We start from the raw sequence: 60,948 nt of genomic DNA, 5'->3' as shown, positions 1-60,948 counted from the left end.
GGGTTGGCTTAAGGCCTCTGGCTCAGCTCTGAGCAAGGACTCCCTGGAGGGGGACTGGGGAGATGTGAGAAGACGGGATTGGAGGCTGAAGTCCAACAGCAGACAGAGACAGGAGTCCTGGGACCTACTTTATATTCTTGCATGTAATTCCTTGGGCCTCATAGTTCTTTGCCTATGAAAAGGGATCGTAATAACCTCACAGGGCCTGGGGGTCTCCAGCGGCACCGTCACCGTAGACGGTGGCTAGGGCTCCGAGTGCCGCAAACAGTCGTGGTTTTAGGCGAACGGTTAGTGGGTGCTCAGGCTGGCTCTGGGGTGGTAGGATGGGGACCCCAGGGCAGGAGCACTGGCTCACTCTTTTCACAGGAGCTAGACCCCACTCTTTCTGAATCCACCCAGGCCGGGGGCTCAGAGCTGGTCCAGGGGAAGAGCAAGGGGCCCGAAGATGAGTGAGAAGCTCCCGTGCCACCCAGCAGGGGTCGGTGAGCTTTTCCTATGAGGTTGGGGACTTAAGTATTTTAGGCTTTGCAACAGCTACAGTCTCTGCCACCTGCACTCGACGCTTGTAGCATGCAAACAGCCGAAAGTAAACAAGCGAGCGTGGCTGCATCCCAATACAATTTATTCACAGAAACAAGCAGCGGACTGGCTTTGGCCCCTGGGACCGAGTCTGCTGACCCCAGCAGTTTTCAGAGCACTTGTGACAAGCATGGTTTCGAAGCAGAAATGGGACCTTCCCTCTGAATGCCGGGCACGTGAGGCCCCGGCTCGAACTCTGCCCTCGGAAGCACACGTTAGGCGGCTCTTTGGTGTGTTCTGTGAAGAAACTGCAGAGCCTGGGCCAGACCGGGGCCAGCCTTCTTCTGCCCACGTGCCTGCGGCTCAAGTGAAACATTGAGGTTCTGGAGAATGAAACCAGAAACCTCCCTGTTCCTGCGGCGTCTTTGCCAGAAACCTGCCCCTGGCGCACACCCATGGGGCTCCGCGGCTGTCACAGCTCATTCTCGGGTGGGTGGGTTGCCCCAGACGAGTCAAGTTCACAAGCGCTCCAGGTCCCTTCCCTCTGACAGCATGGGGCTGGGTCATGCGCGGTGAGTGCTCGCCAGCTGAGGGCACCCCACTGGGAGGCTCCCAAGTGGGGGAACCCAGGCCCCTGCCTCCCTGGGCCCGGGCAGAGCCACATTCTCAGGACTGGGGTCATGAGGGACTAGTTGCTATTTGGCCATTTTTTTTTTTTTGCCCTCAGATTATCAGGTTTTAGAATTACAAGGGAGATGAGAGGCCCCTTCTCCTATGAGAATTCATTGTTGTCTTATCTGTGTCACTTTCACAAGTTTCCATGTGACCTGCTAGGTCAGGTGACCTACCATCCTGGTTGCTCAGGACGGAGGGGTCCCCGGGGATGCTGGGCCTTCAGTGCCAACATTGGAAAGTCTCGGGCAAACTGGGACAAATTGGTCACCCTCTCTGGCCCCTGCCTTTAGGATAGGAGGGGGCAGCACGCAGGCCTGGATGCCATAAAGCAGATGTGCTTTGTTGGGGCTCTGTCTCCACTTGCTGCTGGAGCCCAGAACAGGGAGACCCCTGCGAGGCAGAGCAGTCTAGTGGGCTTCCTGGAAGAGGAGGACGGATACAGCCCTATAGAAGCAGTAGGAACCTGAGTCCAGAGACCAGGAAGAACGGAGCGCTTGTGTCTTAAGGAAACATAAGCGGGGTGTGAGGACAGGCCTTGTTGTCCTCAGTGACCCCCAGCTTTCCTCCCACGCCCACCTCCAACGTTTCCTGCAGGCAGACCTCGCCCCTGGCAGAAAGCTCTGGAAGTTACCGTTTATATTACATTGAAGAACGGGAGATATGCTATGCAGGAGGAGCTGCTTCTCGGGGGCAGGGTCCTGCCTGGTGGAGGGGGAGGAGGTCAGCCCGGGGCTGTGCAGCCCGCACAGGGACAGCTCAGCGCCACGTCTGCGCGAGACCCCCCTGCACCCTGGTCAAGAGTGACTGCTTCTGGTTTTGTTCCACGTTACCTTGTGTCAGTGACACATTCTGGTGTGCTGTCTGGTCCTGAGGGAAGGTCCTGGGCTCAGCAGGGCTTGCCCGCCATGATGATCCCAGGTAAACCAGAAGACAACAGGGGGAAGGTGGGGGTGCTGCAGACATGCTTGTCTTACTTTGAAGCGTGTTCCTGCTTTGGAATCGAAACATGTCTCTCCAGGGCATTCCAGCCGAGATGGAGGTGTCGGTAGAAACCCTTCGTTTCCTCGCACAACCAAAAGGAGGATAACAACCAACCTAAAATCAATAAACAACCAAAAGTGCCAGAAAATCAAACTGCATGGAACTCCGACAACCAAGGAATTAAAGAAAAAAATCAACCAGAAGAACCAGACCGGTAAGGTGGAAAAGCTCGCAGGCTGACTCAGAAAACCCACAGCGGGCCCTGGGGGCGGGGCTGGCTGCTGGGCGGCCGTGGGCTGTGCGGGCAGGGCTGGCTTAAGGGGAAACTGAGGCTCAGGGCTGCCAGTGGGCTCCTGGGGTTGCCGTGGTGGGAGAAACTCCCAGTCTCACGGGAGGGTCTGATGGAGAGTGGGCTAGAGCTGAGCAGGCGAGCTGCACTTACCCCTCTCTGGCCCGTTCCCGACAGGCAGCGCCGAAGAAGCGCAGCCAGGAGGGCTGCCCTGCCTGGGTGACGACTGAAACCCCACCCCCTTACAACCTGTCAGGAGCGCTGAGCACAGAAATGGGGCCCAAGTGAAAGAACAGTGCAAAGCCTCAGAGAGAGAACTGAGCAAGGAGGAGATCGCCAACCTATCTGATGGAGAATTTAAAGCCCTGGTAATCAAAATGCTCAGAGATCTGACTGAGCTTGGTTGAAAAATGGAAAAACAAATGAAGGATACCCAAAGTGAAATAAAGCAAATATTCAGTGACAGGAAGGAAACCAGGAGTCAAAGCAACAATTTGGATCAGAAGGAAAAAATAAACATCCGCCCAGAACAAAATGAAGAAACAAGAATTCAAAAAAGTGAAGAGAATCTTACAAACCTCTGAAACAACCTGAGACGTTCCAATATCCGAATTATAGGGGTACCAGAAGGAGAAAAACAATAACAAGAAATTAAAAACTTATTTGAACAAATAATGAAGGAAAACATCCCCAATTTGGTGAAGGAAATAGACCTTTAGGAAGTCCAGGAAGCCCAGAGAGTCCCAAAGAAGTTGGGCCCAGAGAGGAACACACCAAGGCACATCATCATTAAGTTACCCAAGATTAAAGATAAAGAGAGAATCCTAAAAGAAGAGAAAAAGAGACACTTACCTACAGAGTAGTGCCTACAAGACTATCAGCTGATTTCTCAAAAGAAACCTTGCAGGCTAGAAGGGGCTGACAAGAAGTATTTGAAGTCATGAAAGGCAAGGACCTATATCCAAGATTACTCTATCCAGCAAAGCTATCATTTAGAATGGAAGGGCAGATAAAGTGCTTCCCAGATAAGGTCAAGTTAAAGGGCTTTATTATCACCAAGCCCTTATTATATGAAATGTTAAAGGGACTTATCTAAGGAAAAAAGATAAAAAATATGAACAGTAAAATGACAACAAACTCACAACTATCAACAAATGAACCTAAAAGACAAGAAACACAATGAAAACAAAAACTAAGCAAACATTCCTCAATGTTTATTGAATGCTCGCTCAATACATTATTGGTGACTGTGGGTCAGCCAGGTGCCGAGGCCCCAGCAAGGCAAACTGGTCCCAGTGCCCACGGCCGTCCCCACGTCTGGGGCCGAGACGGTGGGCTGCTGTGCTGTCCAGTTGTCGCGTTAGAGCCTCGTTTGAAGCTGGTGTAACGGGCAGATCCTTCAACCAAGACACAAGCGGGCCGTCTGGGTGCAGAGGGAGTTCTCAGTAATTCTTCAGGCATCACATGTCTCTTCTTTTGTTGTCGTATGCATAATGGATCTTCTGGGCCAGGAGACGCAGGGCTCCACGTCACGTGACTGTCTTCAGAACATTAAGTAACAGACACGGTTTTTCTCCCCTTTTTCCCGTGAGAAAGGATAAATCATTCTGTGGTGAGAATAAAATCAGCTCCATGGTGACTGCAGGGAGTCCTGAGCCTGGGACTGGGGAGCGTGACTGAGAGCGTCCCAGCGCAGTGTGAGGACACTAGGGATTCATTTCGTCTCAGCGAGGACCCAGCGTCTCCGGTGGTGGCCGCTTCAACAGGTGGCCTGGTCTGGACCCTGTCTCTGAGTTAGGTGGAGTTTTATCAGGCCTATCAGCCACTCGGTGGCCCACACCGGGAGAGCAGGGGCCAGGGTACCGGGTGCTCAGTGCCCACCCATCTTCAGCTGTAAGGTGGGGGGATCCGCTGGACCCTGAGGAGAGCACGGGGCTCCTTGAGATCCCACCAGACTCTCTTTTTTGGGAAACACAGGCATTTCTCCCTCCCTTTGACTGCTGTCCCCCTCTGCTTAGCCTGGGCAGTCGGAGGCTCAGCCAGGAGCCACGCGGTGACTGCACCGCGCGGTGCCCCTTTGTGCCTGACGGTGACGGGGCCGACGTTGGCCCTCCAGTGCATCCTTGTTGTGCTCTGTGTCCCAGCCTTGCCCTCTGTCCTTGTCTGCGTGGATCAGGGGATCTGGAGGAGGCCGCCAGGCCCTGAGTGAGCTTGTACCTCTGCCCCAGGTTTGCACCTCATGGGCCAGCCTGTGGCAGGGCCTGGTAGTGAGCGGCTCAAGTTTGCCTTTCAGGTTCCTTGTCTGGGTCGTCTATGGAACTACCAGCAGCTGCCTCCCGCGCTTGGGGATGAGCAAGAATCTTCCCCGCCCTCCAAGGTAGGTTCGGGGCGATCACTGGGCTTTTTCAACCCTAGGCTGTTGCGTGAGGCCGGTCGTTGGACCACAGCCTCTTTCCAGACGCAGAGGGAGAAGGTAAGGGCTGGCCACTGTCATCTCTGGCAGGGAGTCCTGTGTTTCTTCCTGTGGGGTGAGGGACACCTGAATCACAAGGCATTGACTCTGCCTGCTGGGACCCATTTGTCCTCTGGTGGGCCCCATGGAAGGATGACAGGACACAAATGCAGGAGGAGGCACGCACATACGTTGGGGTCACAGGGCACAGAGAGGATCGGGCTGGCCCCAAAGCTTCTCTCCCTGGAGGAGCCCTCTGTCCCAGTAGGTGGCTCCCCTGGCCAGGCAGGTATCATGATCATGGCAGGGACTGGCAGGGAGGAGCTGGTGGCGGGTGGAAGCAGCAGGAAGGCAGGTTGGAGGGACAACCTGGGCAGCATATATCACCTCCCATGCACTTCTTCGTCATCCAGGTCTCCACCCAGTGCAGGTCCCCGTGCGTTGCCGGTCCCCACCATCGTCCCTGCTCCATGCTTCTCTCTACCTGGTGCTGGCACCCGTCCTTGACCATCCCCAGACGGAGCGCCTCTACATCTTCCTGTTCCTGCTCAGCGGGCTCCTGCTCCATTTCCTCTCTGTCTCCTTCCAGCGCTGGGCCAGGTGCTTGCACACAGCCACCCTGCGTCTCCAGCTGCTCCTGGAAGTCGCTCCGGCCCCTACAAATGTCGACGAAAGGGCTGGACAGGTCTGCTCTGCCCACTTTGCTGCAGGCAACACTGTCCTCTCACAAGTGGTCTGGCCGGCTTCTCTGTAGGCTGACTATGCATAATTCTAACCAGCTCCTGGAGTGCCGTGACACAGCCGTTGTGGCGTTTTGGGTTACTCACCCAGCACCGTGTCCCCCTCCCTGTCCCCCGTGTCTTCCCTGAGCACTGCTCCTTCAGCCCAGGTGACTGTCACGGCCGCACTGAGTGGAGGAGTACGCAGCATCTTTAGAGCTGGTTCCCATGAGAGGCGATTAGATCAGCCCATTGCCAGAGCCGGGTGATCTGGTCAGAGACGAGAAGGCAGAGAAACACTTAGAAGGTGAGACAAGAACTGGGTGGAAAGAGCCACTCGGCAAAGAGGAGCACCCGGCCTCACTCTCACTTCTCAGTGGGCACAGGCGTGTCCCCCAGGCCCTGGGGGCTGTGGGAGGAACCAAGGAGGCTGGGCAGCCCTGACTGACTGTCTTTGTGTGGCGGTCCTGCTGCGGGAGCCCCGTCTCTGCCTCAGACTCATCGATCCTGGCGCCACTCACGACTGTTAATCATCACGGCCCAGGGAGTGGCCTCTTGAGTGTGAGCCTCAAACAGGGAGAGATTCCACCCCGTCTCTATGGGCAACCCGTTCATTCTAAAGTCAGTGTCACCCTGCTTCCTGCTCCCACATTGGGGACATCACCCCTGCTGGCTGTTCTGGGAGGATGGTGGGGCCTGACTGGGTGGGCCAGAGTCACTGGGTTCAGATACTGGGATCCTCCAAGGGAGGACCTGAGGCTTGAGTCCAGCTGCAGCTCTGGGGAGGAGAGTGGTGCCCTGGAGGGTGGGTGTGGGTCCCTGTGCTGAAGGAACCAAGGATGAGGGCAGCTCCCCAGGGGACTGGGGGTGGGGCAGATCTAAGTGGCGCGAATGGATCTGAGACTCCCAGCCAGGGAGGGCTGGCCTGGTCTTCCTGGCTGTGGGTGAGGCGGCCACATCAGCCATGGCTCTCAGGGGTTGAGCCTGGGTGACTTGGTGAACGTGTTGCAGTTTGTGGGAGGAGGGGAGGAGGGGAAAAGGGGAGGAGGGGCAGGTGTGGAGGGAAGTGAGGGAATTCACTGTGTTCGGCTGGAAAGGCTGTGGGACTCTCCCGTGGAGATAATCAGGCGGGCCTGTGTATCTGAGCTCAAACACCACGTCAAGGCTGGAGACGCCTGCCTAGGAGCGACAGTGGAAACAGGAGCCTTGGAAGTGCTGAAGACATAAAGTGTTGATGCCATGAATAAGCTGTTCAAGGGGGTGACCAACCACATGGAAATCTACCAGGCCTGTTTGGAAACTGTCCCCACCGCACCACATACACGCGTACGCTCTCTTCCTGCCCACGGTCACAACACTCACGGCCAGGCGGCAGGCTTCTGACCCTGCCACACGGGGGAGCTCTTTAAGAACTGTCCTCTTAAAATAGGGGTGGGGCTTGGTCCAGGCTGGCCCCACAGTGCTCAGAGGACGGCCAGCTCCTGTGGTGTCTGGGATGCCTTCACCACCACCTATTGCTAGAGCCACCTCCTCTCCTTACTCACCACGCTCAGAGTCCTGGTCCCGGGTCCAGCCTGGGTCATGTTGCAACAAACCATCAGTGCATGGACAGCTGTGGGGGTGTTTGGGTGCTTTGTTTCCCTGTCTTGCACCCCTGGGCCCAGGTCCCCTGGGGCTGGCTCCTGCTCCCAGCTGCCTCTTTCTGATACTAAGTGAGGGACACAAGGGCCATCTAAACACCTGACCTTGCCTGTTGTCCCCTGGGTACCTTTCCAATGCTGCCTGCCCATTGGATTACTGGGTCCTCCCATCCCCAGCCTTTCAGCTCCTGCTCTTGTCAACTGCTTTCTTGGGGACGCCCTCCTCTGAGGATGGAGAAAGCTGGCATTGTCCCCTGATGCGTCCAGGTGGATGGGCTCTTGCTGGGGAGAAGCTGGCAGGACACCCCGAGCAAACAAGAATGCCTGCCGGTCTGCTTCCGGTGCCTCCCATTGGCAAAACCTACCAGGAACCAGCCGACAAGGAATGCGTGGAACTTGCTGAGCTCCAGCAGCAGCAAGCGAAGTGTGGGTCAGTGGCTGAGACACAGCAGCCTGAGGACTAGCTTGCACAGCGCTCTTTCCTAGCTTGGCAAACTTTCACCTGTCCTCTCTTTGCGTCTTAGCCCAGATGAGGCTTCCTCCAGGCAGCTTCCTCCTGCCGAGATTTCCCACGAACCCTGGTTCCACTTCTAACCAGCATGAACCAGCTTGCCGTGAAGTGAAATCTTTATGGGTCTGCCTCCCTCCCTGGGTGCTGAGCTTCCGGAGGAGAGAAACATTGTCTAGCAACTTGGGAAATTCTCAGGGCACACCCCATAGCTCAGGAAGGCTTCGCTGAACTGCAGCCCCCGGACGTGTAAGCGCGCCCTGGGGGAAGCTGGGTGGGGAGTGCGTGAGGAGCAGTGCTTTCACTCCGGGCTCGCTCTCACACAGGGGCTCCTAGGGGCTGCCCAGCTGGTTTTTCTGAGGCAACAATGATGATTAGCATGTACCGAACACCTGGCTGGGGCCAGGCGGTATTCTCCACACTCCACGTGTATCGACTCAGGGAGTCTTTACAAACATAGAAACTGAGGCACAGAGAGGTTAAGCAACTTGCCTCCTGGCACACAGGGAGAAAGTGGTAGCAGCAGAATTTGAATTCAGGCAGTCTGAGTTCCAGAGCCCAGGCCCTCGGACATTGTTTTGCCCAAGGACAATGGGAATTAGGAAAATGTGGCCAACTTCGGCTGATGTCAGTGGTAATGACAATACTCACATCAAACAATACCTCCGTTGTGACACCTGCCCATCATGTTACCCCACTCTGGGAATAACACCTCTTTTCTTCTGGGGAACTGAGCCTTCCAGTTTTCCAAATATGTAGTTCTAGAAAAGGCAGCAAAGCATAGAACCTCATAGTGGTGGGTGAACAAATGACCCAAGTGGGACCAATGAGAACCTTCTCTGGTGCTAACAGATGAGGGCAGCCCCTCTTGGCAGGCGGAGCTGGCGAGTGCTCCGGGCTAAGGGGAGAAGCCAGACCCACAGAGACAGGAACCGCCTGCCAGCGAGCTACGGGGTGACAGAGGAAAGCACCTTCTCTCCCTGTCCTGGGTCTCAATATGCGGAGCCAGTAAATTCCTCTTCAGTCTTACCTGGTTCATGTCTGGCTGCTCACGCTTGTGACTGAAGTAGCAACTTAAGAGTTCACAAAACCCTGTCCTAGGAAATTGATTTCTATACTAGCCTGAGGAGGCAGGCAGGGTCAGTATCACACTGTTGTCTCTCAGAAAGGAAACTGAGGCTTGGAGCAGCTACGTGACGTGCCAAGCAGCCAGTGAGTGGCTGGTGAAGCAGCCAGTGGCTTCCCTTGGGCCAGGGTTGTCTATTTGCCACCTGTGCTCCCACGGGGCCCCGTGGAGGGGGTCTCACTGCATGCCGCCCTCAGTGCTTGTCTCTCGCTATCTCAGAGCTTGGGGCTCAGGAATCCACCCACCCAGCACCTCGCCCACTCCTGGGCACCTTGCTGCCTTGCAGGGAAGCTCCTCCTCTTGCCTAACCAGATTTAGGGGTTTCTTTCTGGTCTGGGCCCCAGCACTAGGAGGCAACTGGGGGTAGCTGTCTCTGGCCTGGGGGCTGGAAAACTGGAGGCACCTCTGGGTTGGGAGCTTGGTGATCCAGTTTAGAATTGCCTAACGCCAGCTACTGTTCTCGATGCAGGTTTAGAATCTTTTTAAGGGTGGCAACGAGAACCGGGGTGGGGGAGGAAACTTCCTGTTTACTGCCAGTGTCAGGGAGACAACCTTCTGTGGTTACTTCGGCCACGACATCTCCCACCCTCCCCTCGGGCTGACTCACACCCCGGCCCACCCAGGGTTAGAAGGCTGTGTTCCATCCCACCCAGGTTTGCTCCTCCGCGTGGCCGGGCCAGGAAGCCACGTGTGATGACAGCAGCCGGCCTGATGCCCACTCACACGCCCATGACTTCGGTGGCACACGCCTGTCTCACAAAGAAAGAAGCGAGGGTTGCCGAATTCAGTAAAAACTAAAATAAAAGAGAGGGTGCCTAGTGAAGTTTGAACTTCAGATACACAACAAATCCGTTTTCGTGTAACTATGTGCTATGTTTCACCCGCGAACCCTTCAAGACGCTCAAGGCCAGGGAGGTGGGGGCCCGAGTGGCCGCCGCGGTGGGCAGGGAGGGCCCGAGGGCCAGGGGCACCGACGTGGCAGGGCTGGAGCAGACGGTGTCTCGGGTCCAGGGGAGAGCAAATTCGCCCTCCCTCCACCTTTCTGTTCCGTGCAGACCCTCCGCAGATTGGATGATGCTGCACTGGGGAGGGGGTCTTCCTCGCTCAGCCCACAGGTCTCTTCTGGAAACACCCTCAAAGGCACACCCAGAAATAACACTTGCCGTCTATCTGGGCATCCATTAGTCCAGTTAGCTGACACACAAAATGAGCCTTCACAGCCCCCTTCCCCCAGCAAGTTCTACTCCTCTCTACTGCACGCACCCTGTTTCTGAAAGACTTGACTGCCTTGCCAGAGGCACCCAGTGTTCTTCTGTCGGGTTTACCTCACACCGTGGAGCATCTTTGAACAAGTCTGGTCACCTCTCTGTGCCTCAGTTTCCTCATCTGTAAGACAAGGAGGGTAAGCCTTGCTCCACAAAGAAGTTGTAAGGACAGAATAAGACAGTGTTTAGCGTGTGTCACTAATACACTCTTTCACTTTAAACTCTAAAAAGAAAAAAAGACAAAGGAAGAAAATAAAGTGGTTAGCAGATGCCCAAGGACTTGAGCACCCGGCAGGACTTTGTTACATTACATGCTGATGCCCCTCCAGTGGCCACCAGAGGCCCAGGAAAGGCTGGCCGGGCTGTGCTGGCCCCTCTACTGGACCACGGGAGAGTGCCCTGCAGCAGGCCCTGGCTGCAGCCACAGCCCCTCTGTCCCTCGGGCTGTGTGACCCGCTGGACTCTGCCGTGGTGGCAGTGTCAGTGGTGGGATGAGATGCCGCACAGAGTGTGCGGCCAGTCCTGGTGGGAGAAATGCAACGCAGACCCCTGGCATCCCAGAGCGAGGCCGTGCCTTCTGGCGTAGGGAACTGAATGTCTTCTGGAAAACCACCTCTGGCGCACGTCTGGGCCCTAGGACAGACAGGGCCTCTGAGCAGGGGGCACCGAGAGACCACGTGGCGGGAGCTACCCACCAGGAACCGGGTGCGGTCAGAACAGCCGGCAACCATCCAGAGTGAGATGGGCGGGGTGCGTCGCAGAGGCCAGAGGGCAGAGGCCAGAGGGCACAGCCCGCAGGAAGCCCAGAGGCCCCGTGGCGCCCACCACAGTCGCACCTGTGCCCCTTCCCCCCACTCGTGGCTGCAGGCAGGATCTGAAGTGACCTGCTGACCAGAGAGGAAAAAGCCCAGCTGTCTTTATGGCTAGGTTTCCTTGGTTACAGGGGAACCTCTAAACAACCACCTCACAACAACAACCCGGCTGACAGCATGATGCAAGTTCCTTGTCCTTCCTTCACTTCCTCATTTATATGTGACTTTCACCCATTCATTCCCTCCGTTCTCTCCCCCAGCACCTGGGCTTTTCTGACCTGGGCTCCCTCCGACAGGACCTGACACCCCTGTCTTCCCTCATACGGCATCCTTGCCAACGGCATTTACAAATGCTTTATCCTTTTCTCTTGTGAGAAAACAAAAGGCAAACTTTCTCAGGCACAAGAAAAGGAAAAATCTGGATCGCAGCTGCACTTCCCTCTATGTCTATTGCCCATCTCTCTGCCTCTCTTCTCAGCCAAACTCCTTAAAAGCATTGGTACCGGCTGCCTCAGTTTCTCACCTGCCAGTATCCTCAGCCATCTCTCCCAGTGAGACCTCCCTGCCTGCAGCTGTCTCCAGTGGCCCTCGCCTCCCACGTCTCTGTCGGGCCCCTGGGCTGACGCAGGCCACCTGACGCTGCGTCTGTGATAGGCTCCTAGCACATCTCCGAGGAACAATTTTTGTTCCTTGGGCCCACCCTTACGTAGCCACCAGCACAATCTTTGAAGAGCATAAATCTCGGTGTTTCACGTGCTGTATGAGTCAGCTGGGCCTTCCATAACAAAATGCAACAGACTGGGTGGTCCGAGCAACAGAAACTCATTTTCTCACAGCCCCGGAGGCTGGAGGCTCAAGGTCAAGTAGTTGGTGCATCTGGTTTCTGGTGAGAACTTTCTTTTGGGCTTGTAGCTGGTGGCCTCTGGCGCTGTTGCCACATGGCTTTTCCCCTTTGTCAGCGCTCTCCTGGTGTCTCTGCCTTGTCTTATGAGGACACCAGTGCAGGTCAGACCCAAGCCCCAAGCCCGTCACGAGATCTGCACGGTCCGCCTCTGGCCTGTTCTCCAGCCGCACTTGGTCAACCCCCCTTCCTTCTGTTTTCTGGTTCTCAGTTCCTCAGACAGCAGGCTTCTTCCCTTTCTAGGAACTTGGTACCTGCTGTTTCTTCTGCTCGAAATATTTCTCACCCACCTCCCGCACTGTGCTAGCCTGTGTAATGCCTGTTTCTTCCTCAAAAATTAACTCACAAGTCTTCTTTAAGGAAGTTTTCCCTAACGCGGACACCCAGTCAGGGCCCTCACTTACACGTTCTCTCCGAATGCCTTTCTTCTCCTGTGGCACGTACACCGCTGTAATTAAATCTTTAACTGTATAATTAATTGTTTTGTGCCTCTTTCCAGAGACTGAAAGCTCCAAGACTCTTTCGTTCACTGCTGTATCTTCAGCAGCTAGCACAAAGCACTGTTCACACAGGTGTGTAAAAACATAGTTATTTAAAGAGCTAATTCACAAAGGTCAAAGGCAGATTCCTCATTGGACTTTCAGGTGAAGAGAAGGACCAGCAATCATCAATAATTTAAAAACTCTATCCCTCCATGAGCCTCTTTCTTGCCAGGAGAATGATACCATCTTGACCTATTTTGGAAATTGCACAGAAGACTCTAGTTAAAATCTCAATGATGAGTGCTAAATTTTTTTTTGTATGTAACTTATCACTTTATTTTTTTTTCTCTTTTTTTTGGGGGGGGGTAGTATTTTTTTCCATTACCATTTAGTTTCCTTATACTCCCCTCCCCCCAGAGTGTTAAATTTCCACCTCTGACCAAAGTGCTCCACTGTGGGGGTTGTTTTCAAGGGTGGCTGAAGCAATCTGTCCCATGCTTCTTTGCCGTGTCCCGTGACTTTGCTGCTGCTCCTGAAAATAGGGAGTGCCAGCTTGTCCTGCCCTTGAATCTGGGCTGGTTTTGTGACTTGCTTTGGTCAAAGGAGCTGGGCAGAAAGCGATGCTATGTGAGTTCCAGGCCTTGCCTGCAGGAGTTTTTTATAGCATCTGCTTCCTCTCTCTTAGAAAGCGTCCCCAACACCACCATAGAAGGAAGGTGCGTTAGTCTCTTGGAGGGTGACAGACCAAGCGGAGGGGGCTCAAGGTGACCCAGTTGACAGCCGGCACCGAGTTCCAGACATGTGAGCAGAACCTTCTCGTGCCTCTCCACCCAGCCAAACCTCCAGCTGAAACTAACTGGGTCACAAAGCCCCGGAGAGAACAGCAAAGGAACCCACAGAAGTGGGAGAATAATAACTCTGTGCTGACCCGGTGGGTTGTGATGCAGGGACCGCTCAGGGGAGCATCATGCCTCCTGATTTCCACACAATAATCCCATTCCTCTAAACAATTGTGCGCTCCGTCCTGACTCTCTCGCTGTCACGCTCAGTATGAATCACCGGAACACTCCAGAATGCTGCTATTTCCATAAATCCAAAAGAGAAAACAGACCAGAGAAGCAATTCACGGCAGGGTCTATACGTGTGACTTCAGCTGAGTCTGGGTGTAAGGGCGTTGTTGGGGACCGGATTCTTGGGAAGGTGGCCGCATTCACTCACCTAGGACATGGGACTCCCAAGGGGAAAGATAGGAGCACATCTCATATGCCCTCGGCTGCGGTTTCTAAACTTGAAATGCAACCCAGGATTTATGTCACGTTTCAAGTTTCCTCCCACGACACAGGCACGTCTCCCAGGAAGTCTCCCGAGTGCCCGCTGGTCCAGCCAGTCGCTGCATTAATCAGTGCAGCATCGTCTATATCCGAAAAAACATGGAAATAACCCAAGTGCCCCCCAGCAGGAGAATGGATAAGTATTCACAAAGTGGAACACTACACAGGTTAAAATGAGGGAACAAGAGCTACATTAGCATAGCTAAAAATCAGAAAACATCGTTGAGTAAAAACAGCAAGCTGTAGAGGTTATGTAAAGTATATGATCAGTGTAAAAATTTGAGGTATGCAAAACACCACCACATACTCTTTACAACACACTCATATATAGTAAATATACACATAAATATGCACATGGGGATAATAACCAGCTGATTGAAGGGAGGGAGGGTGAGGACAAGGATAGGGCAGGGGTTTGCAGGAGTTTCATCTCTACCGAAATGATTTGAAATAAATATGGGAAATTCCAAGACTGGCAAAGCTGGGTGGCAGATATTACTCTCTACATGTTTCTTGTGCTTCAATCATTGTATGATTAAAAAATATAGAGGTCCCATTTCTTCAACACTGCCTTGCAGCCAACCCTTCTGCACTTGGGGTAGAGCCACACAACACAAAGCAGTCGGTGGCATACTTAGTTTCACTTCATGACAATGGAGTGACAACTTTTAAGTCAGAGTTTCAGAGGGAAAGGAACGAAGTTGCCTCTAGGGGGTGCTGTTTCCCCAGTGTGAGCTCAAGAAATGATTATGGATGGAGCAAATGATTTGGGGAGGACTCCTTGACCCAACTGCACTTTGCCAGAGCTGTGGGCAGGTCTCAGGGGTGATCTCACCATTGCCCTACTCACACGGCTGATTGCGTTTTCCTTAAAGCATGGCAGCCAGGTTCCAGGAAGAAGCATTCCAAGAGGGCCAGCTCCATTGTGCAAGTACTTTGCAAGCTGCAGCTTGCATCATCCTTACTAGTGACTCTTGGCTTAAGCTAGTTACAAAGCCAAACTCGGGCTCATCATGGGGGGGGTCCACACAGGAGCTGAATATGTGGAGGGGGGCATGCAGTTTGATGAGGGTCACCAAAGTAGTCATATGCCACTCAGTTCAAATCTTCTCTGACCCCTCCCCTCTGCATACCCAACATTGCACTTAACCACACTCGACTGAAACAGCCAGTTGAATTGTTATGATGGTTAATACTGTATTGCCATTTACAGGTGTGACCTGGAGCTCCTCTGAGGACAGGGACTCCTTGTAATTTCACCCTGTAACCTGCTGCTGGCACAAGGCACGTGTGCCTCATGAACAGCTGAATGACAAGAGCGGTTATCATGTCCTTCATGTCTGCCAAGTTCGAGCCCTGTCCCTACCTCATTTAGATGTAGGTGGCTTAATAGTTGTTTGAGGCCAAGCGTACTGAGTCCCTGAGTTCCTTAAAGCATGGCAGCTAGGCTCTACTGAAGTCCTGGTGCACAGGAGCTGCGTAACACGCTAGTGGAACAAACGAATGAGTAAACTTTCTAGGCAGTATACCAAGGTTTCCAAGGTATACATGCAGCAACTTCTTACGGAGACCGAGCTGTGCAGACGTTGTACAGCTCCACATTCCAGAGTTCTCCCTTCTGATGGCGGAGCCTTGAGAAGAAGAGTTTCTTTAGCTGAGCTGTGTTCCACTGACCTGGGCAGCAGGACAGAAGCGGAGGCCTGGGATGCTGGGGTAAAGTGTATCCACCACAGCCTCCCCACAAAAGTTTCCTGCTCCCCAGATTCGCTGGTTTGGAGAGGTGGCTTCTAATATAGACTCCTTCTTGTCCTATAAATAGCCACAGACACATCTTGGGTGGTAACACATGGGAGTGTGGAAACCCACCGCAAATTCAACTCCTCCCCTATTGCAAAATCCTGACATCATAATAGAACAGAAGAGGTGACTCATCTTTGAATAAATACTTTGATTAGATCATTTGCTTTGCTTTCAAGACTGAAAAAGGGAAGAGAAAAAGACTTGGTGTGATTGCCCTCCGGGCTGACCTAAGGAGGTAGCATCCTTCACCCCATGAACGCCAACCCCCTCTCAGCTGCGAGAATAACTTATTCTTACTTAAGACCACAATTCCCTAGGTTCCATCCTTTGGAATATTTCATCTTTTGGAACTCAGTGCAACCAACGCAAGTATAAGATCTTGAATAAAAAAATTAATTATGGATATTTGCTCCATAAAAATATTTTTTTCCACTTTATAAAAAAATTAACTAATTTCTTGCAGGTGAGCCCCCTTGATTTGTTAAAAATGAAATCCACCCAGGCCACATGCGGCCTGCTCTGCCCGTGTCTTCTCTGCACAGCACCACACTTCGTCCGGAAGTTCTGACCTTCTCTGGCTGATCTGCGGCATGTTCTCTGCTTCCCCGCAGTTCCCATTGCCGCCTAATGTCTTCCAGTTACGTTACCTGTGAGCCCCCCGCAGACATTTCGGTTTCTAAGCACTGAGTTCTCCCTCCCGTTTTACAGGTGGGGAAACTGAGACCTAGGGAAGAGGATGTGCCCAAGGCTGTACAGCTAGGCACTGGAAAACCTAAAATGCAGGCCTCCAGCCTCCTGGCACAAGGCTCGCTCTCTCTTCTGCTTCCTGCAGCGACACACCACATGACTGTAGTTTTGGCTCAACTGGCAAACGTATGCACAATTTCTGCATTTGCCACAGAAGCAGCAAGCAGTTGCCGGGGTGAATGTTGTAACAACTTCGCTTCTCTAACGGCAAGTTCTTGCACCCTTCCTCCTCCTCCCTCTCGGCCCGCCCACTCCCCAGGCCAGACGACCTGCTGTCGCCAGGTAAAGCTTATGTGGAAGGAGGAACATTTTTCTGCTTCTGCTGGTTGCTACTTCTCCTTTCCCCTCCGATGCCTCCTGACAAAAACCACACAGTAAATGTCCCAGGAGGTGCAAACGGGCATCTGTTCTTCTGGGGAGATCCTACTTGTTCCCCAAGGCCCTGCTCCAGGGGGACCTCCTGTGTGAAGCCGGCTCCACACCCTCTGCCTGCCTCTTAGTGATAACACCCCCCACAGGGCGTGTGCGTGTCCCTCTATGTTGGTCCTAAGCCTTATTTACCTTCTTTTACTTTATTGTTTTTAAATTTTAGGAAAGCTTTCCCTTTTGCGGTTGACGTTCAATGTTATATTAGTTTCAGGTGGACAGTGCAGTGGTTAGATGGTTACGTAGCTAATGAGCTGACTCCTTGATAGCGACCCTACCTTTTCTTTTGTGCCATTACCTCCCCTTCCTCACTCTGAAAATCCCTGTTTACTGAATTGAACTGAGAAGGCTGGGGTTGACAGGAGAGTTCCAAAAAACAGTGGACAAGCTCCACTTTTCTATCAAAATCAGATGAGTTTTAGATTTTGACTCTCTTTTTTGGAGAGGAAAGTAAGTCGTCATGCAACCAGGCCTGGGCAGGCTCTGCTGTTTAAGAAAGCCTGTGTGTAAGGTTTGTCATCGTCTAACCACCATGCTGTACACCTGACACTAATGTAAAATAATACTGAACGTCAACTGTAACTGGAAAATAAAGTTAAGAAAGAAAGCACCGCCTCCTGCTGGGACGAGAGGGGAGGGGCAGGCTGGGGAGGGGGCTGCCGCGCTGGGGCACAGTTGGAAAGCACTGGCGGGGCTCTGTCTGGAAAGCAGTGACGGGAGGTGGGGCGAGGAGGCTCCAGACTGTCCCAGCCACAGTGTGCATCTGAGTGTCTGCACCCCTCTGAAACCCAGCACTGAGTTTAGGACAAGAAAGGAAATCATACCAGTGGGAAGGACGAGGGTTCTGTAACTGAACGGAAGACGGAGCTTTGGCTGCCTGTCGCCACAGAAGTCACACTTGTGAGGCCGATGCTGGTGCAAGACGAACGAGGTTCTGTTCAGGAGCTGCCTGATCCAGGAGAATGGCGACTCCCGCCTCAAAGCCCCTCTCCTCTTCCTGCTGTGGAAAAAGTCCGAATGTCTTCAGCAAGGCCAAGACAAAAGCCAGTGTCTCGAGTTCCTGCTCCATTAAGTATGGTCTTTTGGAGCCCTAAGGTGTCTGCTAAGTGGTCGTAGTCCCCATCCAGGTAGCCTCGCTTGCTCCTGGCTGCTGCCTAGTTCAGACTCCCTCCTGGAGCCTGCGTATGGAGGCCACGTGGCTGTGGACCATGTGACTGCTAGGGCTGCAGGGTCACTCGATCCTGGGAGAGCGCACTTGAACCCACCAGTGAGTGCATCACCAGGTGGGTAAGAGGGAGCGAAAGGCTCCCTCCTGGAGGTCATGGGCCACGTGCCCTTAACAGCGTGGTTGTTTAGGCCACGTGGCCCGTAAAGGGAACAGCTGAGGACACCATGTGAGTGTGGGTCTCGCCGAGCCAGCTTCTTTGTTCCCCTGGGGTTATATTAGCATGGGCGGGACATGGACCAGGTGTCTTCTCAAAATGACCAATCAACCTCCCAAACTGTCATGCACTTCGGGTGGGTCTATCTCCCAATCAATCCCTTCTTTTCTCAGGCTAGACCGACAGCCCTCTGGTCCAGAACCTCTGCTAGCACCATTTAACTTCTATGGCACATGTGCCTGCCTTCCTCTGATCCCACCCCCAATTTGGTACCGGAGGGGCAGAGAAGGGATTTTGTTCTATCCAATTATCTTGCTAGCTTTTTACACATTCAGTGTATGAACCTCCCCCTGTCGTCCACTGACCAATGGGGGAGACTCCCTGGCGCCCAGACTGACTGGCTGGTTTATGGGAACAGTTCCAGGGGCTTCATAAAGATGCCTCCCGAGAGGATGCTGAGGGAGGAGGTAGCCAGTGAACCACATGAACATGCAGACATTTAGAGCAGTGCTGCCCAGTAGAAATAAAACACGAACTACATGTGTAACAAAATGTTCTAGTTGTCACATCAAAAACCACAATAACATCAAATTAACTTGAATTCTCTACCCAAATACATCCAACCTATTAACTCTCAGATATTTAAATATATACCCCCTATACCCAAAATATTATCAGGTCAACCTGTAATTAATAAATAAATTATTTGCGAACTTTTAAACATGTTTTTTCATTTACATTTTCACATTCTTGCGTTTATTTTATAGTGACAGCACATCTCAGTTTGGACACAAAATTTGCATAGAAAATACTCAATCTGTATTCATTCATTTATTTATTTATTTACTTTTTCGGGCTTGCTTTGAACACTCTAATTTTTCCAAAGTAAACGCTTTGGGCCCATCAATCTGTGTTTAGATTTCATAAACTTTCTAGTAGGAAAAAGCAGATTCATATACCCAAGTTGTTTCAAAACATGTATAAAAGCTGCCCCCTAACTGAATCAAGTATTATTTTTTACATATGGTTTAGTGATCCATATCAGTATTAATTATTTCTTCTGGGCTGTATTGAGACACAATTGACATGTGACAGTGTATGAGTTTAGGGGGTACACTGTGTTGATTTGATACACCTATCTATTGCACAATGATTACCACCATAGCTAACATCTTCATCACACCACATAAGTTTCTTTTTTGTGATGCCAACATTTAAGATGTACTTTCTGAGCAACTTTAAGTATACAATACAGCATTATTAACCGCGATCCCCATGCCACGCATGCCTTTCCTAAGAATTCATTCATCTTATACCTGGAAGTTCATACTCCTTGACTGACATCGCCCCATCTCCCTCACCTTGCACATCAGCTCTTAAATCCAATTTTAAAGTAATTAAAATTATTTTCACATAAAAAACTCAGTTCCTCAGTGGCACCAGCAGCAGCATTTCAAATGCTCCACAGCCCCCCCTGCAGCTGGTTACTGGAGGGGACAGTGCAGTCTGAGGGCCACCAGGAGCTGTCCGGGTGCCCACTGCCCGCTCCCCGGGCAGACGGGGGTCTGATCAGGGCTCAGTGGCCACATTTCGAAGTCTCACAGCCTGGCTACAGAGCTTCTCCCGGGCGCCCAGGCACCTCTTAGGCCTGGGCTACCCTGCGTCACCATCTCAGGGTGGGTGAGGGATGTTTTACTTGCAGTTGCTCATAGCTGGAGACCCTGGGAAGCAGCTTGATTGCTTCGTTAGGTAACTCGTGGCCGAATGGGCCCCGAACAGACCAGGTGGGACCATGTCGGTTTTCCCATGAGAAGTAATATGGCTGGTTCTAGAAGAGCCTGTCCCTTTTTAAAATTCGTACTGAGATGGACGTTGAAAATTTTTCTAGAGTCTTCAAGTCACTCCTTCCTTAAATTAGAAAAAATAAAAAAAAACAATTGGCTGGAAGGAATGGCTCTCAGTAAATCCTTGTTTGCAAAAAAATTATTATTACTTCAAATTATACCAGAATATCCAGTAATGGAGCTCTTAAAACTGAAAAAAAAAAGCAGATTTTTGTGGTTAAAGTTGTTTTCAATTTATGTATAATTAAAGAAAAATAAAGTCCATTTTTATCTGAACTATCTATAGCCTTTATTTCTTCTACTCTCTTTTATAACTTACTACTTAACTAGGAATTTATTTTTAAAGTGCTTGTGAAGTTAAATGTGTATAAGTATATATGTGAAGAATTTCTAAAGAATTTTAGAAAACGTCCTTTAGGGTTTTGCATTCTATGAAATACCTCAAAATAAAAATATCCATTAAAATGCATGCTTTTTGGTTAGATAAGGTTTTTTAATAATCATATGTATGCACTCTTTTTTAAGGGAAGAACCATGTAACGATTGCCACAAGGTGGCGCTAAAATCTAATGGACATTCCAGCCTCTGATTTTTCTCTGGGAGGAGTTGAGGGAAGATTTAGGGATCTGTAGGAGACACTGGGCAAAAATAAAGGCCAGATACATTATGATGAAGATTGGAGACAGATTAACATTCTTCTTTTGTCTGAAGGATAACCTCCGTCTCTCACTGGTGCAGGTATCTGTCATACTGTGAATCTGTGCTGATAAAGTTAATTATTAAAATGATTTGTTCTCATAGACAATCAATTTTATCCTTGCTCTTCAGTGGGAGTGTACCAGGCAGGGCGGGGACGGGCCCATCACCTAGTATGGAAAAGTTTGGCCTGTGAGTGGAGCAATCTTTGAAGTAGCCAGTCTCCTCAGGGCCTGCGTCGGACAGAAGCATCCTGAACAAAAAGAGAGAGAGAGAATACCATGAAAAGAAGTTGCTGCAGAACACAGATTTTTCCGTTTGTTTGCTTTGGCATATTCACTGAATATTTTTAGAAATTATTTTGATACGGAAATTCAAGCTTGGAACACCTCATATGATATGTCTGAGAATCAGAAACCAAGTGACTTAAATCATTCTTCCTGATTCTTTGTAATTCAGGTTTAAAAAAAATACATGGCACAAACTTTTAATTGTTTGATTTCTTAAAATATTTGAAGCTTAAGAACATGGCCAAGATTTCCAACCTAAGTTAGGACCAAGGAAAGCAGTGTTAATAATACACCTATAAAAGGTTTTGACTAAAAAAAGAAAAATTCAGATAAGAGTTTTCTAATAGGTCAAAAACCAAAAAAAAAAGAAAGAAGAAAGAAAGAAAAAGAAAAGAAAGGAGGAGGAGGAGGGGGGAGAAAAGAAAACATTTCCAGAATGGAGCCCTAATGAAACCAAGGGTCTTTATGACTTTGATTACATTTAGCTTTAAATCCTGGCGCTAGAAATCATAGTGCGGTCTCTCTATCTGTGCCCTTCAGAGACCTAGGCCTTTCCCGGGATAATCAGCAACCCACAAGGCAGCAGAAGACAGTAGCTGAACCTAATGGTCACAGTTCTGGGCTTCTGGCAGGCTAAAGATAACATCTTGACCTAAGTTATGTTTCAGCTCCAGAGCCCTAAGGGAAAGGCTCCGTGGTTCATTTTTCCATGAAACCAGACAGAGGGACAGATGATTTAATGGATTTCCGAACTGTCCTGAAGACCTGAAGAAATGATTTATTATCCCTACCTCACCTCTAACCAATCAGCTCCCAGCATGACCTCGAACCCCCTAACCCACAGTGTCTTATGATCTTGTCCTACATAATCAATCTGTAACCTACATGCCATCGGGGATCAGGCCTTTTTTTTTTTTTTTAAGCATTACCTTCCCATTCTCCTGGGTGGTGCCATTCATAATAAAATAGCCAATCTTTCTTCACCACAGTGTTTGGCTTTGCTAGTGCCAGGTGGACAAACTGTTTGTTTGATAATACTAAACCAATGATCAAAATAACTTACTTTCTCCCATGGGATCCCACTGTGGAAAAATTATTTACTTGTTGACAGTTCAGTCCCTTAGATCTGAAAAACAAAAGCAAAACAAGACAAAAAAAGCTGGGCATTGTGTGAGGCTAATCCACTGTGAAGGAAGCAGTTTGGTGCTTTGAATGTGCTGTTCTCTATAGGATGGGCCCTGGGGGTGAGAGGCATAATGTCTCGTTTGACCTGATTTTCTATCTGTGGTGTCCATGCAGAGACCTAGATCTGTATGAATCCAGAAGAAAACATCAGGGCTCAGCTGCAGCTGGTTGCATGGGTTTGCTTGGATGGCTGCTAAAGCAGAGTCTGGAGTTTGAGGTAGGAGACCCCCAGAAAGTTCCAACTGAGTTTCTGAACATGTAGGTAAATTATCCAGCCATTTACAGATTCTTACAGTGTCAGGCATTGTGCTAGATCTTCAAGATGGTGAGATAAGAAAGAATCCTGGCTTTCCAACATCTTCAGTGTTAGAGAGGCAGGCAGAAATATGAAGCAACATCTTGATGTGGTGGGTCTCTCCTTTGCTGAAAAACGGATATGCATTGCCCTGCCTCTAAACCGATGTAGACCAACTTGCTCAGCTGATGCTCCAGACCTCCACCATGGGCCCCGAGCTGTGTTTCAACTCTCTCCATCAAGGGCAGCCACACAAAGCTAGTCCCTGTTCCTAGAGTTTGTTTGACCCTTCACACCTCTGCTTTTGTTCATGCTGTTCCTCCTTCCTGGAAGGCCAGCGCTGCTGCCCCTCCCCACTTCCTACCTGTTCTGTCCTTTGAAATCCCTCAGTTTAGTTCTTCCGGATGCGATGTGGGTGTCATCTCCTGCAGGATCTGTGGGATGGATGAACTGTGGGTGTGAGACAGGAGACTAGGGACCCTGCACCCAAGGTGCCACCAGGGCTAATTTGTTATGTCCCCACCCTCTAGTTTCTTCCCCAGCCTCTTGTTGCCTAATGGGGGGGGGGGGGATGCGGTGGAGGGGTTAAATTTTATTGAACGGTCTTCTTCAGACGACCAGGTTCCGAAGTAATCATGCAAACCAGGGTCCATGTTGTCTTGTCTTCTTTTGTCTCTGCTTGGTAACTTCCTCCAAGTGGACATAAAGTTCTGCAACCAGCTTCACCCTTCTCTTTTCACTGTTCCTTTTTTCCCTAATTTTCATCTAGAGACCCAGGCTGGGGAGGGGAAGGCGGTAGGTGGTCGGACTTGGAGGAGCCGTGAGGCTTTGCCCTGGTCCAGCCAGCTCACAGTGACTCGGGTATCGGGGGGTCCAAACCTGGGCTGCCCCAGGGAATAACGGGGTGAGGGGGATAGGGTGACCGACTAGATCACGGAGGAGCCGCTTTTAAAATGAAAAAACAAAAACAAAACCCCCCAAACTTTGCTAGGAAACAAATGTGTGTGTGCGTTTATTTAAAAACAAAACCTCGTTAAAGAAGCCTCCCAGTCCCCCCAGAGGTCTGACCACCCGCGGGGAGTTTGCAAGGAAGAGGGGCATTTTGAGTGGGAGGAAGTCGTCTACACCCTACAAAGTGCCACCTTTTTGAGCACCGCTCTCCCAAGCCCCGCGGAATCCAGGCAGCCAGTTCCAGGGCTCCGGCACAGCGCATAAAAGCCGCGGTTAAGAAGGGAACCCTGACGCCCCCAAAGCCCCGCAGCGCCAACCCGAGCGCAGACTCCTTAGCCACCGCCTCTCCCAGCCCGGCGGCCTGGGCCGTCAATCAAGTTCGTTCGGCCCCGCCTCTGGGCTGCAGCGAACGGCCAATCAGAGCCGAGATCCGCAGGGATGAGCTCAGTCGGCTCGCTTCCCATTGGGCGGCTATATTAAGAAAGTGGCCGAACTCTTTAAATAGCGGGCGCTAGGGCCGCAGCCTCCGTCTGCCACCGCAGTCTGGCCTGAGTCCTGAGCTTTCCATCCCTCCTGGTAAGGCCTAGAGAGGCCCGGTAGGAAGCTAGGCCTGGTCCGCTGCTTGAACTACGGTTTGCGCATAAAGGCGCCGATCCCAGGTCCGGGGCGAGAAGAGCGGCCGCCGCCCGGGAGCAGAGCAGAGAAGCACTGTGCGCCCTATGCCCCCGCGCCCCCACCGCCCCCGCCGCGGCAGCCGGAGTGCACGGAGAGGACGCGCCACCGCCGGGTCTGGGTGCAGCTAGCGACTCTTGCCTCCAGCGCGCAGCCCGAGGTGAGCAGTGAGCGGCGAGCGGGACGGCAGCGAGGCGTTCGCGGGCCCCCTCCTGCTGCCCGGGCCCGGCGCTCTCATGGCGGCCATCCGCAAGAAGCTGGTGGTGGTGGGCGATGGCGCGTGCGGCAAGACGTGCCTGCTGATCGTGTTCAGTAAAGACGAGTTCCCCGAGGTGTACGTGCCCACTGTCTTCGAGAACTATGTGGCCGATATCGAGGTGGACGGCAAGCAGGTAGAGCTGGCGCTGTGGGATACGGCGGGTCAGGAGGACTACGACCGCCTGCGGCCGCTCTCCTACCCGGACACCGACGTGATTCTCATGTGCTTCTCGGTGGACAGTCCTGATTCGCTGGAGAACATCCCCGAGAAGTGGGTGCCCGAGGTGAAGCACTTCTGCCCCAACGTGCCCATCATCCTGGTGGCCAACAAGAAAGACCTGCGCAGTGACGAGCACGTCCGCACAGAGCTGGCCCGCATGAAGCAGGAACCCGTGCGCACTGATGACGGCCGCGCCATGGCCATGCGTATCCAAGCCTACGACTACCTCGAGTGCTCGGCCAAAACCAAGGAGGGCGTGCGCGAGGTCTTCGAGACAGCCACGCGCGCCGCGCTGCAGAAGCGCTACGGCTCCCAGAACGGCTGCATCAACTGCTGCAAGGTGCTATGAGGACCGCGCCCACCCTCCTGCCCTGCCGGCGTGGCCCCGCCTCCCGGGCCGGTCTTCCCAAGGACCGCACGGGACTGCCTGAAGTCTGCCTTCCTGCCCGGCAGCCGTGGCCTGGCGGCTGTTGTTCTGGCACCGGGAATCGGCGTGGGAGGCACCGGGCGCCCCCTTTCCAGTGTCTGTGTGCGTCCGGCTGTGTTGCACAGGCCCAGGCGCCCCACTGAGTGCCAAGGGTCCCCTGAGCACCCTTTTCTGAAGAGCCAAGCCTCTTCAGAGTGTGTGGCTGTGTGTAGGTTCTGGCTACCCCCTCCCACCTCGTCTTATCCCCCCCACCGCCCACCCCCCCGCCTCTGGTCCCCGGAGAGGAGTTTGGCGCGGGGTGCTGCCGCGCCCCATGAGATGTTCGCTCATAACCAGCGAGCTCCTGCTATCTCTTGTCTGTAACATAGACCACGGGAACTGCGGGAGGGGGTGGGGCTGGGGAGGGTGGGGTGTTATATAAATATAGATTTAATTTTATTTTCGGAGGTAGGATGGTGTTATTTAATGGTGGTGGTGGGTGGAGTGACAGGGCATAGAACAGCCCTAGCCCAGCCTGGGTCAGGCGCCCATCCAAGCATGAACAGGACTTGGTCGTCTTTCCAACCCCTGGGGAAGGCAGTCGCCACTGACTTGGGGCTGAGAGGACACAGCTTCTGAATTCACAGCTTCTGAATTCACGTCTCCTGCACGCCAGCCTCCAGCAAACCCCTCACCAGCTGTGGGAAGGAAGAGGGAGAGTGTGCTGCGGATCATTTTTGCCATAAGCGAACTTTGTGCCTGTCCTACAAGTGAAAATTGTTCAGTCCAAGAAACTGATGTTATTTGATTTATTTAAAGGCTAAAACTTGTTGGGTTTTTTTTTTTTTTGAAAGAATTCTTTGCACAATTGTTTCATTGTTTGACACTTAATGCACTTGTCATTTGCATAAGACAGTAGCATTCTGACCACACTTGTACGCTGTAACCTCATCTACTTCTGATGTTTTAAAGGAAAATGATGATGACTTTTAAAATACGAGAGGAGAAAAAACCACTAATTTTTTTTAAAGTGGCAACACTGTTTTGCGATTTTATTTGTGCAGGTATGCGCACTATTTTAATAAAGGGCAGTAACAAGTTTTGGGGCCTCTTTAAACCTCCCTCCCCCCTTTTTTTTTCACAAGGCAGTCTTTAAAGCTATGTGAAATTTTCTCTGCATCTCCGTACAGAGAACGAACTTGCCCCTAGACTCCTTCCTCTCCCTCCCTTCCCCACCCAGTGGTACTTCTACTAAATTGTTGTCTTGGTTGTTTTTTATTTTTTAAATAAACTGACAAATGACAAAGTGGTGAGCTTATGATGTTTACATAAAAGTTCTATAAGCTGTGTATACAGTTTTTTATGTAAAATATTAAAAAATTATGATGATGACATTTATAAAATGACTCCTGTGGTTTAATAGTGTGTAAAAATACCCTAGTGAATTGGGGGCAGGAGAAGAATTCTGCAAGGCGAGGTCTTCCCACTGACTTCATTTCCCTGATAGTATGTGCAGTGAGTGAGGAGGAAATTACTTCGGGGGTGTGCTGGGGTTGGGTGGCCACGGGAGACCAGGTTGCTCTGGTCCCAGTCCCAGAGGGAGGCCGAGTGGGTTACCCAGGCACCCAGTGTCAGAACTTCTGACCTCTTGTGTACTGTCTATACATCTTAAAAACAACGGGTCTCGTGAGAGGCCTTGCTCCCTATTCCTTGAAACTTGGAGTTGTCATTTGCGCATTTCCAATGTAGATGACGTTTTCCCACTAATCACTGGTGGGGGGCCAGGCTGTCTGTCTAGAAGGTCGGTTACTGGGTTTCCTTCAGCTGCTCAAGGGGTCACCATGGAACTGTAGGTTGTTACCGTGGGGCTGGAGTTCCTGGGTTCCGCCCAAATCGGGAGCTGACTTCTGTCACTGACCTTTCATCTGAAGGTGTGTCTACAAAGAACCTAGAGTACTTTAGCTGAAGCGCCGAGAATGGCCATGTGATGGGCAGCACACTGCAGGTCTTGGGCGGCTGTTACTTCAAGCTGGAGCAGCCACATTTTGAGAGTTAACCCCCGTGAGCTCTAATCTCAGACACTCAGCGGGCTGCAGGGGCCTCAGCACCAGACGAGGCAGGTTTATACTTGGAGACCACGTGAAAATCCTGTGCAGGCGTGATGGCTCAGACCTGCCAGCTCTCAGCAGCTTCTGGAAAAGGCAGTGTGACAGTGCCAACCTCTCCCAGCTCCCTGAGAAGTGTGGTTTTTGTTTTAGGAATCAGCACTTTCCGGGTTTCCAGCGCGTAGCGGCTCCCTCTCCTCCCCTCTCCCCACACCCTGGGCAGAGACAGACATGATCCTTTTTGAAGTTTGTGTTATAACTTGAGGCTTCTGTTTCCCTGTCTCTCCGTAGACATCCAGAACTTCTGTTGAGCCAGGCAAACCTGATTGCTGGTGACCTTTCACCCACTTAAAACACAGAGGGGGTGGGGGTGGGGTGGGGTGGGGTGGGGGAGTGGGACAAGGCCTCCTCTGCTGCCTGGCCCACGTTGGCCAAAAGAGGGGGAAACTGGGCTTCTCCAGGAACAGAGCAGGGAGGCCCCCTCCCTCACCTTCCACCTCTCAGCTTCTGTCTCTTTCTTCATTTTAAAGACAGAACTTCCCATGGAAAAACAAAATGTTGACTTGCAGATTTTACAGCTAGCAAATCCTTCCGTACCAGGGAGTGCAGGGCCCTGGAGAAGAGCTCAGACTTGGGCTCAATGCCCAGGACTTGGCTTTGCAGCCAGCCAAGACCCAGCAGATCCAGCCCCCTGAAAGGGCCTTTTCTGGTTTTTCTGCCTGCTCCAAGGTGCCTGGTACCTATAGCTAGCTGTCTTTTTGGGGGCGGTGGGGGCGGGGTGGTGGTGGTAGACGACCACTCAGAGGACGCCTGGCAGCCTGAGTTGTGCTTGTTTTAAAATGCATGGCATTTGATAATCCTGCCGGAACACACTCTTCTTGCTGCATTAGGATCCAACTGGAAAATATAAAGACGAATTGCTGTAGGCTGGAAAATCAATTAGGAAAAAGAGGTAAAAACATCTGGTGTTACTTTTCGGGTACGAAAATTCATTTTGCACATTTAAAATAAATGTGCTGATTTCATTTAATTGCCTGTTGAACTGTTTCATGGAGAATAGCAGGGAGTTTCATTGATCCTGGGCATTTTATAGCAAAGGGCATTGGCTTGGGTTCTCATTTAATCTTAATTTTAAATCAACCTGGCTTGTATTTCCAAGATCTTTTTTTTCACATGTGGTTCAGTGTACTTAAAATGGTGGCTTTCAAACTTAGCCCTGCATCAGAGTCACATGGGGGACTTGAGACGCAGATGGCCGGGCCTAGCCCCCACAGCTTCTCATCGGTAGGTAGGTCTGGGACAGGGTCTGAAAATCTGAGTTTTCAACAAGGTCCTAAGGGGTGCCGATGCGGCCGGTCCTGGAACCACACTTCGAGCAACACTGGCTTAGTGTATGGCAAGGTCCTTGTCAATGCACAGAGGCAGGAGGCCATGTGGTCCATAGTAGCTCAAGGTCCTCACATCTGGGGAGGTGGGGGGGCGCACCCCGCAGTCCTGACTTCCTTAACCCCGGGGAGTCAGACAGCTTCCCCACAAGGACCAACCCCACAGAACCCGTATCTTCTCCCGAATTCTTGGGCAGGGGGTCTCATGTCTTCTAGAGATTTAGTTCTGCTACTCCCCGGTGCAGAATGCAACAGCTCTCCGTGCTGCACTCAGCGTGGGCACGCACTCCGTCAGCTCTGCTGAGACGAGGCATCATCCAAAAGCAAGTACCGTGTTTTTTGGACTATAAAACGCACCCCCCCCCCATTTGGGAGAAATAATGGTTGTTAATACTGCTGTTGAGTTCTGTTTACATTCACGTTGGTGAAATATTATGTTACTTATGTTATTAAATATTTTATCACATTGTTTGCTTCAAAATTTCCCCCCCTATTTTCCTCCTCTAAAACCTAGGTGCGTTTTATGGTCCAAAAATACAGGTAAGTCGCAGTCCTTGGGCAGGGAAGGGAGACATCGACTACTCGAGTACTCGAATGAAAGCAGTAGACCCAGGGCACGGCAGGAGCAGGGGGGGTGGGGAGGGCATCATGGAGGAGGAGACATTTGACCTGGGTCTTGAAGCAGAAGCAGGTGACGTGTGGAGCGAAAACAGAGCTCTGGGGAATAGAGACCCTTGGGTGAGAACTACCCTCTACTTTTGGCCCCTTGGTATGCATTTCTCCAGTCAAGAAAAACAGTGTTATCCAGCCAAGCCAAACACAGCCTCTGCCCTGCTCTTCCTGTCCACACACTGGCCAGGAGAGCAGGTTGGTGATGATGGTGCCATTGTTTTCTCTGTGCCTTCCAGGCGGACACAAGGGCTAGCTTTGTGATAACCATGTTCTGGGAAATAGGACGCTTGGGCTCAAGAAGGCTGTGGCACCACAAAGGGACATTGTACTCCAGCCCGCTGGGAGATGGCCCCTTACCCCTGACTCTGTCCCTCTTCCGGCTGCAGGGAGAACCTGGGCACTCAGAATGCTCCCCCGACTTTCTGGCCTCAGGCGTAAGAGCCTGGAGGACCCCAGTTCACGCCTTCCTATTCTTTCTCACAGTTAACGAATGTTTGCTGTTGCCTAAAGGACTTTGTGCCTAGCATTAGACCAGAGCTTGGGACCCATGGGACAAATAGGGAGGCATTGTCCCTCCCTTCACAGAGATTTCAGTCTAGTAGTATGTCTGGACAAGTAATAATAAGGATGATAATAGCTGATGTTTATTGATGTGCTTTAGGCATTATTCTAAGCCATTTATCTGTATCACTTTATTTAACTCTGTTTTACTTACCCATTGTTGCATAGCAAATTATCTCCAAAACGAGTGGCTTAGAACAACATTTATTACCTCCCAGTTTCTGTGTGCCAGGAACCCATGCAGAGCTTCACTGGGTTTTCTGGCTCAGGGTCTCTCTTCAACCTGTAGCCAATGTGTTGGCTGGGGCTGGACTTAGCTCAAGGCTCGCCTGGGGAAGGTTGTGCTTCCCAGCCCACTCACGGGGCTGTGGCAAGGTTCCCTTCTCACTGGCTGACGCCACCTTTGGCTCGTCGCCATGTGGTCCCTCCACAGGGCAGTCACAACACGGAAGCTGGCTTTAGCAGAGCGAGCGAGAGATAAGAGCGAGAGCGATAGTGAGAGAGAGGCGGGGTGGGGGGTGGGGGTGGGCGGGGAGCAAGACAGAAGTCAAAGTCTGTTATATTCTATTTTGGAAATGACATCACAGCCCTTTTGCTGTCTTCTGTTGATTAAAAGGAAGTAACTGGGTCCAGTTCATTCGCAGATAGAAGGGCATTACCCAAGGTCACACGTGTCGGACAGTGGGATCATTGGTACACTGATAGAGATGGGTTATAATTCCAGTTTTGGGGGGGTGACCCCCCCTTGTATAGAATGAGTGTAAGGTACCTTTGAAACACTGTCCTCATGCTCCTTGCCTTTCTTCTCACACCACGGCCTTCTGTGTCCTTTCTTTACGGAGTTAGATGATCTTGTCAGGTCACGGGGAAAGACTTCAATCCCTATGGCTGAAGACAAGTCTCCCCCAAAGGGAGGAGACATTCAGATCAGCCTTCTTTGGAAGAAGCAAGTTCTGAGATGGGAACTGTGGTCTTAGAATGTGAACCTTAGGCAACAGGTATAGAAGGCTTCTTCTCCTCTCTAAGGACCCGCTGTAGGTGAGTTTGATGTATTTCTGGGCCGTAATAGGGTGTAGGGAGGGCAGGAGAGTGCTGCTCTGATTGGGTGGCCAGTGTAGGCAGAGATCCAATGAGGACCATCCAAGCCAGTGGGCAATAGGAGAAACTACATCCAATGACCGATTGTAAGTATACTCAGTGGGTAATTAATTCCCTTCTCTTCTTTTGGGGCCTTCAGTAAAGCCCTGCTAAATAAGTGTTCTAGCTTGGCTTTAGCTCTGCTGTGGAGATTTAAAGGAGGCATGTCATCCATGTCTGGGTAGGTGGGAAAGAGAAACAGCACTTCTAAGGTTTTCATCCTGATGGGTTCAGCGGGGATCAGGGCCATCTGGGATAACAGTCGTGGTAGGGCTGTTCGACCCTACCCTTCCTCTTTACGGGGAGATTGGTTTCCTCCTTGCCAGCCCCACGTCAGGATGCCTACAGGGCATTGCCCAGCACAGAGTTGGATGGGCCTGTGGGTCACCGAGCAAAGGCGGTGCTGTCAGGGTGCGGGTGACGGCAGGAGCCTTGGAGAGGGGATGAGATGACCTGGGAAGAGTATGTGGCATGAGAGGAGACTGCAAGTTAGATTGTGAGCTGCACCATGAGCCTACAGGCCACATCTGCTCCGTTGCTGCTGGGTCCCTAATGCCCAGTGCAGTGCTGGGCACATACTAGGACCTCAGTAAGTAGTAGTAGTAGAATGAATGAATGAATGAAAGAGATGGCAGAAACTTCAAGAGGACCAACTTCTAAGAAAGCAAAAAGAGTGAGCAAGGTGAGGAACAGCTGCTGTGGGGAGTGAGAAGATGGTGGGTTGAAGAACCACTGGGCTGTCAGGAAGGTCCAACAGTCTTGGATACTGGGAAAGAATAAAGCAGGCGACACGAGTTATGTGGAACACAGCAATGACAAGTAACCAACTGTTTTCACTGCAGAGGCCGAGTCCCGGGCAGCAAGATTGCTCAACCCAGCAGCGCTATCATTGGGAATGGAAGGACAGGCAGGCAAAGAGCTTCCCAGACAAGAAAAGAGCAGAGTTCATCACCACCAAACCAGTATTATATGAAATGTCACAGGGTCCTGTTTAAGAAGAAGACAAACAAATGTGAACAATAAAATGGCAGTAAGTACATATCTAGCAACACTGGATTGTAAACATCCCCAGTAAACAAATAAGCAGAACATAGATAGATGCAGAGAATGTTTTGATGGTCGCCAGACGGGAGTGGGGTCAGGGCAGAAAAGATGAGGGATTAAGAAGTACGAATTGGTAGTTGTAGAACAGTCCTGGGGATGTAACGTATAGCCCAGGGAATAGAGTAGCCAGAGAACGTATATGCACGACCCATGGACATGGACAGTGGTGTGGGAATTGCCAGAGGCAGTGGTGGTTGGGTAGAGGTGGGCAAAGGGGGAAAAACTGGGACAATTGTAAGAGCACAAACAATAAAATATAATAATAATAATAATAAAAGAAGGTCCTCTAGGAAGGCCAGGCTTTAGGTGTGATAACACCGAACGAGAGAAGACCTTCTTTAGACCCCACCCCTGGCAGAAATCGCCATGTGATTGGCCCAACAAGGTCCCTGGGGAGATGCTGCGGGTGATCTGGGGATGAGCAGGCACAGGGAGCATGTTTCCAGGGCTGCAGGCCACCCTCCGAAGGACCACGTGGGTGGCTGGACGTGCTCAGCCACTGTCACTGCGGGCTGAGCTTGGCGTGTGAGCGGCAGGAAGCCAGGCGGTTCTGGATTCTGGCTTGGGAGCTCGGCCCCTGGCTGGGCCCTGTTTTCCATTTCAGAAATGACGGCCTGGAAGTGCAAGTCTAAGGGCTGTGGAATCAGGCCCCCGGCTTTTATGACTCTGTGTGACCTCTGTCCTCTGGCTGTCATTGGAGCTATTTCTCTTCCCCCTTCAGTCCTGAAAAGGGAAGAAACCAGTGTGACCAGAAGCCCATTTCCCATCACTTTGTTAATGATTGATTCCGTATTCTTTCAGAGCGTGTTCGGCCTCTGGATAAACAACTGAACCCTTCTGGAGGCACCTAAAAGGAATGCAGGAATGCATTTGCCATTAAATGGTAGGAAGATTATAAATGGGACTCTGACAGAATAAAAAATGTTATTTATATAAGTGCTTAAAAAGAAGTCACTTGTAAAGTATACACTCTTCAGTGAAGGCCAAATATGGGAAAGTGGGATATCTGGTCACACAACCAGGCTGACTCTGTAAATGGGAAGATTCGTTCATCCATCCCTGATCCTCTAGGTGGCTAAGAATTTTCTCCAAGGAAGTCCAGAGTTATAGCCCAAATGGAGACCCGGACTACACGCACAAGATAACCGCGGCATAAATGAGCCAACCTGGGCTCTCTGAAGGTGTGTTTAGATGTTCCAGGGGAGGGTCACAAACTGTACAGTTGTAAGAACGAACAGAGGGGAACCGGAGTGAAAGCACAAACAACTCAAAGGGAAGAAGAGCAATCACGGGGCTAGAAAGCCGTGAGTTTTCTGGCAGGCTGACCTGCGCTGATCTCCTTCCATGTCAGAGTGACAAGCTGGTGGGCAGCCTCACCTGTGAACCAGGGGGATTCAGAAGTCCCAGCACCATCACGCGTGGGGTGCAGAGGGGGCCTCAGAACCAACCTCAGCTGGGGCCATAGACCCACCCTGGGCAGGCACAACCCTCTTACCCTCAGCTGGGGGACGAAAGAGGTTGCGGCTCATGGAGTTTGTGGGACCTCCAGGCACAGGGGTAGGAGGGTAGCAGCGAGGGTGTGTCTCCCCCTCTGTCTTAGCACCTGTCCCACTCTGTCATCCATCTCCTTCAGCAGCGTGACAGGTAGTGCCTTTGGTGGGAAAACCAAGGACTGCAGGCAGAGGCCCCGGCTCTGTTTATCGCAATCTGCGCATTCATGTGCCAATCACTTTTACCCTCTCCTGCCTCAGGTTCTTTATTCGTAGAATGGAAATCATTTTGAAGATGAAACAAAATCAAACCAAGCACTCGGCACACACCCAGCTCATCTGAAGTCCTCAATAAACCTTGATTACCTTCCCTCTAGTGGATTCATCTCAGTAACTTCAGTGCAAAGTTCAAGTGGAACGCATTTTGTTGAGTAAGTAATTTGAGTGTACAATAATAGCAACTCTTTTGTTTATTCAACTGTAAGCTCCTTATGGCATTACATCATACTCATTTCTGCAACCCCAGCATCTAATGCAGGGTCTGGTACATAGTAGGTGCTTAGTTACTACCAAGCTACTGAATAATAGCTCAAGTTCAGAGGGTCCTGGATAAACTGGAGATCCTCAGGGTAGCACGGGATGAATTGGCACTCAGGGAAGAAGTGCCCACCCCTTGGGTCCCAGAAACCGTGGTGGCAGAAATTGAGCCCCCAGAGTCCTAAGGAGAAGGTACTGGGGCCTAGGGAGCAGCAGGATCACTTCCTAGGAGCACGGTGTTCCTGGGTCCTCAGCAGGGGCTGGACGGGCTCTATAGTTGACCCAAAAACACACGAGAGGAGCAAGGCAGCCAGCGTACAGAGCCAGGGAGAGCCTGCCCAGCCTCACCTCGCCGACATGGCCACCACGGATGTAAGGAGAGCTGGTAGCTTCTCCAGGGGAAGTGATTGCCAGGAAAAATGCTGCCAACTCCTATGTGATCAGGAAACACGTTCTAGTTAGACCCAGCCTTTAGTCCTGTGTGTGCACGACCCAGGACTCAGCTGCTGCATTTGCAACTGGAGAAAGCAAGTCTCTGCCTATGACGCAGCTCAGCAAAGCCATCAGACCCTGCCGTGGAAAGGGAAAACAAAGAATGGAGGAGACTTGATCATCCGACCACAGCGCCTCCGAGAACAAGAGTTCGGTGCTCCATTTCTGCAGGAGTTTACCAAGCTCACGGCAAGTGAGCTGGGCAAACTGGTTCTCCTGGCACAGAGGGAGGAGCCAGGTTTAATTAGACTGCAGGGTTAGACTGGAGGAGGGCCCTTTGTTCGGGGTTGGCTCTAATATATATTTTTTTACTTGTTAAATAAGAACGAAGATTGTATCATCAGGGGCTGAAGCACAGGGCAGGGGTACAACATGGACATTCTCATTCAAGAGTAACTCCCTCTGTGTTCATCCTCTGCCCACTTCAGCGTTTCGGAAAGCTGACCTGAATGTCCATTCCTGGTAATGCTCGACCGTGACGGGGCGTGGGGCAATGTCCAGGGGAGGTCTGGCTGATGAATGGAGACTTGGCTCTTCCCGTCTCATCTTGGCAGGTTTTCTCCGCGTGACTTGGAGATAGATGTCTAAATGGACTCAACCGTGCCAAATCCCAGGTTCTGAGGAGTCCGGGCCAACCTTGGGGGTGGTCTGCGGCCTGAGGAGCTCCAGGCCTGGGGAGGCGGTGCGCCGGCGGTCAGTGGTGGAAGGCGAGGCTAGGGACGGTCACTCGTCTTGCCTTGTTTGAAAGCAAAAAGTCTGATTTCAGAGCCTGGGCTGCAAACAGGCATCTGTGATGGATCCCTGAGCTGGCTTTCGGACTTATCTTCTCCAGACTACACTAAGATTTCTCAGGCTCCTCTTGGGAGACAAGGCCAAGAGTTAGAATGCCATCTGAGTTCAAGGAGGCAGGCTTGCACTGAACCTAAACTTGCTTCCTGAAGCGCAGGGGACTGACTGCTGGTGGTCCAGCTAGAGGCTCAACGGGTCAGGGCCCCCAGGAATGGGTTCAGGCCCTGGTGAAGACCATTTCTGGGCTCCTTCTCAAGAACAGACAGGCTACAGATCTCCATGTGGTGTTTGATCCATCTCCTAGCTGGACCCCTGGGCCCTGGTAATCAGTGTGGTTGCCCCATCATCGTCAGCCCTGCAGCGGCCTGCCTGTGTGCATGTGTGGCTGGGGGCTGGTGCTCATGAGCAGGAGGCAGGTTTGGGGAGGGAGCCGGAGGATGGACTCGGGAATCAGGGCCGGGGGCATTTGCGAGCCCTTCCGGGAGGGCGGGCTGGGCTTCCTCTTTTGGGAAGACCTTCTGCATCTTCTTACACACAGTCATCATGCCTCCAGGAGACGGAGCCCATCTCGGTCTAGCTCGTCGTCCGGGGCCTCTGCTGCTCTGCGCCCAGAGCTGGTGGCAGGAGGGAGCGTGAAGCCATGCCCTCGTTCACCAGCTGCCTGAAAGGAAGGTCTGGGTCCCCTGCCGTGCCCTCCTGTCCCCCCACGTCTCTCACCTCATCCTGGCTTCACCAGCCTTTCACAACAACGTCGCCTGGAAAGCATCAGGCCCCAAGGCTGCTGGGCCAGCCCCACACATGTGGGTTGTACACCTACTGTGTGCCAGGTCCGAGTGAGCCCCTGCTGGGGGAGATAGCCGAGCACCCAGCTAACCCCCCCACCCCCATCCCTGGGTGCTGCCTGTGCAAACGCTTCCTTCAGCCTCTGGGTATTTCAGTAAACAGAATAGGGGCCAGGCTGCCCTAATGAGAATCCCCCAATATTTGTCTCTTGGAAATAAACACACGTGTACAGGGCAAGAGTCTTTCCATTTTGTGCGGCTATGGCTGCTTCTCTGGGACTTTGGGGCCTAGGCAGGTGTTGCTCTGCAGGCCTTGGGGTAAATATCACTTCCTGTGGAAAGTCTTTTCTCAAGACCCCGTGGGACAGCCCTCCTAGGTGCTCTCGGGCACCTTGCCTTACCCTCATCCCAGCGCTTGCCCATCGTATTCCAAAAGCCAGCCACCGGATCTTGAGCCCCTGAGGTGCAAGACTGTGCTCAGCATGCTGGCTGGGACCGGAAGGTGTGTGTTGAGCATCTGATGACCCAGTGAGTTGATTGGTCAAGTCTGTGTGGGGCCCCAAGGGCAGAACCCACAGGATAAGTTCAAGAGGCAGATTTTGGCTTGAAAGGAGGAAGACTACTATAGCAATCAGAGCAGTCGGAAGAGTCACGAGTCAAAGGTCAAGAGCTCCCTGTCATTGAACAGAGTCACGGCACAGCTGGTTGAGCTCAGTCTAAAATGTTGTGGAGGGAACTCACGCATCAGATGGGCAGTGCTCTAGAGAGGCGAGCCCCGCTGAGGGTGTCCCCAGGTGCTGGGGAGCGGGAGGGAAGCGGAGGAGAGGGGGCCTGCAGCCAGCTGGGGTGTGCTCCAAGAGACAGGCCTGGGGTTGATTTCCACAGCTCTTCAGAGCAGAGCCCAAATGTCAAAACACATGATTCCTTCTTTCACTGCCATTCTCGTTCCTCTTCATTGTAGTCGTTACTCCATTATGTGGCTTGCATCTAAAATGGCATCTCCTGGAGTACCAGGACCTGCCTTGTAATTCTCTCTGGTGTCCTTTCTTTTTTATTCTTGGACCTGTCTTATCATCATTTGTCTCCCAGGTATCCAGAGCTGAGCCTGACTCCTTTGAACGATGGTCTCAATGAGGACCTTCCGTGTAAGACAGAGAGCTCATGGGCCTGCTCTGGAGGCAAAAGTAACACACGAGAAAAGAAAAAGAAATCAAGGGACCATTTACTATTGAACTGTATGGCTTTCTGGGACAAAGGTTGATGCATGAAGGCGCTACCTCGGAGTCTGCTGGCCGGCAACACGGCTCTGAAAGGTTTGTGGGGAGTCCTGAGGCAAGGTGCTTCCTCCCTGCTGGACTGGAAGCACCAGGAGGGCACAGCCTTTGTTCACCGCTAACTGCCTGGTGCAAAGTAAGTGCTCAGTTAATATTTGTGGAATGGAGGTGCTTTGGTTGTTGAAGTTTACTTTCCTGAAGCGGATAGAAGTAGTGTTGATGAGTAGCTTGTCCTCAAAGGACCCACACAGACTTGCCCAAGCCCCAGAGACGGGGCCGGACTCATGGGCACGAGACTGGTGCAGATGAATGAACCTGGCTCTCAGGAGGCCCCTGCACATAGTTTAACACGGTGCTATGGCCAGTTTGAAATTCTTGATATTTGAACAGGGATCTCACGTTTTCATTGTGCACTGGGCCCCCCATTCTTATATTTATTTATTTCTGAGGAGGTTTTCTCACGCACAGAGCGGAGGGAACCCAGTCCTTCTTGGCCACCGCTTTCCTGCCAGCTGCCAGGATGTTGCCCAGCTCTTCTCTCCTCTTCTTGGTGAGGATGTGTGCCCCACCTTGTGTCCATGAACTTAAAGGCCTGCTTGTCCTTGGAGACCTTGAGCAGCTCCATGGCATGCTGCTCATAGGGGTCAAAGTCACCCACGTCTCGGGTCACACCCTGCATGAGTTTGGTGTGTTTGGTGAGGTGCCATGGCCACAGGGTGCTACAGAGCCGTGGCTGCTGCTCTTCAGTGGCTGCCTGGGCCCGCAGAAGTTATGTAGCCAATTCTGCCCACCGACATGGATTCTGTTAACTACAGCATAGGCCAGCAGGAGCCAGGAAGAATCTTTGGCTCTGGGCACCCACCTGACAAGCTGGCTTGTTCTGTGGCTCTGGCAGCCACACAGGTGCTGCCCCCCTTTCTCACCTGGCCGGAATCTGCAGCTGCTCCTGTTGCTCAGTTCTGTCTGATTTGAAGTGACCTCAGGGAGTGGCGGTGCAGCCAGAGCCGGTGACCTCACACTTCTTGCGGCCGCCAGCATGCTGTCACCGGCACGGGGATGGCTCTCTCCCTGCGAGTCGGACAGTTTTATGGCACACTTTGTCAACAGCGGCCTCACCAGTATGCTTCTTACAGGAAGTTCCCACCCCACCCTTTCAAGGAATTTGGGCCATCCAGCCGGCTTGGTTGGAGGACATTAAACTGCACCCCAGAGTAGCCTTTGCCGACGTCAACCATTTTCCATTCTTTAGGGCCGAATCTGGGAAATGTTCTAGCTGAGCATGAGTTTAGGAACAAAGTTTATGGAGCACTGTCTCAGGGTGGGGGTGATTTTTCTCCCCCTCTCTTCCAAGGACTGATCTTAGCGGGCCGGGCCTTCCTGCAGTGCCCAAAGCCCTGTTCGTTTCTCTTGGGGAGACCACTAGGGCACGTTAGGGCACCTGGTGGCAGAGGCTCACGGGGAGAGAGCTTTTCCATCCCAAGGATCTGTGCCCGATGTATGCCCGGCTGGGTGGGCTGGCCACTGGCAGAGTCACATTTAGTCCTAAGAAAAGCCACCTCCCTCTGCCCCGGTACACAAGACAGGCAGGGAGGCTGGGCTTTGGGAAAGGGGTGCTGAAGGCACACCCATGACGTCTAGCTCCTGCGGCTTGCTGCGTCTCGCTGCTCTGGATGGAGCCCGAGATGGAACCAGCAGGGCTCACAGTCTCCTTGAAAGGCTGCTCTTGCGAGTCTCCAGGTTTAGTCAGGCTGCTCAACCAGCAGCCGCACACGGGCGTCCCCGGCTCTGCTCTTCCGTGAGCTCTCCTGGCTGAGGTCGGGGCTCACGAGCAGGACGGGGACATACCAGATTTTCAGAGGTGGCCGAGGGTAGTTCTTAAACTTTGCAACTGCTTCTTGAAAAACAAAAAATAGAAATTCAAGTTCATGAGCAGAAAACAAAGGTTGATTATGCCCTGGCTGCGTAGCTCAGTTAGAGCATCACCCCAATATGCCAAGGTTGTGGGTTTGATTCCCGTGGGTCGGGGCACATACAAAAATCAGCCAGGGAATACTTAAATGAGTGGGACAACAAAATCAATGTCTTTCTCTCTCTCTGTCCCTCCTTCTCTCTCTAAAATCAATCAATCAATAAAAAGAAAGAAAACGAAGATTGTGAAGGTAGATTTTTACAACTTCAAAGTTGATGTCATTATCAGAATTAGGATTTTTTGTTCTGTGAGACACTACTGTTTTTAAGTTTTGCACACTGCCGGAAGTAGGAAGGGGACCAGAGGTCACCCAATCCAATGCCTCATTGTAAAGATGGAAAACTGAGGTCCGTGGAGGCTGGGGGGCCGCCCGAGGTCACCGAGCTCACGAGGAGCAGAAATAAGGAACACAGAGCACGTTCCCCTGCCCCCAGGCTTCTGTTCTCTCTCAACAAAAAGTTCTTAAGATGTTGCAGTTGTTAACTGAACATTCACAGTTAGAGATCCGAGGAGTAACTGGAACAGGGCGCGATGCGTTTTCGGTAGTGGGCGGTGTAATCTCAGGAGGTTTTACGAGTGTTTGTTCTTTCATCATTCCTTTATCGTCAACTCTTTATGAAGCAACTGCCTTGTGCCGGGCCCTGTGCTCAGTCCTAGGAATACTAGGAGGAATCGTGTGGTTCATGAACCAAAAGGCAACTTTTACTAGGAGTACATGTGCGCGTGCTCACGCGCGCGCGCGTGTGTGTGTGTGTGTGTGTGTGTGTGTGTGTGAGACCTCGGCTAGAAGCCCCCTCCGTGTAATCTCATACAAGAGATCCCTGTGCCTTAGCTTCATCATCTCCAGTTAGGAAACCTGCTTCGAGAGCTCTTGGGCAGTGACGTTGAGATCAGAGGAGTTAGCAATGCCTGTGTCCCGTCAGGGAGAGGTGTCTTTCTCTGCCTTAAGCCAGAGCTGGAGGCAGCCACACCGGCTCTGAGCACGCCATCTCAGTGGCTGAGAGGTGTCTGTGCACGTGATCTGACACGACCAAGGTGTGGTCACTCACACCCCCACCCTCCGCCATGCAGAGCCAGCCCTAAGAGCACAGAATGTCATTTCTGGATCAGAGGTTCCTTCTGTCAGATGAGGAAACTGAGATCCAGATCATCCTAACCACGTGCTTCATTAGCTAATTAGTTAATCCAGAGAGCTTGTAGACTCCTTAAATGATTCAATCTTTTAATTTATTCAGGAACTAAAAAAACGGGAAGGAGCTTCCCTTAGGAACGACTTTCTCTGAAATGCCACTACGCTTCAAATGACGTCTTGGAGAGGCATCAAGACGGCTGTGGTCTCCTGTAGTTCCTTCAAAGAATCCCAGGAAGTCTCAGCTCTTATGGAAGTCAAGTGTGATGGCCCCAGATGCCACTTGCTCCTTCTGACAAACGCCTAAGACACCCCAGCTGGGGCTGGGGCAGGTGTTAGGCAAGCCCCCACCCTCCTACTTCCAGCCCAAGGGGTCCCCAGGAGCTTGCAGGGTGGCGGGAAGGATCAACTGTGTGTTCAAAGCCCAGGGCCCCACCACAAGATGTTTTGGTTTAAGCATGGGATTACTGTTCTCCCTTCAAAGCCCAGCGATGAAAGCTGCTCAGGAATGCCCTGCAGGGGCAGGAGGCTTTGATGCTGGGGAAGGCCGGGGCCCTCTCCCCTCCCTCCCCCTATAAGTAACTCAGCGCATCCATGGACTCAGAACCAGGGCTTCTTGTGTGGGAGAGGCCTCCAAGACGGCTGAGTCCAGCGTCCCACTGATGGTCTCTTTCCAGAGTGTTCTGAACCTGCTTGTACTTCTTGAGAGAGAGAGGGGGAGGGGGGACAGGATGCACGTTCCTGAAAAAGAGCACCATTTGCAACTCCAGACAGGGCTGCATGCTCCTGGGGAAAGGCTGACGTCCTGTAACATCTACCTGGGGCTCCCAGCCCTGCAGCCTGGGGGCTCACCCTGCTCTCTGCTGCCCTGGGGAGGAGTGAGTCTGATGTCTGCTGTGCTCCAGGCCACTCACCCACGGGTCAGTGCTTGGCCATCCCTCCCAGACGTGGCTGTGGAGCTTAGGACCTCCTGAAAGGGTGAGATCCAGAAGTGCTGGGAAACCCAGAGCCCAAAACTCCAGTTGCAGACTGACCCTAGCAGAGCTAAATGGGGCAGTTCCCACCCCCCCACCCCCCCCACCCCCAGCCTCAGAGACTGCTCAGCGATGTGGAACGTGGGAGCCACAGTGTTTGGGATTCCCTTCCAGTTGCCTTGGAAACTCCACCAGGTGTGCCTCCTCTCTCCCTGGGGTTCGCTTACCCACCCCAGGGCCAGGCTCTATTCTGTTCTTCTCTGAGTCCTTCTGTCTCAACGTAAGTTCTGGCTGGAGGCAGAGAGTCTTCCAGATGTTTCGGGAGTAGGTCTCCTGAACTCTAGCTGCGGATCAGGGCCCCCCGGCTCACTCAGCACTGTGTCCTGGGAATGTGCCCAGTCAGGGCTGCTGGTCACAGCTGCCTGTGGTCTCGGGAGCAGTGGGAGTCGGCGGAGATCTGTGGGCTGCGGTGGGGTTCCCAACTCCAGGGTCATGGCAGGCTCCACAGTTAACACTCGCCATCAGGCTTGTGTCTGGGTAAGAGGCCAAGGCTGGGCTGGGATGCAGGGGAGCCGGGGGTACCTCTGGGGGCGGAGTGTGACCCTGACACCCCCCGAGGTGACCCTGGAGGACTGGGCGGTGCTTGTCTGGAGTGTTCCTTAATGAGCTCACCCAGGCACACGGCTCTTCCCTTTCACCTACTCAGCAACATTTATATTCAGCAGAGTAATCCTGGCGAAAATGATTCTTTCATTGCCTCCTAACTGGATGAGCAAAACCCCCAGGGGTTATTTGGACAAGAGTATAAATGATCTCAGGAATGTGACCTGACCTGGTAAGCACAGGGGAAACTAAGAAAAGCTTGGGGATTAAGGGGCGGGCACTAGGGGCGGGTGGAGGACTCTAATGGGTCCTGTCTGTTAGGCCGTGTGTGGGCCGCCCTCTCAGAGCAGGAGGAACAAAGCGGCACTCACCTGCTGTGCAGGGGCTGGGGAAGCCGGGCAGGCTGTGCGCGACAAGGAACATGTTGTTTATACTTCCCTTCAACACAGAGCAACGAGTCTGGGAATTACTGTTTGCCCTTGGGGGGCGTGTGTGTGTGTGTGTGTGTGTGTTTGAGCTGATCATTATTCACTGGACGACCTGAGAGAACGAGGAGGCTGTGTGCCCCCTACACTGGTGGGGAGACCTAGGAAAGACCCGAATGTAGTGTCCCAAAGCCCAACGTAAATTACCTGGCTGATCAGCAGCCCACCTGGAATGATCCTGCCAGGCCAGCGATGGTATTGGACTAGAACCACACTAAATAATTCAGACTGGGGAAACACTGCCAAGGAGTCTGGTGTCTCCCAGATCACCTACCTGGATCGGAGACTGGAGGGGCAGATCACTGGGGTCTGACCATGTGGGTCTGCTCAGGGGCACGGCTTGGGGTCCCCCTCCAACAGGGCAGGAGAGCCCCCTGCAGACTTGCTTTTGGGGGAAGTTGCAGATCTGAGCAGTGGCAGGTCTGTTTAGCCCGGGGTGTGTGTGTGAAGACAAAAAGCCCCTCTGAGCTCAGCCTCTGCCTCACTCGGGGAGAGGACCCTTCCCCCAGCTGGGGGCCTGTTTAGTGGTAACTGTCCTCCCTTGATCCGAGCCACGCAGCCCCAGGCGGCCGTCCAGGCTGCCGTCCCCACGCCTATTTCCTGAGGAGCAGAGATGCTGGCCGCTCTGTACACGGGCCCTGCCCAGGAGCTGGGTGTCTGCAGACCTCCCACAGGCCGGTCAGGGCGAGAGCAGGGCGAGCCCACCGTCCAGCCTGGAGAGTCGGCTGCCAGGGCTCCCCGAGGGTTTGGTTTCCCCATTTGCAGCTCCAGCTCCTGGAACCCCGAGACCCTCCACGCATTTTTGCTGAATGGACAGATCGAATAATACATAACCAGCCAACCTCTCTGCCGCGGTAAGCAGAGCCAGACGAGACATCGCAGACTTTCTTGGGTGACGTCTCAAATTGCAGGGCCCTGAAATAACCATCATTAGCAAACCCCGGGGAAGAACATTAATTACGTCGCCATGCACCACTCCAGTTATAACCCGGCCTTCTCATTTTGACTTAAAATCTGTTGTGTTTGCTGGGAAACAAACACCGTATTGAGAAAACATTTTTATGTTCGATCTTGTAATTCTTTTTCGAGCTCTTGATGCGTTCACCCGTGACTGTGGCATTTGATCTCTGCCACAGTCTCGGGTGGCAGGAAGGGTGGGTCTGCTTTGTGCTCCCCGGTTCACCACGGAGCACCTTGGGGCTGACTGTGTTCCCGGGTCCCCACAGCTGAGAGGGGGCTGCCCCGAGACGCCAGGCCGGAGGCCTTCCTACAGCCCCGCGCCGGGAAGCAGGGTCATCGGGAGTGTGTAATTTTCCTTTTGTTCCACCAAATGAGAGGTGGCACTAAATCTGGTCCTTATGGAAATGCTGTTATAAGCCAGATGCGGGCCCCGCACAGCTCTGCAATTACCAGGGAGAGGGTGTAATTTGGGGAACTCGGCCTGGGTGGGCTTTATTCGGGAAATCACCCTGTGATTAACTCTGCTATTATCAGACGGGGAGATAGATGATGTGTGGGAACCAGAGGCAGCGGTCTGACTCTGTCCCTGGCTCAGAGTGAGGCTGCCCTCGGAAGCCCCTGCTTCTGTGTCTAAGGCCGCTCTCCCCGAGCTCAGGGTGAAAGCCGCCAGGGGAAACCCCAGGCATCGCGGCCCCGCGGTGACCCTTGGCCCCCAGGGTCCTGCTGATGGCCACGCCCCTTCGTCCGTCTGCAGGGTCTGGGCAGTGTTCCAGCCCACGGGAGCAGGGGCTGAACCTGACACTGTGCTTCTGTTGCCAGCAGGGAGCTGCCACTGGGGGATGGATATTCTTCTCAAGAGCCAACCCTCACGGACTCCAAATGGGAATCTCACTCGCAGCCTTGGTCAGTGGCTGTTTTACCTCCGGTTTTCACCAAAATGCTCTCACCTGTTCTCTCCCAGTTTTCTCATCTGTAAGACAGGTGTTCGAGCAGCTGCTGTGTGTGATACTCCATCCACGGGGGGCCATGGAGTTCGGCACGCAGCGAGCTCCTGCTCTGGGTGCCCCTTTATCTGACTTATTCTTCAAACCACTCTCTGTGTAGACATCACACTCCCATTGTATGGGCGGAAAAACTGACGCACGGCAGGATTGTCACCGGCAGGAAAGGAAAAGGGAACCGCCCTGGTGTCGATGGTGGGAAGCTGCCCTTCCATTCACAGCTCACCTGTGCTTCTCTCCTGTTGGACCTCAGAGGATGCCAGGTCACACGAGGACACCCCGAGACCGAGCAAGGCCACGTCATCATATGGTCTCAGCATAGACAAAAATGTCACTGAGCCACCCACAAAATACTGCCCATCACCCTTAGCCAAAGTGAGCGCCTACAGGTTCCTTATAGGGAGGGTCACAGCCCTCCTTATAGAAAGATTTATTGAGACACCTGATCATAGGCTCGCCCCCGCTTTCTAACAACACCCCATAAAACGAACTGCCAATTCCTTACAGCCCCCTCAGGCCACCCCGCCAAACCCACATTCCATCACCGGTTGTTTCTGATACCCTCTTACTGAGACACCCCAGGTGTGAGGTCTCCCTCGCTTCAATGAGTAATCAGCTTGACTTGTTCAGCTGCAGGTGTGAGCCGCGTGGTCTTGCTGGAGGGCGCTGACCTTGTCCAGGGTCCCACGGTTGGTGAAAGATGAACAGTGGGTTCGAACTGAGGAATCAGGCTTTTCTGGTTCCAGAGCTCATGTGCTCCCACGCAGGGCCTCCTGTGGAGGAGAGCCGTGAGAACCAGTAACGTCAGCACAGTCAAGTGCGGTGAGTCCTCACGGGAAGGACCGTCAGAGCTCACAGCGGCCTTGACTGTGGTGTTACACTCTGAGCTTGCCATATGCTCGGAAATCATCCCAGCTAGCTGGGTGGCTTTCTACTTGCTGTTTGAAAGAGGAAACGGTGAACTCAGACACCCCTAATCTGTCGTGTGGTCTCACCCCTTGGGCAGGCCAGTTGGCATGGGGACGCCCACCCCCTGGCCCAGCCTCTTGGTGCCTGGCACACGGAGGCAGCTGGGTTCTGTTGGCAAGGACAGCTGAAAGCATTTTCCCAGTATTGTCCTTTGTCCCTGATGATGTCTCTGCAGCAATGTCCTTGATCCCAGCAGGCCAGTGGCCTGAGCTTTAAGGAGATGACTAGCCATTTTCACAGCCCCCTGGAGCCCAGCGGTCCATGCACCCAATGGCTCTTGACCTGGACTTTAGCACAGTTCCCGCCTGAGAGCACCTTGCACCAACACCAGGGAGCCATGCCGGCCTCCGCAGCTGCTAAGACAATGCCAGTCATTGGGATCGCCTGTTACCAGCACCCTTTCTAGTGGTGGTCCTGTGCCAGGACATTTTTTATACTTCTTTGATCCTCCTGAAAACCCTGCCAGGTGGATATTATTGTTCCCTGTTTATAGATGGATAAACTGAGGCTCAGAAAGTTGGATTTGAATCTGAGCTGAGAGACTGTAAGCGGCAGAGCCAAGACGTAGATCCAGATCTGTCTCCCAGACTCCCAGCTTTTTCCTCCTTCCTGGTCTCTGAACATCTGGCCTGCACAGACCGTGCGAGATGGTAGCGGGCACCGCGCTGCGCCCACCGAGTCCCCCAGTGGGGACAGGACGGCTTAGCACCTTGTTGCTGGAACCGCTGCTGCCAGAGGCAGGGGCGGGGCGGGACAGTAGGCTCTAGACACTCACCTGTTTAAAAGAAGTTCTCTGCCACAAAGGTTTGCTGAATATATGTTTATCAGGAAAGCCTAGAGATAGATAAACCTTTCTTTAAAAAAAATTTCCAGATCAGAGGGCCTGCCAGTCTGAGTTCTTTTTTTAAACAAGAATTCTCTAACTCTTTTTAAAAGATTTTTAAAAAGATTTTATTTCTTTATCTCTGGAGAGGGAAGGGAGGGAGAAAGAGAGAGAGAGAGAAACATCAATGTGCGGTTGCTGGGGGCCGTGGCCTGCAACCCAGGCATGTGCCCTGACTGGGAATCAAACCTGCGATGCTTTGGTTCTCAGCCCGAGCTCAATCCACTGAGCTACGCCAGCCAGGGCCCAGTTTGTTTTTAAGGTAAATAAAGAATATTCACCTTTACAGTCTAACCCTAAAGCACAATAAATCATTTACAATGTCTTCACTAGAGCCAACTGCGTGGTAGGGAAGATACTATTACCCGATGCTACAAAGCGGTCGTCGGTGGAGTTCCGGGTGCCAGCCCCTGGGCTAGGGCTTTGGGAGACAGAGATGGGTAAAATCACTTCTGCATTTTAAGGAGCTCACTGTCCTGGAGGGGAGGGTGACATCAGCCCCGTCATTATAAAAAAATATGATGGTTTTGAGGTCCAGAATTTGGTTTAAAATTTTAAGTGAAAAAAAGTAGACACGTATTTCTGTACTAATTCAATGAAAATTATGAAATAGCCAATAAAAACTATTACAAAAAGGCGTACGCTTTGGGAGTTTGCTAATCTTCCCCACGAGGTCCAAGCGGCCTTGGCTGTCCCTTCATGGGCTGGAGGCGCCCAGAACCTTCACGAGGAAGCGTGCTGAGGACTGTTTGCGTGTGAACATGGTTCATGGGTTCAGCCCCTGCAGGCCACCTGCCAACGTCTTAAGAGTTATTGCCATAAATATTGGTTGTATCTCCTACCCCCCAAATCTGTAATTTTCCTTTTCCATTGCCATTGGCTCCTGGATAGAGTTCATGCCCTCTTCTCCTATTATTCCCCAGAAAGCCTTCCTTTGTGGTCCAATTGGTCCACTCACTAGACCCCAAACTCAGGGGACCTTCTCAGTGTCCTGGTCTCCTTGCCTTTGCTCCAGCTTGTCCCCTCCCTTGGCATGCCTTCTCCACTTCCCTTGACTAGTCTAATAGCGCCCATCTTTCAGGCCAGCCAAAATGTCATCTCCTCTATGAGGTCTTCCCTGAAAACTCCAACCCAGAGTGACCTCTCACCTCTGATTGGTCTTGAATTGTCCTTTGGCAGGACAATGAAGCACCACGATCCTGTGGTGACCCTTCATCATGGCCTTGACCTGCCATTTTCATGTGTTCTCTTACTCATTTTCCCGGGAAAACATGTCCTCCTAATAAGACCTTGAACTAACCTGGAAGATGCTGGGCTTGGGGTCCTGAGAAGGGTCCCTCAGGCCCGTGGGGGAGCATCTTGGCCAACCTGGAAACGAGAATCTGTTCTCTTCATCTCTGTGAAGTTTTGGCACATTCGGCTCCTTCAAATATTGAACAGAACCAAGCCAGCTACTTTGGGAGAAGGAGGTAGCATTTTTCACTGTTGAGAATACGTTGATCCAACTTCCGTTTTCTTTTTAAGGAAAGCAACATGTCAAAAGGAAAAAAAAAGATCCTCTCTGTGACTCTGGCTTGGTTCTCCGGGAACAGCGAGCATAACCTGGCCTCAGTCCCAAAGGAGGGAAGAAAATGCTTTTCAGAATGCGAATGGCCTTACCAATTTGAGATCTGTGTGTGGCATGGGTCCTAATGCGTGTGTGTCTAAATGTCTGGTCAGACCGTTCTTGAACCTCTCATAAGTGGAAACCAGACCTTTCCTGAGTGGAAACCAGACCTGGCACCAGAACTCTGCCAGGAACCCGCCAGGCCAGCCCTTTGTGGTCCAGGGCAGGAAGCAGCCCCACGTGGAAGGGACTTCTAAGGGACACTCGGACTCATTGTCTTTAAAAGGCAGATACAGAACCCACAGGAGTCCCCCCTGCTCTTCCTGGCTCCCAAGGCCAAGGGTATGCCCTGGAGGAGAGGGATCCCCGACACACTCCGCCAGGCTCAGAGGGCTCTGAATTGAACTGCTCCTTGGCTTTTGCAGCTTCAGCAAAAGCAGAAGCCACAACACTCCCTGTCCCAACAGGCCCCAGAGGCCCGGTCTCCAGCCCCTTCTGAAAGTCCCCCTGCCCGTCTGAGCACCCAGCCCAGACCTCGAACAACGTCCATCCTCTTCCGGGGCTGCTTGGCCTCCCCTGCTTGGCCCCTCACCTTCCTAAGATGACAAAGAGGAAACAGAAGTGCCTATCAGGTTGAAGTGTGTCTGTCGGCACTTTGTCTTGAGAGCCCTTAACCTTGGGGTGGGAGGGCTTGGACTTGTGAGGGGGTGCAGGTTCAGCGAGCAGGGAGGGATGCCCGAGCCTTGCTGTCGAAGACATCCCCAGCCCCAGCTGGCCGTGGAAACTTGGACTTCATGTAGGAGAGAGGGGTTCCCCAGGGTTTGCCTCAGGTTGAGGAACCCACCAATTCTGCTCCTGCCCCTGCCTCTCCCTGGGTCTCGGAATACGGGCATATAGTAGGGGCAGCCAGAGAGGAGGTGGGTGGCTATTCTGAGCAAACGCTCCAGGGGCCAGGCTAGGCACCCACACATGTGTGATCTTATCCAGCCACTGTGACAGCTCAGCAAGGAGCAGGCATGCACTCTTTCGTAGCAGAGGGAGCTCGGCTCTGTGAGATAAGTGCCTGGGGGAGGCCAGGGATTGCTCCTGCTCGCTGTGACTGTGTCCGAGCAGCATCTGCGTGGACCACGCTACCCCTCTCGACAGCAAAAAGGAAGCTGTGGGTGTCACTTACAAAGACAGGCTCTTAGGACGTATGGAACTGGCTGGAAGTGTACCAGGGAGTCATTGGCGTGGCCGGGGTCAGGAGGGGGGTTGCTCTGGAGATGGCCCTGTATCTGGACTTGTTCTGTCCTGCCCCAGCCCTGGTGTCACCTCTGATTCTTTGCATCCACCAGGCAAGAACAAGCAGAGGGCCTGGCACTCGGGTGAGGGGCCCAGGCTGGAGACGTGCGTTTGGGAAGAGAGACCCACAAGCTGATACGGGGCCTGTTGTAGACAGAGGGTCTGTCTCCCCAAATTCCAATGGCATTGGAAGTGGGGCATTTGGGAGAGGTCTGAGGGCAGGCCCCACGGTGGGATGAGTGTCCTCACAGGACCAGGAAGAGACTGGGACTAGCTGTCTTGCTACCCGGTGGGCACATAGCCAGGAGGTGGCTCTCTGCAAGCCAGGAAGAGAGCTCTCACCAGAACCCCACCACGCCGGCTGCTGCTGCCAGGCTTTCGTCCTCCAGAGCTGTGAGCTACGCTTGTCTCTGGCTATGGCCAGCCACGCTGTGGTATTTGGCTGTAGCAGCCTGACTACCTAGGGCGTGGCTCTGCCGTCGGAATTCTGGGGCCACTGAGCGGGCAGGGGAGGGTAGCTGTGAAGCAGACTGGGCTGGCGATGGCGATCAGAGTGCACCCAGACTCTCGTCTGGGGGTTGCCAGCCAGCCAGCCATCCTCCCGCCGCCCGGCCTGGCAGAGGCAGGTAGCTTCCTCAGACAGCCTGCCTTGGAGGAAACAGTGACTTCTGGGCCAGACGTGCACTTTAGCTCTCACTGTGTAATTAAGGCAGGAACCGGCAGTGAGCAGCCGGCCCGTGGCTGCCCTGGCACTCGTGCTCTGCCTGCGGTGATGTCTGGCCTGTGTCTGGCCACGAAGCCGCTTAGCGGACCTCAGGTCCCGTCCCTCCCCTCCCCAGGGGCTGCGTGCTTCACTCCCAGGGAAGCTGGGCTGAGGGGGAGAGGACTGAGTCTCCTGTGAGCACACGGCAATCAGACCCGCCCTCGGGCCCTCGCCCGGGAGCCTTCCTCCAGCGTTCTGCTGATGAGGCCAGGCTGCCCTTCCTGCACGGCTGAGTTTCTGGCTGATTGGTCCTTCCATGCCAGAGACCAGGGCTTCCCGACTACAGCAGGTCTGGCCCCAGGAGTGCTGACACCAAGTGGCACCAGAGTGCTGACTTGGTTTCCAACGTGGGGTCGCGGAAGGAAGCAGTCTGGACGGGGTCATCAGTGGCGAGTGTGGAGGAGTCCCACAGCCTGTCGTGGAGGCCACGAAGGGATTCTGTACAGTTTCCCCCCACCCCCAGGAGGCCCTTGTTCTCTGAGACATCTGTTTTAAGGGGCTCAGTGGAACTGATTTCCAACTCCGCTCGTCTCTGCATCTAGAAGATGCTTTCTTGTAGGAAATGAGAGACACTTAAGAATTCACGCGTGTGGGCAGGGGGCTGTGGCCCCCAGGAGGCAGCCTCTCTGAGCCCTGCAGCAGGCCCAGCCTTCCCCACAAGCACCCACTGCTGGTCCGAGGGGGCAGGGAGCAGCCCCAGGGGGAGGTGTCCAGCCCCGCAGAGAGGAGCGTTTGCCTGCGTGACAGGGACGAGCTAGGTCGATCCGACAGCCTGCTCCCCAGAGCTGCCCGGGGAAGTGTTGACAGATGAAGCTATATTTTAAAATGCTCCACTCAGCTTTTTATCCGTCAGACACGGTGTCCCACCAGGACGATCCCAATGACCCCTCACCCTGTGTGTTGTGCGGCTAGGGAGCCTGAGGCCGGGAGCGGCCAAGCGTTCTGCCTGGGGTCTCGCATCAGGGTAGGAGCTCCCTGGCCCTGAGATCCCTGGGTGGGAGGCAGGGCTTGTGCTGCTGAGGCCAGGCTGTTTGCTGCGAGGGACACTCCTCCATGCTCAAAAGGCCGCCTCTCGGGAGGGAGTCCTGCTGGTCCCGCTCTCTGTGCTCATGGGCCAGGGGCCTGCGGTTGCTGCTCAAAGCCAGACTCGGTTTGCTCAGGGCCTGAGCCCGACACCTGCTCCAGGCACGGAAGTGGCAAGGATCTTGCCAGTCCCTGTGCATCGCCCCCAGTGTGCATGATGGGCCCCACACGACCTGGAGCCCAGGCGCCCTGCAGAGCACTCTCGCTGACGTGTGGAAGGGGCAGCATGAGTGGGGGATGGTGGGCAAGCGGGCTCGGTTCCTGCTCGGCCACAGCCTGTCCCATACGTAGCCTGGGGTGCGTCTGGAGGCCTGCAGGCTTCCGTTCTCTCCCTCTCTCCCTAAGACCCCCAGGCAACAGCAGTCCTAGCAAACCAACAGAGCGCAGCCCTTTTTACTGTTTTCTCTGTGAACCGACTTGTAGGCCAAGGGGGAACCCACTTAGTGCACCCCCTTGTCTCTTTTGAATTCCTCCCTAATCTGTCTGTTAAAACACAACCTCAAGCAGGATTGTCACTAAATGGGTTTTAAGCAAGGGCATTAGCTTGTGTGATCCATTCTCTCTCGGGGCAGATATGCAATTTATCTTTCAGCAAAGCACACGGTGTGACTCCACACTCCAGCCTAGGAACAATGGCCATCAGCCCCATCTGCGCCCATGAGAAGGAAGAAGCCCTCCGTGTCAGTGCCAGGGGCTGTGACCCCATTAGGGGCTTCTCCAGGGGAGCTCCCATAATGGTGACACATTCACTATTGATGAAATGAGTTGGAGTTGGAGAGGCAGGAAGGGGAACGAAGCACACAGTGTGGACCCGCAATGAGCAGACCTGGGCCAGGGGTGAACCCCCCTTTTCATGGAGATTGGTGTGCAGGTGAGCTTAACCTCCTTCTTCTCCCTCACTGGCAACCCCCTAGTCTCCTTCCAGATTGCTGCAAGGGGGAGGGTGCCCCAGCACCCAGCACAGGGTGCTCACTGCCCTGTGCTGAGCTGAGTGCGGGTGCGGGGCTGTCTGAAGGGGGCGGGCGTACAGAGGTACATTCCTATGGTTGGCACGGGGTTGGCCCCGATGCACTTGGCCTTGCAGCCGCAGCCACCCTGCTCTGCAACCACCGAATCGAAGGCCTGAACCAGACTATGGATACGGAATTGAATGTATCCTTTTTTCTTTCCAGAGGAGATGGGTGTAATGGCCCTTCCTCAGCCTGACTGGCAGAAGGCTGATTCCCGCCCTGGACTTGCTTGAATGTTCTCAGCCCCAGCCTCTCAGCCCGGCCAGGCCTAGTCAGGTCGGCCGCACCCTGTGAGCTCAGGCTGCTCCTGCCAGCCCAGGGCATCACCCGCTGCACCCTGCTCTGCCCTGGCCCTGCCGCCAGAGTTCCAGCACCCAGGGACCTGTGCGGCTTCCAGTGGGGTGGTTCTAGGAGCTGAATGATGAGTAAACCTTCCCAGAAGCACAGAACCTCTGGAATAGAACCACTTAGCAATTTAATGCATTCTGATGTTGACATAAGAAGTGTCCAAACCTGCAAGAATTTTAATGAGTTTATTTGAGCCAAACTGATGGCAATTGCTGGGAAGCAAAATCTCAACGGATTGAGACAATGCTCCAGAGAATGGCAGTCTCGTGCCTTATTTTATACCTTCCAGTCTAAGGAGGAGGCGTAAGGAGGTTACAAGAAATCCACTGGTGAGAGGTTAGGGAGGTGGGAGAAAGCAAAGGGGGAGGGGAATGTCTGGGATTGGATAAAAAGCAAAACAGATAGACACATACCTCCTACACAGGTGGACACAGGGCAGTTCCCAGTCAGCAGTGAGCACCACACAACAACACACAGCGAGGGGCTCTGCGGTCTCTGCTCCCGTGGCGACTGTGCCCTGAGGGGTCTGGGAGAAGGAAATTAGCCTGACATTCCCAAGGCGTGTAATCTTAGATGCAAAAAGACAACAGACGGGCTCCGTGAAGGCAGAGACTGACCTCTGTCAGGGAAGATGCCGGCCTAGGATGGGACTGTCCGCCCTGACCCGCTTGTAGTTAGCGAGCGTCAGCTCCGGCCCGTCGTACGTGGCTGCTCTGGGTCTCTGAGTCCGTGAGGCCGCCATGCAGGCCTCCCCTGAGCTTGTCAGGTTTAGTATGTGGCCCCGTTTGTTTTTGTTTTTGTCCACACCAAGAACCACAGAGTCATAGAAAAATAGAACCTCAAGTCTGGAAAGATTTTTGAAGTACTGCACCTTCTGCCAGTCCAGCAGCCTTGTCTACCTTCTTTCGGTCTCGCCTCATTGGCTGTCTCCTTGAAAGGGAGCTTGTCCCCGTGGGAGACGTGCCCAGGGCTTCCCCTCTCCTCCCTGGATCTGTGGAGACCACACTCTCTGCAGTACCCGTGCAGTTAGGAAGGGCTGAGTGGCATTTGTGGCCCAAGTAACGGGTGTCCCTTCTAAGTGGAGGCAGTGAAATAGCCCTATGTCACTCTCTGGTGTCCCACACCTTTGTGTTGAGATGGCAAAGCCACAGATCAATGATACCCGAGTCACCAAGACATTGCACAATGGACAGTGTTCTGGAGAGAGGCCTGAGCTGCAGCAGCCTTTATGTGAGCAAGAGGTAAACACGTTGAAATTTGCGGCCATTGGTCACCACAGCATCATGAGGCCCGTTCTGGCCGTGATATTGTGATTTATAGTAAGAACTACCGATTATGTCTGCGTCCCAGTCCCTGTGCCTGGCAGGGCTCATAAATCCCTTGGACCGCCCTAAGTGGTAGCAGCTAACAAGGTGTCTTTTGTTATGCTGAGGACCTGTCACCCAAAGGATGGGAACTAGTTACCAGAGGAGCCGAACTTGTGATGATAGAGTTGGGACATTCAGTCCCACCTCTCGACCTCGGGGCGGGGAGAGATGCTGGTCGTCTTTGATCACCGATGACCAATGCTTTCACCAATCATGCCCGTGTAATAAAGCCTCCATAAAACCCCCAAAGGAGGGGGAGGGGCCTGGACAGCTTTCAGGTGGGTGAACACGTGGAGACGCAGGGGGAGCAGAGGCTGCGCCTGCAGACAGAGCTCCTCCCCACAAGCCACGAAGAGACACGGAGGAGCCTTCAACGCACGTTACCTAGTGAAAGGCGCCGGTCTGAAACGCCTGTGTATTGTGCGGTTCCAGCTCTGCAACATCGGTGACGGGCGAAACTGCAGAGGCAGTCCCGGGATCCGGGGTCGCCAGGTGTCAGAGGGGAGGGAGGGTTGGCCAGGCAGAGCACAGAGGGTGTTCAGGGCAGTGAACACACTGCGTACGGTGCTGTTGACAGTGGAACTGTGTCGCCAGACATCTGCCAAAACTCGTACGACACACAGCACGACAGGGAATGAACCCTAACATAGCCGTGGGGTGGGCAGGATAATGCTGTGTGGTCATCGACTGTAGCAGGCGTGCCCCTCTGGTGGGGGTGCCGACGGTCAGGGGGCTGCCCCTGTGTGGGGCCGTGGGTACCTGCCTTTCAAATGTGTTATGACCTTAAAGCTTCTCTTAAAAAATATCTTTAAAAAAAAAGAGCATGCCTCATAGCCCCCTCAGGAGGGTGATAATCCGGGGACCGGGTGGGGGGTGGGGGTGCCCTGGTTATTCCTATAAAGACACAGCTTGGCAAGCCTGCACCTGCCCTTGATCGCGATGACTTCCTCTGTGCTCACGGGGGCCCATTCTGACTTCTGGGAAGACTCGTGCTTTCCTGATTTTTGCAAACACAGGCAGGCCAGCTCATGCTTGGCTGTGCTGCAGACAGCGCAGGCTCTGGCTTCCGGGGGGGGGCTGCTCGGCCAGGTCCTCAGCTTCTCCGTCCCGAATCCATGCACTCACTGCACTTCAAGGCGCTGCCCTCTGTGTCATGCACCTGGCGGGGGCTCCTGGAGACGAGACAGCTGGAGCTGGGACTGGGATTCTGTAACCGCTGGGCACCACCTCTGAGGCAGCCCGGCAGGCCGGGTGCCCTGTGGGGCCGCACCAGGGACAGCCTGTCAGTACGGGACTTCTGATCTTCAGGATGGAAGGCTCCAAGGCTGACTTGGGGGTGTCTTGCCCTGTCCTCGGAAGAGGGCTGACTCTACCAGGAGTCTGTGAGGCTGTGGCCCAGCTCTGAAGTCCTGGAAACCAGGCACGCTGCAGGGGGACCTGTCCACATGCCAGGTGCTTGCTCAGGACTCGGAGAGAAACAGGCAGCTCCAGCCTGAGTCTTCTCCAGGGTCGGTCCCGCTGCGTACGCCTCCCCGTCTGGGTCCCTGCTGTGCTCAGTGACGTGCTGATTCCAGGCTCTGTGTGCCCAGCTCCAGCTTCGTCCGGAGTCACACACATTCCTCCTCCTCCTCCGTCCATGTAAAAGTTTTTATTAGGAAGATGATTAAACATGCAGAAAAATGGATACACTAGTATAATGAATCCCTTGTAGCCATCACCTAGATCGAACAGTTATTAATATTTTGCTATAGTGGCTTCATCTACATTTTTGCCTAAGGATTTGGAAGCAAACTGCTGGTACACAGTTTACACGAAACACTTCAGTCTGCATCGCTGCAAGTAAGAAGAGTTTTCTACGTAACCATAATACCATTGTTGTAGCCATCAAAATGCACCATTCCTTAATATTGCCTAACATCAGGTCTGTGTTCAGATTTCTGCAAATGTCACAGACATGTCTTTTATGGTTGGTTTATTTAAACGAGAATCCAAGCCAGGTTCCCACGTTGCATTAGGTCATTGTATCTTCCATCTGTTTTTAAAGTAGGTCTGTGCTGCCCTTCCCACGGCAAAGGCGGGTTGAAGAAACCAGGGCAGTCGCCCAGGTCATAGCCAGTGTGTTCCCGAGCCGGCGCCAGGTGAGACCCTGCGCCCCCTGGGCTGTGGGGGTCCCTGCAGGCAACACACGGGAGAGGTTCAGGGGCACTTCTGGCCCTGAATGGTTTCTTCTTTAAAACCCAGAACCCCAGAGACGCTGTCCCTCCGTGGGAAGCCGCTGTGGCATACAGCAGGGGCCAGGGAAGACGGCCCGGAACAAGAATAAAGGCTTTGAGACTCTTGTGGTCGTACCAGGGCTGGCAGGCAGAGAACACGCAGTGCCTCTGGGAAGAAACTTTGACAATGAAGTTCAATGACTCAAAGGCCTCTCAGGGCCACGACTCTGGTACCTCTGATCCCTCCGTGAGGGCGGGGCCTGGTGGAACCCTGGCAGCCTCCCACCCACACGGGGTTTCCTTTGAAGGGTGCTGGTCCCTGCCTTGGGCTCTCTGAAGGTCCCCTCCCTGGGAACAGCTTCTCGTCCGCCTGCCATTGTGTAGCAGCTGCTGGGGCAGCAGCTGTGACACTGTCCAGGCCCTCCCCGGCTCCCCAGGGGGCTGCATCTCCCGCCTCGCCCCGTGTGCCCCTTCCTTGCCTCACTCTCTAAACCGCTCCCAGGCCTGTGGCTCTGCACACGCATGTTCACGGCAAACAGCACGTCCCAAATGGGTCTGGCCACTCGCACTCCCAGGGAGAGGCCGGGCATGGCCTAGGGAAGCAAGGGTGCCAATTTTTCCCCTTTTAGATGGAAAAGTTAATTTAAAAGTTCTAACCTCCCATGTTGTCGAGGGTGTGGGAAAACAGTCTCTCGTTTTCTTGGCAGAGCACAAATTAATCGGGCGGCCTTTAGGGAAATAAATTGGCCACATCTTTCAACATTAAAAATGGACATGTCTTTTCATCTCTTCTTCCACTCAACAGCTACTGACTCCCACTTAGTGGGGAGACAATTCTAGTCAAGTGTCGGGGATACGGCAATGAATCAGACAGATACGGCAATGAATCAGACAGATACGGCATCTGCTTCCATGAAGCTTGTGTTTTAGTGGGAAAAGCAGATAATAAACAAAGCGCAGAAAGGGTAAGTCACTTGCCCAAGTTCACACAGCATGTAGAGTTCAAATGTGACATGCGACTCCATATTCTGACTCAAGAGTCTGTGTTCTTACACATCACCCTGTGTTAACATGATAGGCCCCAAGACTCCAATCTTCTATTTCGAGAGAGGAGTCCTGAAAATACCCCAGGGGCATTTTGGCATTCACTGGAGCAAGAACAACTGGTAATTCCTATCTCCAGCCCCCTCCTTTGGTTGAGGAACTAGTTGCTCACTGAGCCAGGGTGGGCAGAATAATCCCTTTACTGTCCAGCCACTGCCCACGGCGACACGCTGCCCCGCGGCAGGCCTGGCAGGCAGCGGCGTCGGCAGGATGAGGGCATCCACTCTACATTGGCAGCAGGGTGCTGGTGGGGGGCGGCGTTCGGGGAGCAGACTACAGGGAGCTCTTCTCTCCCCCTCCCTTCCCATTCTTGCTGCCTCATTAGGATGAAAAGAAAAAGCAATTCCAAGGAAATGTAGCAGAAGTGTCCCTCCAGCTCTGCGCACGTCCTGGCAGAAGGACCACGCCACCCCATGCTCTGGGCCTGCTGCCCCCCCCAGGAGACAGACCACCAGGGGCCAGGGCACCGAGCGCTGCTCTGGGGTCCCCGTGAAGCCCCAGAGACACACGAGGTGTGGGGCTGGGACGCAGGCTGCTGCCAGGCGGCTCCGTGGATTTGGTGGCTTCACTGGAAACTCTTCAGAAGCTTGGCACAGGCACATGCCTCCTCGGTGACAGCTCACACTTCAGAAAGCATCAAATTGCTCTGAAATGTGATAATGGCTTCTGTCAGTGTCTGCATACAGGACGATGCTTTCTGCAGCAAGAATCTCAGTCTTGGCCTTCTGGGGCTGTTCGGGCCTCCAGACCAGCGGTCCCCCGCTCCCTGGAGCAAGGGCAGGTGGTAGAGAGGGCCTAAGAGGACCAGGCAATGGGGTGGGGAAGAGGTCATAGGCACAGCTACCTCTCCACACTCCGTTTGTGGGGTGGGGGCGGGGGAGGATTCTGGGACATTCCTCAGCCAGGCAGCAGGCGCAGCTGTGACCAGCAGCAGCTGCAGGGCCCCAGAACGGGCTTGAGTGTAGCCTCTCCCTCCTTAGGCCTGGCTGACAGCCTCCTGCTCCCATCTACATCGCTGGCTACGGGTGGTGGGGCCAGGGCTCTCACCGCCCCCTGCAGAGCGGCTTGGGCAGGCGCAGAGGGGGAGGGAGGGTGGGTGCCCATGGAAGTGAAGGACAATGAGGGCAGAAGTACAGAGGTGGCGTCGTGCCTGGCGTTGGCGGGGAACAAAAGGAGGCCACGTTCACGGTTCTGATGCATCTGTGACTTGCGCTGACTCCTGCCCGGAGCCCAGGAGCCGGGACGGGGCGTGCGTGCAGGGAGCTGTGGGAACAGAGAGCGGGGCCTGCACAGGAAGGGGCGGGAGGGCCAGGACGGGGTCGGGAGGCCGGCCTGCCTGCAGGGAGGAGGGGAGCTGGGTGGGGCGCACACTGAGGCTGGGCAGCGATCCAGGCCCATCAGGTCCATCTGCCCCCCAGGTCAGCAAGACCAGGCCTGGCGGCCTGATGCGGCCGCCGTGGCTGATTCCCCTGAGATCAGGCTGCCTCAGCTGTAAAATGGGCATGACCATCCTACCCCCGGAGTTTTAGTCAGAGCAGATGAAATAGGAGCTTGACTTATGTCCATCAGGGACCTTGTTGGCACCTTCTCTCCTCCCGTGCCTCTCGTTAAGGCCACTGTGAGTTGTTGGCAGCAGCTGGAATTGCTAGTGGGCGGTTCCCCCGTCTCCTGAGATCCCACTCCTGCCCTGGAGTGGCCACAGGCTTTTGGGCTTGAATTTCGTGAGAGCCTGAGGAGTGGGAGGGCTGGGCCGGATGGTTCAGGCTCCACCCACTTTGCCCCGAGAAGACCCACGTGCCAGAACAGGGCGTCTGTCCGCTGGAAGCTAGGGGAGCGGTCTCAGCTGGATGCTCACCCACCAGCTCACTCTCCCGCCCACAACCAGGGCGTGAGAGCCCGGGGTCAGTGAGAGTCGATGCCACGGAAGAGGGTCCCCACCTTCCACAGGGAGGGAAGGGCACTGGCGGGAAGGCAGATGCCAAAGGCTGGGACCCAGACCACTGGGACTGTCCTGATTCACATCAGCTAATTGCTCTGAGGTGGGTTTCCTATAACTACCTCTTACATGGTATGTGACGGCATATAGCGTACACCAGCATACAGTACGTATCAGTGTATGCTATGGACTAGCATTACAGTGTGTGCACCAGTATATAGTACATACCAGTATATCCTATACAATAGTGTGCAGTACATAACAAACTTTTAGGAAAAAAATATAGGCTAAATTTCTGGGATCTCAGGCTAGGCAAAGAGTTCTTAAACCTGACAACAAAAGCCTGATCCATACAAAGAAACATTGATAAGGTGGACCTCATCAAAATTTAAAAACTTTTGCTTGACAAAAGACCCTATTATGAAGGTGAAAAGATAAATTGAAAACTGGGAGAAAAATATTTGCAAATGACGTAGCCAATGAAAGACTAATACTTAGACTCCATAAAGAACTCTTAAAATTCAATAGTAAAACACACGCATACAATCCAACTAGAAAACGGGTAGGAGACATGAAGAGACATTTCAGAAAAGAGTATTTGGAGGAAAGAATACATCCAGGAAAAGATGTTCCTCACCATTGGCCATCAGAAATGCGAATGGAAAGAAAAACCCCGCAATGAGATATCTCCACGTGTCGGTCAGAATGGCTAAAATGACAAATAGTGACGACGTGGTCACGCGGCTCTAACGGGGTCTCTGGGAGCCCAGCCAGAGCTGTTCTGAAGCCAGGACTGGGAGGGCTCCCCAGCCCGGACCCTCCCCTGTCCAGAGGAGCTGCCTCTGCGGGCTGGGCAGCTGCGGGGGCCTCCCGGCCCCGCCACCCTCAGTGCGGGGCCGGCCGGGGTCAGCCTGCCCTCAGTCCGGCTGGAAGCCAGGCTCCCAGCGTGGCCTCTCTGGACACCTCAGGACAAGCTGCCTCTACAATGACTTTATTTGGAACTCCCAGCCCGGTAACAGTCCAGGGTTTCATGGGGACCGAGTGACTGACTACCTTCCTTTTTTTCGCCTTAATTTCCACTCAGGCTACTTACAAAATAAAGCGTCCAATTTTAAACAGACAAATAAACGTTTTAAAATAATCTTTAATGCCTCTTAATCCCTGCATCTGTTCCCACATTCTCTCCTTACCCTTCCCAGCTGATGACCCTCCAAATGATCTCCATATCTACGCACAACCCATGAACTGAACTAAGGTGGGGGGATTGCTGGAGGAAAGGGGGTACCAGGTAGAGGGGCACAAAGGGGAGAAATTGGGACAACTGTAATAGCATAGTCAATAAAACATATTAAAAAGTAATCTTTTAAACTATTTTCAATTCAGTCAAAGAGTGGCTTGTCTGTGCATCAGGCCTATGCTAAACACTTTCTGTGCACGAAGTCACTGAGCTTCTCCAACCACTCTGTGAGTGGGTAGGTTCCTCTCTTTGTACAAAAGGAGAAGCGGCTTCAGAGAGGTTGAGTAAATCGCCTGAGGTCACACAGCTAGTAAGTAGCAGAATCAAGACCGGAACCCAGTTGTACCTCATTTCACAGTCTCCACTCCATACTGCCTCCAGACAAAGCAGAGTAAGTGCCCATATCACTGCTATTCACTCCGGCAAGGCTTATTGCTGGGACATGCCAGCCCACGTTTCAGCAGTAAACATGTTACTCCATTGGTCAGAGCTCAGTTGCCTGGGCCCTACCTAACTGCAAAGGAGGGTGGAAAATGGGAACCCGCTGTGCGCCCAGGACACAGGAATTGGTTAACACAGAACAGCGTCTCAGCCAAATCCAGCTCTGGGGATATTTGTTTCTTCACTGGAATGTACACCCCAAAGCAGTGCCGGGATGGCGTGATCAGGGCGCCAACCAACCAGTCTTTGCAGGACGCCATGAACAGGAAGGCTGCTCCTTTGTCTTGGTGGAGCCAGGGCAAGGCACCACGCTTCCTGCAGAAACTGAGAGAATGTATTTTTAGTCCCTTTTGTCCTGCATCCTTTCTTGTCCTTATGAAGAG

At 53.0% G+C, this 60,948-nt stretch overlaps 1 protein-coding gene and 1 long non-coding RNA gene across 2 annotated transcripts; one reads left to right on the top strand and one right to left on the bottom strand.

Moving 5' to 3' along the window:
• Positions 1–20,473: 20,473 nt before the first annotated feature.
• On the bottom strand, positions 20,474–23,608 carry LOC123822615. Its single transcript, XR_006786375.1, has 4 exons — positions 23,508–23,608; positions 22,730–22,799; positions 21,949–22,011; positions 20,474–20,848 (listed from the first exon to the last, which is right to left on the bottom strand). It is a non-coding gene; the product is annotated as an uncharacterized LOC123822615 (long non-coding RNA).
• A 224-nt stretch (positions 23,609–23,832) lies between these two features.
• Positions 23,833–26,275, top strand: RHOB (ras homolog family member B). Its single transcript, XM_045844695.1, has one exon. The coding sequence runs from the start codon at positions 24,225–24,227 to the stop codon at positions 24,813–24,815; it is 591 nt and encodes a 196-aa protein (XP_045700651.1). The 5' UTR covers positions 23,833–24,224; the 3' UTR covers positions 24,816–26,275.
• Positions 26,276–60,948: the final 34,673 nt, after the last annotated feature.

This window comes from Phyllostomus hastatus, unplaced genomic scaffold (assembly GCF_019186645.2).
Source record: "Phyllostomus hastatus isolate PE091 unplaced genomic scaffold, TTU_PhHast_1.1 phas_contig_402, whole genome shotgun sequence".
Lineage (NCBI taxonomy): Eukaryota > Metazoa > Chordata > Mammalia > Chiroptera > Phyllostomidae > Phyllostomus > Phyllostomus hastatus.
The sequence above is the reverse complement of the archived record's forward strand: the minus strand, read 5'-3'. Positions and strand labels throughout refer to the sequence as shown.

What these genes read in the sequence shown, in the direction of transcription:
- RHOB (XM_045844695.1), top strand. Translation starts at nt 24,225, where the DNA reads ATGGCGGCCATCCGCAAGAAGCTGGTGGTGGTGGGCGATGGCGCGTGC.